This window comes from Antechinus flavipes, chromosome 4, assembly GCF_016432865.1.
Source record: "Antechinus flavipes isolate AdamAnt ecotype Samford, QLD, Australia chromosome 4, AdamAnt_v2, whole genome shotgun sequence".
NCBI classification, from domain to species: domain Eukaryota; kingdom Metazoa; phylum Chordata; class Mammalia; order Dasyuromorphia; family Dasyuridae; genus Antechinus; species Antechinus flavipes.
The window spans coordinates 188,123,644-188,180,909 of record NC_067401.1 but is presented as its reverse complement, the minus strand read 5'-3'; the positions used below and the strand labels follow the sequence as shown (position 1 = coordinate 188,180,909).

The window sequence follows — 57,266 nt, the reverse complement described above, 5'->3', positions numbered from 1 at the left end:
TGAACGGTCACCTGCTAGAATCCTTACAAGGTGTTAAGTCACTAGAATTGATAGAAACAATGCTTGTGTTTACACCTTTGAGAGTTCGCACATTAGCTCACACATTAGTTCACAAGTTTGGGAGATTCACAAATCAGGATTCAGTATGAGATTCACAAGTTTACACTGTTATGCCACAGTTCTCTTTAACTGTCCTGACTCAGTTTCCCTGCACTAGTTTCCCTTGTCTCAGTTTCTTTAACTGTTCTGTGTCAATCCCCTAAGTTGTAAACCCTCCCCCCCTCTCCCCTACCTCTGGTCTGACTGAGGACCAATTACTCTAAGGTTATGAATTGTTAGCAAGATAAACAAGAGAGTAGACCTCCTGACTCTTTTCTGTCCTCAAGAATTTACTATATCCCTCTAAACTATTCCAAAATATCTCTGTGTATTCAGACATCCTGTCTCTGGGATGTTTTTAGGATTTATGGCCTCCCCCATCCTGACAGCTTCTTACCCCTTTCTTTGTTTATAGAAAAGGTATTTAAGAAGTTGGGGTTCCTCCATTCATGGCTGGAGGCTGGCAGCTGGAGCCTGGAGCTGGCGGCTGTATGCTGGACGCTGGATTCTTTGGGATGACAGTCTCCTCCAGTCCTGGGACCAACATGAATTCCTTGGTCCCAGTATATCTTTATCTCTGTCTGACTGGATAATTTGAGTCGAGAGTCCTGTCCAGTCAGTCTTACTCTCCCATTAATAAAATATTAAAACCTCTCTAATCTCTCTCTCCTGCCTCAGTTTCTCCAGCATTTACAACACCTCCACAATCCCACTCTCAGAGGAGGAGTCAACCTTTGAGTTTACACCTCTAAAAGAGCTGAGTCAGTCGAGTCAGTCAGTTGTGGAGATTGAGAAGCTAGAGACCGCAGTTGGGCAGAATTGGGGATTCAGGAGAGGAGAGGCTGAAGCTGGCAGAAGCAGAGGCAAAGACCTAGCAACAAGAGCTGTCAGAACCAAGGAAAGCTTACTGGGCCATTTTGGAAAAGATACTAAAAGACTGTACTTTAATCCCTGGCTGCATTTGAGGTTATTATTAGTCTGAACTGAAACTAAGGCTGCCTCCAGAAGCCCCCCAAGAGAATATTTTAGAGAAAAGAAGAACACCACAGTCACCAAATGGGAAATCAGCCATCACTAGAAAGACTGAAATCCTTGACTTCTAGGAAAAAAAGCTTTGGTGTCCTCCATTCAATAGCTCCTTGCCTGATTGTAGACAGTATCCAGATTCTATAGCCCCTCATCCTACTTTAGAGAAGGAGAGTAACAAATGCTCCTTGAGCTGTAATGCCAGAGAAACTGAGGCAAGATAGAGATCAGTTAAGGGAAACTGAAGCAGTAAAAGAGAATTGTGGCATTGTTGAGGTCTAGATTTGGGGTACCTAAATGAAATTAGGGTTTAGTTAAGGTCTAGTGGCAGGTTTGGGGTACAGATTCGGCGCAAGGGGGTCTAGTAGCGGCCCGAGTTCCCAATAAAAGCATTTATTGGCCCGGAGAGCTAGATTGATAAAAGAGGTTTATTATTGGGTAAGCAAAGTTAAAGTATAGGCGAAGATAGAGATAAGGAGGGCACTGGACAGAGGGTCCAGTGGACAGATGGTCCTCACATGGTAGCCATGTTTGGAATCTCTGCAAAGAGGGGTTCCCAGCGTGGCCTTTTTATAATAGGAGACTTAGCTCGAGGGGCTTTTAGGTGTAGCCCCAAAGTTGGCTCATATCCGGGTGGGGCTGGGAACAGGTCAGATCTTCTATTGGAATTCAAAGGGACCAGGATTTGTGAGTTAAAGGGCAATTTATATTATTAACTAGGAGAGGGTGGGAATCTAGAAAGGAATCTTTCCCGCATCAGCATGACAGAACAAGGAAGAATTTGTCGGGGACCAGCTATAGAATAGACAAATCTAGAGAGAGACACCACAGGAATCCTTACAAAGGAATTCTGCAAGCTAGAGAAAAGGCAACAGAAAAGGCCTCTTTCCTTTAAATGTGTTCACCAAATTGAAAGTAGTTAACGAGTTTTCAAATAGTTTCACTCTAACTCTTCATTTCCTGTTGCAGTCAGGGAATGAGAAGAGAAGAGAAAGAAAGAAGCTATCTTTACTCTCTTACCAATGTAATTAAATTTGTTTTGGAATTTTATTCCCCAACCATCATTCCAAAGGTCTTTCTTGAAGCTGCAACCTGGCCAGGGTTGGAGCTTAGAAAAGAAACTTATAATTGCTCCAGGGACATAGAATGCCAATCCAGAAAAATAGCAGAGAAAGAGCAGCAGTTCTTGGGACTGAGAAAGTTCCGACCTATAAGGTTGGGTAGAAAGTGAGAGAGCTTTCCACAGCTAGGTTATTCATCTCCCTCAAGCAGCTGAGGAAATGGCAGCAAGTGCCCTGAGTCTAGGGAAAAACCCAGAGCAGTTCGGAATCTCCTGTCTTTAAAAGGCTGTGACGGGAGGCAGGGCTCTAAGTCCCGTTTTAAAACGTACGGGACCAGCAGGCTTCCTGAGAGGGCTGGGGCTGCGGCTCCTTTAAGAGCCGGGCAAAGGGGCGTGGCCCGCTTGTCGCTGGTAAACTTCCGCGGGTTTAAAGTTGGCGGGAAACTTTTCGGAGATTGGAGAAGCTAAGATTGAGTCCCCAGTCTCCCCACTGTACAGTGCCCGCATAACGGGACAGGAGAGGAGCATTTAAATGGCGGGTCACCAGGCTACGTGGGAGAGGCCTGAAACAGGCCTTGAGTCCTCTGGGATCCCCACTATGGGGGAGGGGGAGGGAAGGCCCGAGGTGCCCAGCGGGGGGGGGGGGGGGGGGGGGAGGAAGAACGCTGCTTCCTGGATAGCCAGGGCTCCGCTGTCGATTCCGCGCTGGAACTTGAGGGAGGGGGAGCTATCAAACCCCCAAATCTTTGTGGGAGAGCAAGACCTGAAGGAGCCGGCCCAACCCCTGTCCCGGGAGGCGCAGCCAAGGGGAGAGAGATGCTCTCCAAGCTCGCTCCAATTCAGTGACCTTTCTCCTTGTCTACGGGAGACTATACAGCCGCATCATTAAAAGACTCCAATGTATGTAACAGTGGAGAGGGAGAAGGGCTCAAGCATGGCTCCTCTTAAGTTTCTCCCGCTATCTCCCCAAGACAGATCAAGGAGAGTGCGCGCCTACCCCTCCCCCCCCTCCGGCCCCACGTGTCTCCTTGGTGAGGGGGGGTGTTAAAGAGACACTTCCTCTCCGGACTCGGAGTTCCTCCCTGAGGGCAGGGCTTTCTGGGGAGAGCTTCAGATGCAAAGGAAGGCCTTTTGTCTTTGGAGTGGCTGGGCAGAGGGAGTTTCCTCCAGCCAAGTATTTCTGCTCAAGGAAGGATTTTCAGAGGCAGAAGTTTTTCTAGATTGTGGAGAGGTAAAATTTTTAGTTTCCCCAAATTCTTGCAGCATCTCTCTTGTAGGTCTCTAGACATAGAAAGTGAGACAAAAGGAGGCCTTTTGTCAGGCCACAGCAATTCGTAAAGAATTGTGCACCAGCGTAGAGCTCTAACAACGACCCAAGCCTGACCCGGGTGGTTTGGGTGTCCACTACAGAATAGGGAAAGAAAAAAAAAAGTCTTTTACTTTGTCCAGAGTTCTGGATTTCCTGGTCCCACTTCTCTAAAAATAGTGTGGCAAAAAGGAGGCTTTTTGCCTGAAAATGCAGATACTCTTCCCCGACAATACTGCCCACAGCCCAGACCAGGTCTGGGTGCCCACTATCTTTAGAGATAGAGTGAGACAAAAGAAGGCTTTTTGTAGGAGAACACAGGTATTCTTCCTGGAAGAATACTGCACCAACAGCTCAAAACCCAAATTAGTTCTGAGTGTCCAGATATTCAGGATTCCGGTCCATCAGGGAACCATAAATATGATGGGGTTTAGAGTGGTCTAGATTCCTGCTGGTATAGGGATTAGTGGCTATAAAAGAATTATTAAGAATCCCCTTTAAATTGGCTGCAGATTTTAGGAATGAAAGAATTCACTCATTTCTGAATATTAGTTGCAAAATGAAAGTTTATTGTAAAATATAAATCAATGTACCCAGAGACTGACTTCTATAGTGGCAGGTCTATGGAAAACAGAGTTTTGCACTGAGAATGCCTCAGCCAGGAGGGGCTGGGAATCTGAAAGGAATCACAAGATCAATAGGAAATAGTTTCTTAAAGGGACCCCAACCTGCTTCACTATCATATCTCAAATAATGAATTTCACTGAAGTGATTAAACATAATTTCTTTCTCTCCCTCTGGCCCCACGTGTTCCTGCTGCAGTCAGGGAACTCGGAAGGGAAAGACCATCTTTATGCCTACTCCACAAAGGCCCCAATTTAAATGAATTGCTTTGGAAACTTGAAATGACCAATTGCTAAATTCCCTAATCATTATTCTCAAACAAACTTTTCCTGAAGTTCCAACTTTGTCCAGACAGAGCTTGAACCTACAGAAAAGTCAGGCTTTTTTCTTTGTTTTTTCCTAATAAATTCTAAATCACAGAACAGAAGTATTGAAAACATTCTGCAGGGATCTCTAAAGGTCAAATCCTCAAGAGCTCACACTCACAGGAAGTGATGTGACCCCCAGGAAGCAGACAACATTGGTCAAGGATGGTTTATGTCCTTTTAGTCTATCCAATGAGAAGGCTTGGGTCTTTAGCTTCTAAGTCCCGGACAAGCTTGAAGTTCGCCATGTTCCAGGAGCACATGGCAGAGGTTGGGATGGTTCCTAGGTGTGTCTGGGCCTCTTCCTGAAGGAACAAAATAAATGCTTTCTCTTTGTACTTGAAGATGTCTCTGATTGGGGGGGGGGGGAGGGGGGAAGGAAGAGAGAAGGGGGGGGGGGGGGAGCGGATAGAAGTAAGAAGGCCAGTGTAATAGATAGGCCAATAGCTTCTTTTGTGGTTGCATCAACAAGCCAATTTTGTATACCTTGGCCTGTGCATGACAAATAAGTTTTGTTTGTTTTTTAAATAAGAAAATATGTTTGTGCCACAGGACACATAGGACAAACATGTTTTTGCCATATTAGAAAAAAACTTAAATAAGGTTGAATGTACCCTTGATATAACACAAAATATTCCATAAGTTGCATCCATCTAAGAAAACTATTCACACTAAAATTTTCTTCTCCAAACTTACACTGAAGATGATTCAGATTTAATTTCAAGAATCAATAATAAAACAGCTGGTTTCCACAAACAGCTGTATCAAATTCTTACATCCTTTTGAAGCATTAAAGGACCTTATTCTAAATAGACATATACATCTAGTAACAGACAGATAAATAGGCCAAATAGTCATTTACTAATGACTACACATTTTCAGATTGGGGTAGGGGTGGGGAGTGAGAGGTAATATATTGCTTGCCTTGAATAGATCTTACCACATTTGTCAACTCTCCTCTCTCATAGAAACTATCAGTAAATGTTGAAATAATGTGACCCTCATAAAGTCTCTCTCTATATATATATTCCTATAAATTCTAGCCATAAAGAGGAGTAATTAGGTGTGGTGATCTTTTTCTTTAAAATATATATGTGAGTTCTCTCTGGGGGAGAAGATAGGTTTCTCGGGGGAGGTTTTCTTGGAGGCAGCCTTAGTATCAGATCAATAATTACCCCAAATGCAGCCAGTTGGTAAAAATACAAACGTTTATTTTCTCATTCCAAAGTAGCCTGGTTAATTGAGGCCTCTCTCTCTGCTTGGTTCCAAGAGCTCCCTCCCAATGTCTCCAAATCCAAAGGTTTTGTCCTTCAGCCTCTGCCTCTGCTTTCTTCAGCCTCCAGAGCCAGCACTAAGTTGAATCTGTCTTGCCTCTGAGAGAGCCTTCTCAATCTTCACTGAACTCTCGACTCGTAGCTTCTTCCTCTGAAAACTCTTCTTCCACCACCAGCCAGCCAAATGGAAAAATATTCTGGAACAGATCTCTCTTGCCTCGGAGAAAGGGATTCTGGCGTAATTCCACTGAAATCTGTCCAAAAGCCTCTGTCTGTTTCTTTTATACGAGAGAGAGGAATTGTGGGATACGAGAGAGAGGAATTATGGGTTTCTTCCCAGAGTGCTCTCTGGCCCTAGGAGGTGTGAATTCACAAAGTTACAAAGTTTACTTTGTGAATCTGGCATACTTGTGAACTCTGATGAGTAAAGATGTAAACACAAGCATTTTACTAATTAGTTCTACTTAGTACCTTGTTTCAGGTTCTGGCCCAAAACATCTTGTAAGATCAGATCAATAATCTATCAACTCTAATGAGTTAGCAGTTTGTAAAGATTCCAACAATTATGAAATTGTTTTACAGAGAAACAAAGCACAAACTCCATTCCTAATGTTGAGGTGTGGGAATAGGGGGAGCGATCCCCTCTGCTCAGAGAAGCAGGTCCAAAGGCAAAAGAATCCACAAACCCTGAAATCTGTGGCAAAAAAAAAAAAAAAAAAAAAAAAAAAAAAAAAGATTTTTCTTGTTCACTAAAAAGCTCTCTTAGTGGATAAATTCCTAATGAGGAATTTTGCAAAGAGTGTGTTAACAGACCCCTGTCTGGGGGATGAGGGAGGGAGGGTGGGGAGTGGGGGTGCAGTTTGAGCTGATTATCAGACCAAGATCTCCAACTGAATGAAATCATTTTGAAGACTTTTCCCCAGAGGCTGGAATTTCCTGAAGAGGATCCAGGACATCCCCAAAAGATCAATGGAAGGTGATTTGACCAAGATCTCCAATTGAATGACACAGCTTAACTTGAGAAAGGCTTATCTGGGAAAATATGCTTTTTCCCATGGGAGAGTTGGAAGCCCCAAACTTAGTTTCAGGGTTAAGCCCATCACTAGTGTGCATCCACATGCGGGAAGGCCGGGCACACACACACAAATTAGATGACTTCAAGATTTCATATGCCATATGGAAATTAGTTATATGATACATTATGTGATTACTGATTATGACAGAATTTGTGGAAACTTAGCTGGACATTTAGTTTTATTGTCTCATCTGCTAGTTACATAATTTAGATGGTGGTTATGCGGTACTGGCTAGACAATCACTGGACTACTGGTTCAAATCCTGCTTCTACCTATTTGTCTGGCCTAATGCAAGTAACTTAAGGGTGAAGATTGGCTTAGATGACCTCAGAGGTGTCTGAGAGCTCTAGAATGAAAAGAGTATGAATATTCTATTCTGGAGTTGCAACTCTAGGGTAAGCAAGATATGTTGGCTCCTGAAGGTGCATCACCAAACCTCAAGTTTTCTACTGATAATTTAAAGGCCTTAATAAATCTACTTCCAACCAATCATTCTAGATATATCCACTAGGAATACTAGTCTTCCTCATGTACAATGCAAGCAAAATGTCATACTGTTTCCGAGACTCCGCCATCCTAGAATACATGCTCTTTTGCCCTTTCCCTCTCTTTAGGAGCCTTATTCAAGTTTAGCTCAAGTGTCACTGGAAGATTATCCTGATCATAATCCCCTGAAAACAACTGCCCTTCCCCTCCGCCTCCATCCCCAGCTTCCCACTCAAAAATGTTTCTGATATTTGACTCTTTATCAACTCTGTTCCAAATGGCCTGGTGGAATGGTTATAAGGAAGGTGCCAAAGGGCAGAGTGTGCTGGGTTTGTTTTGCCACCTATAAAACTCTTTAAATCTTCCTTTCCATTAGACCAGAACAGAGCATCTTTTCCCACTCCTCAGCCCCTCCACCAACTGGGTGGAGGGTGCAGGAGGAGACAGGGAGCTTGGGGGACCAGCTCCTAGAAGATAAACGATTACGCATACCAAAACATAAAATAAAATAAAATAAGAAAAACGTGCCGACTTTGATTGAACTGAGTAACAGCAGTAGCCGGAGCTGGTCATCAGTTTCGATTTTGTCCAGCCTGTCCTTTCCCCAGCCCTGGCATCTTGCAGCTTCCCCAAAGCTCCGAGAGATGACATTTGGGTTGCGAGTTGCAAGTCCCAAGCAAGGGAGTAGGAGAGAATTCCCCAGGTAAATGCTACCGAAATCGAGACGGAGCGAGGTGCGTCCGAGTCTGTCCCCGGCACAACCCTGGGCACATGTCGACTTCCACTGAAAGCGCAGGAAGGTCGACTTGTCAGAGACTATTAAGGTGGCAGCAATGCGAGCTGGTCCACGTAGGGACGGCTCGCCGCGCTCTCTTATGTGAAGAGCAAAGAGCAAACGGGACTTTGTTGCTGCTGCTCCGTGGCAGCTAGGTCGGGAGAAGTGCGTGCAATTTGAAAAAGCACCCATGGTTTGAGAGCCTGAAGCATTGGTGTTTGACTACTGAGGTGGTGACCAAAAGTTAGAGGTCCGAGGAAGCCGGACCCGCAGCCCTCGCTGGCGTCCGGCAGTTTAGCCGTTTCCCAGCCTTCCCTTCCGCCCCCGCCCGCATTTAGAGAAACAGCAAACAACAGGCCTCCCACCCAAGTCGGGTGCATTTAGCGCGCCAGCTCTCCCGAAGAGAGAAGTGGATGGCTCTTAAAAGAGCCGTTGTGTATGTTGGGAGACCTTCAGGCACCCTCGGAGATCTCCAATTTTACTTGGAGCTGGTGTACTTAGTGACTGCCTTGGTGCCCTCGGACACGGCGTGCTTGGCCAGCTCCCCGGGTAGCAAGAGGCGCACGGCCGTCTGGATCTCCCGGGAAGTGATGGTGGAGCGCTTGTTGTAATGCGCCAAGCGGGACGCCTCGCCGGCGATGCGCTCGAAGATGTCGTTGACGAACGAGTTCATGATGCCCATGGCTTTCGACGAGATGCCCGTGTCGGGATGGACCTGTTTCAGCACCTTGTACACGTAGATGGAATAGCTTTCCTTGCGGCTGCGCTTACGCTTCTTGCCGTCCTTCTTTTGGGCCTTGGTCACGGCCTTTTTGGAACCCTTTTTGGGAGCAGGAGCGGACTTGGCGGGCTCAGGCATTGCTGCAAACGCTTCACGCAAACCCAAAGATCTGCACAGAGAGAAGTGCTGGGACCAGCGCTGATGCTACACTATTTGTAAGGCTTTCATTCAAATGAAGGATTCTGGAGTCCCCTCTCTGATTGGACGGGGCCTACTACGTCCGCCCCGGGTGGGAGGGGCATATGTAAATAATAAGATCCCAAATCTACTTCCCAATTGGCTGGCCTTCTCCAAAGACGTCTGTAACCAATCGGACAGCGCCGTTTAGTCTACCGCCTTGCAGTATAATAGGTTCGATCTTAGGCGGAAGAAAATTCATCTTTCGCCTCTTGCGCCTTCCGAGTAAGTCGCTGTCTATCTGTTTTCCTATCTACCTATCTACCTACCTTCGTCTTCTCCCATCATGTCTGGACGCGGAAAGCAGGGAGGCAAAGCTCGTGCCAAGGCCAAGTCTCGCTCTTCCCGCGCTGGCCTGCAGTTCCCGGTGGGCCGAGTGCACCGCCTGCTCCGCAAAGGCAACTACTCGGAGCGTGTGGGCGCCGGCGCGCCGGTGTATTTGGCCGCGGTCCTGGAGTACCTGACAGCCGAGATCCTGGAGCTGGCGGGCAACGCGGCCCGAGACAACAAGAAAACGCGCATCATCCCTCGCCACTTGCAGCTGGCCATCCGCAACGACGAGGAGCTCAACAAGCTGCTGGGCAAGGTGACCATTGCCCAGGGCGGCGTCCTGCCCAACATCCAGGCCGTGCTGCTGCCCAAGAAGACCGAGAGTCACCACAAACCTAAGGGCAAGTAAGCCAGCCCTGCTGACGAACAGTCTCTGGAAATGGGAGATTCGTCTACCACGCAGAAACCAACGGCTCTTTTCAGAGCCTCCCACGCTTTCAAAAAAAGAGCTAGACTTGGGCTGCTCCTGCTTGGGGAAATGCGGGATGGTTATGGGATTACCACTACTTCCCCCTCTTTCCCTCTCCCCTCCCCGGCTTTTTTAGCTTTGGGGAGAAAAAGTCGTGGCATACAGTGCCCGAAGTCACTCATCAAGCATTGGATTGAGAAACCGGAATCCTGCTCTAGAGCGGGCTAGGTTATCTCCGCCCAGAGGTGCCGCATAGGCTTGAGTCAGGGAAGTCACGGTCACACAAAGGGCCCCTTGTTCAGAAGGGAGAGTAATGTTTGGTGTTTTAAGGGGTCCAATTCAGGCCAATTCTTGATGTACTAGGGAAGTGTTCTACAAGTTCTCTTACGAAGGCATACGCAATTGCCAAATTTCAAGTGAAGCGTTTGAAACAACTTGGGTCTCTCCTGGCTCTCTTCCTCCCGGGCTGACCTTTCCTCAGTTTCCCTTGCGTTGCTGTATCATCGTCCACCTCCGGACCTATAACTGTGCTGGGCTCCCACTCTAGGCTACACTCATCGTCTACCTTAACTCAGGGGGCCCGGTCTTCATCCCTTTCCCTGGGACTCCTAGTTTACTAGCTCGTAGTCCACAAGGAATCGCCAAATTCAACGTTCCTAACTGGGGCCTCTCCCATTCCCCAGCCCACTCTCGCTTTCTCGAAATGCTCTTCATTTTCGGGGAGAGAGACCATTTAGTTCCTTGTCATTTCGCACCCCCCTCAGTCACAATGGTTCCTAATACCTCTGCCCCCATCCCACCACCCTAGCTCCTTTAAGCGCTTCCCATCAATCCACCCCCGAGTTCAAATTTTCCTCTATTTGTCGCCACAAACAACATTTCTGCCCCTGGTCATCCTGTTTCTAGCCTTTCCCGTTCTTCTAGTCTCCTCTTGCTAAAGCAAAAGGTGGCTCAGTTAGATCTCCCGGATAGCTCCTGCAGAGCCATCACAGCGGAATGCTTCAACAATTTCCTTTTGTCTCTTGCCTGCAACACAGACTTCTTGATATTTCCCCCTCTGATCTCTTGGTCTTCACGCAGATCGTTCCACTGAATCTTTATCTTCATCTGAAGCTCAGTTTATGAGTTTTTGATCCGACTGCTGTAGCTCTTTTCCTCCTTCAATGTCTTTGTGCTTGTACAAGCTGTATGCCTCGGGTTCCTTCCCAATGGAAGAAACGCTTCGTGGTTGGTTGTTTATTGTTGTTTTATTTCTTTATCCTTTGGGGGACCCAACGTGTAATGCCCACAGTTCGTTGGAAAAGGCAGGCGTTTATTAAAATTTTCGGTGAAATCGATCTGAGGACCCTGTTATTTTCCCCGTATGTATACACTCGAGCAAAGCTAGCTCCTCTGTAAATAAGCAGAGGGCCTGTTATGCCACAGTTCTCTTTAACTGTCCTGACTCAGTTTCCCTGCACTAGTTTCCCTTGTCTCAGTTTCCTTAACTGTTCTGTCTCAGTCCCCTAAATTGTAACCTCCCTCTGGTCCATTAAGACTGAGGACCATTTGCTCTAAGGTTATAAATTGTTAGCAAGATAAACAAGAGAGTAGACCTCCTGACTCTTTTCTGTCCTCAAGAATTTACAATATCCCTCTCAAATATTCCAATATACCTCACTGATATCTTTATTTCTGTGTATTCAGACATCCTGTCTCTGGGTTTTTAGGATTTATGGCCTCCCCCATCCTGACAGAAGTTTTCCCGCTTCTTACTCCTTCCTTTGTTTAGAGAAAAGGTATTTAAGAAGTTGGGGTTCCTCCATTCATTGCTGGAGGCTGGTGGCTGGACGCTGGATTCTTTGAGATGACAGTCTCCTCCAGCCCTGGGACCAACATGGATTCCTTGGTCCCAATATATCTTTATCTCTATCTGACTGGATAATTTGAGATGAGAGTCCTGTCCAGTCAATTATATTCTCCCATTAATAAAATATTAAAAACTCTCTAATCTCTCTCCTGCCTCAGTTTCTCCAGCATTACAAAAGATTCATTCATTGCTGGAGGCTGGCGGCTGGCGACTGAATACTGTCTGCTGGATTCTTTGGGATGACAGTCTCCTCCTGCCCTGGGACCAACATGGATTTCTTGGTCCCAGAATATCTTTATCTCTGTCTGACTGGATAATTTGATATGAGAGTCCTGTCCAATCAATTATACTCTCCCATTAATAAAATATTAAAACCTCTCTAATCTCTCTCCTGCCTCAGTTTCTCCGGCATTACATTTTGGAGGTCCTACCGAGATGATAGAAACTGAGAACTGGATTAGAGATTAGAGACCTCTCGGTCTCCACCTAGGCTTGAGGAGGCTCAGGATTTTGGTCTATTTCTGGGGAAAAGACCTCCAGAGCCTCCTGGGAAAAGGAAGCAGTTCTTCAGCCTCAGTCCAGCCTACAGTGGATAACGAAATTGATTTGGCATTTGGGAGAGTAAGTCTGTCTGGGTACCTTTTGGGGTACGATCTGGTTCTGGTTCTAGTTCTGGTTATTCTGGTTCTGGTCTGGTCTGTTGCTAGCAACCTGTGGTCTCAGAATAAAGACCAGCGGGTTTAAAAGTTCTCAGATGGGTATTTTCTGGGACTCTGGAAAATATCCTCTGGGTATGTGTTATTTGTTTGTTTAATGTTGGAACTGTATAGTCTGTGTGATGTGTGTTCTATGTTCTATGTGAGTTGTCCATTTTGTCGGTTGAAAAATTTTTAAGAACAACGTTGCAACTGTGCTTAGTAAAATGGAGCTCCAAGTGTCTGTGTGTGTCTGTGTTAAAAATTAGCTAGCTTGTAAGAGATAAGAATTCAGCCTCTGTGTTGCAGTGTTAGAAAATATCAAGAAGTTTGAAAAATCTTTCTCTCTCTCTCTCTCTCTGTCTGTCTCTGGCTGACTGCAGCAGCCTGTGAGAAAAAGGGAAAAAAGGGAGAGAAGGAAAGAAATAAAAAAAGAAAGAAAGGAAAAAAATAGATTGAAAGGGATTTGAAAGTTTGGATTAGAGTGAAGAGCAATAAAATTCAAGCTTAGCCTGGCCTGGGCAATAAAAAGCTTTGGAGAAAGGATGCTAATAGCTGTTAGAAGAAATGTGGCGGGAAAGAAAAGAAAGAAAAAAAAAACTTTTAAAAACAGCTGTATTTAGTTTGATTTAGTTTGTTACTTTCTGAAATATATTGAGTTATTTGTTAACATAAGTTAAACTTCAAATCCAGCTCTGCTGGACATGTGTGGGTTTTATGGAGGTTTGGGCTATTCACTATGGTGTGAATTTTACAGGTTTTTGAAGAAAAAAGGAAAGAGGAATGCAGGTGATTTAGGAAGGATTGATTTGTAGGGGCAATTAGAGGTTTGCATGGTTTTAGGAAAGTGAAAGAAAAACTTTGGGGAGTAGGCGAAGAAGTGGAGGAGGGAGCCACCCACCCCCACTGTCTTCTGCTACTTTACCAAAGGAGCATCTAGTAGGAAAGTTCTTTAAGGAGATTGTTCAAGTATGTAGCCAGGGGGAAACATAAAGTTGGAAATGGGTGGATTTGGGAAGAAACCTGATGTTGGGAAACTGATGGGCTAAATCTTGAAAAAGATCCCCATGTAGGAAATTGTGTGGGGAACCTGAGGGAAATTGTTTTTTTTTTCCCCTAGGGGGCAGGAGTGGGGGAAAGGTGGCCATGTGGAATACTCTCCTCCCCTCACCCCCCTGAGTGTGTTCCTGCCGTTTTTTCCTTATTTGATTATGGCCAGTGCAGCAAACTGTGATTTTTAAGAACATGCTTACTTTTAGGTTAATTAATTGAATATTTGTTTCTTGATACATATATGTTTTCTTGGTTGAGGAATATGGTCATAAATGTGATCCATACTTTGGTAGGAATATTTCTTTAATTGCTATTTTTAACAAAACCTTCTTGAAATCTTTTATGTGGAATTGGGTATTCTGTATAAGTTTAAATTGATTGTATTGGGTCATCCTGAGGTTATTTAAAGGGCCTCTGAACATAATAGGTTTTTTTCTTTGTCCTTTTGAAAATGTTTTTGTTATAGACAATATGCAATTTGGGATATTTTTCTATGTATTGGGTATTTTAAAAGCAAAATGATTTGTATGTAAAATGTTCACTCATGTAACATCTACCTAGATATGATAATTGTTCTAAGTTGTGAACTTACTGAGATGATTACTATAAGGTTAGAATAAATCTTTGTTTAGGAGTTATCAGGAATTTGATTAATGGAATCTGTTATTGGGGGTAAAATTTCTTGGGTTTATAGTTAATTAGTTAATGCTATTTGGGAGTTTTAACACTCCATCCTCTGACAGTTACTGAGACGATTGATTGGACTAAAACTGGGTTAAGGTTATTTTATGCTGTGTGTGCTGAAGATTGAGTTTTAACTGCTTATATTATGTTATAGTTATATTCTTGCATTTTTCCTTCTGTAACTGATCTCTATGATCAGAGCAATGGTCAATAGAACTGTTAATGCAATTCAATTATGTCATGCCTTGCTATTTTCAGTCTGGTCATATGTAATCATTGTATCCTAAGTGCTTGGGCAACTGAGTATTTCACCTGGTCATCTGTCTGTTACTGGATATTTGTGTTTTGTTTCTTTAAAGTTTCTACATAAGTGGACAATTAACAGGGGTCTGTAAGACTGCCTCTGTTTGCTTGGCCTGTAAAGCAAACTCGTCTCATCACATGGAAACTGCTGGCCAATTTATTTTGGCCTCCTCATATTTTGCAGCAGTCTGGTGAATTGAGTCTTTCTATCTGAGACTGATCTAATCTTTCTTTGTTAGATTTGTGTTTTTGTTCTAGATTTTGATCAAATTACAGATATTGGCTTGCTTCTGGAACCTGGATCAGCTTTAGATCAGCTTTGATTGTCAGCATGATACACCCACTCTTCATGGAATGAGAACCTCCTATCACTTCACAGTCTGAAGCAGCAGTTTTTTTAAATGAGATGATTTGGACTGATATGAGGGACTTTGGGAATGGTTGATGACTGACTGTTAAACCTTACCTGGATCATATATTACTGTGTGTTTAAGATTTGGGATGGGATTTGTTAAAACTGTATAATTATTGCTGTTATGTTTGAGGGCTTTTTAGGAAATGCTACTGTATTAGTCTGTTATCTATAGGGAATTTGATTCATTCTTGGGATTTATATGGGGAATGGTCATTTGATAATTCCCTTCCGTGGGGGAAAAAAAGGGGAGGAAGAGATAGAACATTGGGGAAACTGGTATTTTTTTTTTCAAAATACCTGAAAGAATGGGAACCCCTACCTCCTATTCACTTTGCCTTAGGCATTTCTGCCCCACCCCTATCTCACTAGTTCAGATTGAATTTGGATGCTTTAGCGTTAGAATTCCTTATTTTGTTAAAATTGCCATGGCAGACTCAGTTTTGGGGATTATTTTTTTTTCGAAAAATTTTAGAAATCAGACACCTGTCTTGGGACTGGCAATCTCTCTGATCTGTTTTTCTTCAGTCCTGTAACCCCAGTTCATTAATTAGTACTTCAGAAGTTCAAAGGACCTTGAAGTTTGGCATGAGGCACCTAAAAAGTTTGGGGTTTGCCTGCCTTGATGGTCTAACTATGCATAATCTGCTCAGAAATCTGTATTCTAGTAGCAGCAGCTCTGGACGGGGAGACGGTGAAGCTACTCCAACCCTTACCCTTCTCCCCTGGAGTGAGTTGCCCCTTTGAATGAGCCCTTGAGCCCTGCTGCTAGTTAAGTGCACAAATGATCACAGATCTAACTGTCCATCTCAAACTGGATTGTCTGGCTGAGATGATGCTCCTCAACTTTAGAGGACCTAACATGCTTGCAACAAGGGAGCCTTTGTACAGTTAAGTCTGGGGTTATCAGGGAGAGACTTGCTCTTGCCACACGAGTCCTTACATTTTTCTAGTTTTATTTTGGGTTGGCCAAAATTATGGGGCTACGACCTCCTGGGTATCTAGAGGAAGGTGCTAATATTCAAAGGTTTGAATATTTAGGAGAGAGAGTGTGGAATGTTATGCCACAGTTCTCTTTAACTGTCCTGACTCAGTTTCCCTGCACTAATTTCCCTTGTCTCAGTTTCCTTAACTGTTCTGTCTCAATCCCCTAAATTGTAACCCCCCTCTGGTCCATTAAGACTGAGGACCATTTGCTCTAAGGTTATAAATTGTTAGCAAGATAAACAGGAGAGTAGACCTCTTGACTCTTTTCTGTCCTCAAGAATTTACAATATCCCTCTAAAGTATTCCAAGATATCTTACTGATATCTTCATTTCTGTGTATTCAGACATCCTGTCTCTGGGTTTTTAGGATTTATGGCCTCCCCCATCCTGACAGAAGTTTTCCCACGCTTCTCACCCCTTCCTTTGTTTAGAGAAAAGGTATTTAAGAAGTTGGGGTTCCTCAGTTCATGGCTGGAGGTTTGAAGCTGGAGGCTGGAGGCTGGCGGCTGGCGGCTGGCGGCTGGATACTGGACGCTGGATTCTTTGAGATGACAGTCTCCTCCAGCCCTGGGACCAACATGGATTCCTTGATCCCAGTATATCTTTATCTCTGTCTGACTGGATAATTTGAGACGAGAGTCCTGTCCAGTCAATTATACTCTCCCATTAGTAAAATATTTAAAACTCTCTAATCTCTCTCCTGCAATGAATGAAATGAAAATGTCAGTTTCTCTGGCATTACAGGCCGACCTGATGTGAATTTAGTTAGACAACCCTGTCAGACAGCAAACACATCATCAGGCTCGATGGGACCTCTGAGAACCTTCCTCTCTCATCTGACCTCCCCCCAAAACCCATCGAAGATGTAAACTTATTGTTGTTTTTTTTTTTTTTTTAAGTTTTTTGTTTTTGTCTTGGGGTTTTGCTTTTTTTTTTTTTTTAAATATAAAATAAGGGTTTGGATCACAGGACTGCAGAGAGGTGGCATATAGGTGGTCATGACCTCCCTGACTTCTCAAGGAGGTGAGAACTCCAAAAAGAAGGTAATCACACCTTCCTGACTCCTCAAAAAAGAAGTGAAAACACCATAAAAAGAAGGTGGTCACACCTTCCCTGACATCTCAGGAAGGGAGATGAAAACACCAAAGGAAATGGGAAATCAAATCAGATTAGTGGGTTTTGAAGGGGCTCACTTGAAACAGGTACACATAAATCCATCAATATGGGAGGTATTACACATAATTATATAAATTACATAAGCACAGGCTAGGAGTGATGAAACAAATAACACAAATCAACATGAGAATTTATACATGTCCATAAGTCCTAGAAATAGTCCAAAAGGAATCCATTGTCCATTAGTTCATGTGCCAGGAATCCAATAATTCCTGCAAGCTTTGAAGTACTGCAATAGTCTCTGTTGGAATCTTTACAAACTGCTAACTCATTAGAGTTGATAGATTATTGATCTGATCTTACAAGGAGATGTTTGGGGTCAGAACCTGAAACAAGGTACTAAGTAGAACTAATTAATACAAGGCTTGTGTTCACACCTTTACTCATTGGAGTTCACAAGTATGGGAGTTTCACAAAGTAAACTTTGTAACTTTGTGAGTTCACACCTCCCTTGAAGCTCTTAGGGCCAGAGAGCACTATGGGAGAAAACCCATAATCCCTCTCTCTTGTATCCCACAATTCCTCCCTCTTGTATAAAAGAAACAGACAGAGGCTCTTGGTCAGATTTCAGCATAATTATGCCAGAAGCCCTCTCTCCGAGGCAAGAAGGAATATTTTCCACTTGGCTGGCTGGTGGCAGAAGAAAAGTTTTCAGAGGAAGAAGCTACCAGTCGAGAGTTCAGCGGACAACCATCTTCATCTCACACCACTGTGGTTGATGGCTGGGCTCCTGCACTCCCCCTACTGAGACCAAGCTGGTCTGAAAGACTCACCAGAAAACTAGCCAAGCCCCAAGTGAAGGAGACAAGAGAGACATTCCATCTTTGTGCTGGTTGGAGGCTGAAGAAAGCAGAGGCAGAGGCTGAAGGACAGACCTTTGGATTTGGAGACATTCAGAGGGCTCTAAGCTAACGGGGCTATATTAGAGACAATAAAAGATCTGAACTTTTATCATCTGGCTGCGTTTTGGGTGATTATTACTTTCAACTGATACTAAGGCTGCCTCCAAGAAAACTTCCCTGAGAAACCTACCCTCTCCCCCAGAGAGAACTATTCTACTTATTTTAAAAGAAGATCACCACAAGTCTCATCAACAATTTTTCATCTCAAGGAATTCAATGATTCTTGCTGATTTTTCAAGAACTGAAACAGTCTTTATCTTGTGTTAGGGAATCCAATGATTCCTGAAGATTTTAAAGTTCTTTTAACAGTCTCATTTTCAGCCATGTGCTTTCATTGTCAGATGTTTCTAAATCTCCTTTGTTTGCTGGTGGAAAAGGGGATTTTGAGCTACAGCACACAAACATAGTCAACACAATAATTTCTGACAATAAGTCAAAGCTATAACCTTGTGATTCCATTCTATCTACATCACAGATTTTTATTATGCACATATATAAACAACAGTTTTCATTTGGCTTTAGCCATATTTTTTCCTTCAGAAAAACCTCATCCAAATTATTAAAATTTAAAACTTGCAAATAAATGTTTGGGTGTATATACAGTTTTTACATAACAGCAAAAAGTCAGGATCAACATGATACATGAACAAGCCTTCTGTCAGGGGTGATAGAAAAAGGGCCCATCCCCAGATTCTCTCACATGGACTCATTTTGCTCAGCAAAGCTCAGAACATGATCTTTCAGCAATAATGGCTCAGGTCTCTTGGCAGAAGTGACAAGAAGCTCCATTTAACAAGTACCTCCTCTAAGTAGGTGCTGGGAAATGCTTTTTGGCATTGAAGATGTGCAAGTACAGTAGTAAAACTACATACAAGTGACCATCTTCCAGTGCTCTTGGGAGGAGCTAGCTACAAACAAAGTTTGTAAATGTTTCTGTCCCATCATTTTCTTCAGTGCTCACTTCCAAAATGCGAACTTTCTCTATACTCACCATATCACTCATCTCTAAGGGCTGAAAACAACTCAAGATTCACAAAGCCTACAGATCTGTGAAAATAATTTTCAATTGTTCTCAGTGAAAGAGATATTGCAACTTTAGCTAACTATAAACAACCCTGGAAAGCTGGGGTCAAAATGTAAAATTTTCTCTCCTAAGATACTTTGATTAGCAGACTCCTCTTCAATTGCAAACAAACAGCTCTCTTCTCCTAAGAAAGAATCTCTCCATCAAAATAGCTGCTCAGGAAGTTTATGGGCAGCACTATCAGGCCCCGAAGATTTAGGTATTAGGGAAAGGAAGTGTAGATAATAAAGAAGAGAAAGGGAAGGAGAGAATAAAATTATTATGGTGCCAGTCTGGCTCTCCATAAGGATTTCAAGCAAAATAGCAAAGGAGATTCCTTATTTCTTTCATTTAAAGTATGTGCAACTATCCAGTAGTTTTCAGTTGGCATTAAAAAAAAATTCCCTGTATTAATGTCTAGCCAAAAGTATATTTAGCAGCTTACGCAGAATTTTCTTTGAGAACCTGTTTTCTGGCCAAGAGAAAAGGAAGAATTTGGAATATTCTAGTCAAAGCTTCCTCAGAAGTTACCTCCTGTTCAGGAGACAGAGATTACAGAGGAAAGAAACAAGGCTTCACCTTCTGTACAGGAAAAAAAAAGCAAAGGCTGATTGAGTGTGCTAGAGCTCAAAGCAGAAAAGCAATTCAACCAGCAACCCACTGAGCTTCCTCTTCAGCCTGGGCTTCTCAGGTTTTTACAAGCCATAGAATGAGGTTCTTTCCTTGAGACCAGGGCCAGAAGTGCTGGTGATCAATAAAAGTGTTGTCTGGAATACAGTTTCCTAGGAGTTTTAACTGGAATAAAAAAATGAAATCATTACATCTCCTTTTATCCCACAATACAGACTGCATGGGACATCATTATTAAAAACTTGTTTCTCAGAAGCCAAATACTTCACAACAATTGGATTCCAGTTTGGCCACCCAGCCCTCTCCTTCCTGGGGATCTTGAAATGGAATGGGAATGGACATGTGCATCCCTTTGCAACTGAGGTTTTTTTTCTTTCATCCAAAAAGAGGAACCAGAAGAAAAGTCCTAGGTGATCCAAGGGCCATGGGAGACCTCTGGCTAAATGCATTCTAAAGGTTATTTCTATTGGAGGAAGTGTTAATCCCACAGCTAAAATATTGTCATCCAATCTCAAAAAGTTGAGATCGCTTCATTTTAAGATATCTCAAGGTGGGAAAGTGGAAATTCAGAAAGAAAGAGACAAGGAAAATGTCTGCTAAGCTCAGGGAGACTCTTTCTAGGCCTAAGCTTAATGGTGAATAACTCATTTCTTCCCTGCTTTCAAGAAAGCAGAGAAGACAAATTCAGAATGGAATGTCCTCATTCTTAATTCATTTCTTCTTACAGATCTTGGGTTTCTTTCCATGTCATAGATAAGGGTTATCAATAAGATTCTCCTCCCCAGTCCGGTTCCGGTTCCGTGACAAGGAAGTGTTCTGCTGGCGAACAGAGGCCTTCTCTTTTTCTGCTCCTGATTCTTCTGTACTGATGTGGAGAGGAAGTTTCTCTGTTTCTGCCTGCTCATCTTGTTCAGAAGAATCAGTCCCTTCCATCTGCTACATCTCCAATTCAGAGGGCAGAAGGGCGGTCAGGTAGGGAATAGTAAATGGCTGGGCAGCAATCAATGGAAATGTGCTGACATCATCTTTGACAAGACTCTGTCTCTGGCCATAAAACTAGTAAGTGCCCATTCCACATCACACCTCTGTGATGCAGCCTTTTCCAGAAGGACCCGGTAATCTGACATAAATTCTTGATGTGTCGGTGTTTTGATGTACGTGTGGGGAACAGGGAATTCAGGAAAATGGCTAGGGATATGAGGTGTGTGAGACTTGGTCTGTCCAGCAGTCAGGATTTTGGGACTCACAGGCTGATTGGTACCTGGTGGTGCTGTGATGACCATCCTCTGGGACCCTTTAGCATATGCAGGGAGAGTTTCCAATCGAAACCCATCTCAACAAGCTTGACCACAATGTCTGAGAGTGTGGGCTGTGTCCTGGCCATGTGCTCACAATAGGACTTAGCACTCCTCCCGATAAACATCTCAATTAATGTTTCCACAGATGCTGTAATGCTGGAGAAACTGAGGCAGGAGAGAGATTAGAGAGTTTTTCATATTTTATTAATGGGAGAGTAAAATTGACTGGCCAGGACTCTCATATCAAATTATCCAGTCAGAGATAAAGATATATTGGAACCAAGGAATCCATGTTGGTCCTAGGGCTGGAGGAGACTGTCATCTCAAAGAATCCAATGTCCAGTATCCAGCCGCCAGCCTCCAGCCTCCAGCCATGAATGGAGGAACCCCAACTTCTTAAATACCTTTTCTCTAAACAAAGGAAGGGGTAAGAAGCTGTCAGGATAGGGGAAGCCATAAATCCTAAAAAAACAAAAAAACAAAACAACAACAACAACCCAGAGACAGGATGTCTGAATACACAGAGATATCTTGGAATATTTTAGAGGGATATTGTAAATTCTTGAGGACAGAAAAGAGTCAGGAGGTCTACTCTCTTGTTTATCTTGCTAACAATTTATAACCTTAGAGTAATTGGTCCTCAGTAATGGACCAGAGGAGGGGGAGGGGGTTTTACAACTTAGGGGATTGACACAGAACAGTTAAAGAAACTGAGACAAGGGAAACTAGTGCAGGGAAACTGAGTCAGGACAGTTAAAGAGAACTGTGGCATAACAGTGCAAACTTGTGAATCTCATACTGAAGCCTGATTTGTGAATCTCCCAAACTTGTGAACTAATGTGTGAGCTAATGTGCGAACTCTCAAAGGTGTAAACACAAGCATTGTTTCTATCAATTCTAGTGACTTAACACCTTGTAAGGATTCTAACAGGTGACCTTTCATGAGTTTTTTTCCCCTGGTAAACCACCATACCACCCTTCTATAGCAGGGGTGGGAGGGTGGGGAGAGGGGTGTGAAGGGGGCATCAGAGGCACACAGGTGGAGCTGTCTGGAACCTTGCGCTCATCCAGATTTGTGTCCACAGACACTTGGACAGAAAAGTTCTGTGGATTGACAAATAGTCCTCTTAGGAGAGCTTTTGTCACATCCTTCTGTCTCTCTAGGGATGCCCAGAGAAGATGAGAGCTATAGAATTGGGAAAGCTTGGGAACAGTCCCTAAAGACTCACCTTTAGGCTGTCTCTTAATGCAGATGATAGAGTGGTCTAGATTCCTGGTGGTCTACATGTCCGTGGCTATAAGAGAGTTATTAAGAATCCCCTTTAAATCGGCTGCAGGTTTTAGGAGTAAAAAAATTCACTCATTCCCGAATGTTAGTTGCAAAATGAAAGTTTATTGTAAGATAGAAATCAATGTACCCAGAGACTGACTTCCATAGTGGCAGATCTATGGAAATGGAGTTTTGCACTGAGAATGCAGTTCTCAGTGGACAGAAAGTCCTGGCAGCTGAGGGAGCTACCTTCATTTAGGGAAGCTATTTTATTGAGTGTCTTGTTTGGGGGTTGGGACAGCCCCAGCAGATCAGAACCAGTGGGGACTGGGCAGCCCAAGCAAGTCAGAATGGGGGTTGGGACAACCCAGGATCTCCTACTGGAATTCAAAGAGATGCTTTTTGACCAGGATTTGTAATTGAATCGAAGGCTCTGGCATCCAGGAAAGACAACTTGTCTGAGAAGGATAAGCTTCAGTCAGGAGGGGCTGGGAATCTGAAAGGAATCACAGTTTCTTAAAGGGATCACAACTCGCTTCACAGAGACACTCGGATTGAAAAAAATACCTCAACCTCAAAACTTGAATTCTGACTAGATTAGCTGAATTCCAGTCTCTCTCCACACATCAACTCTCTGGAGCCCTTGAAAACTTAAAAGTGCCTCTTAAAGTACTGTCTTCTTCTTTTTTTTTTTTTTCAAATCCTGGGACTGATATTGACACTTCTGCCCTCATGTAAAAGCAATAGCAGAAACATGCCCAGCAGAATTGTCTCTTTCAAAGCTGAAAAAACTTCCATCCTAGTGAGAGACCTGGCACCCACCTTCCCAATTTTTCCAGCGGTCCAAGGCCAGGCCAAAACTAGAGGAGCCCATTCTGAGCCTTAGATGTTTTTCCCACTCAGCTGTTACAAACAACAGTTGATTTCCTTTTAACTCTCTCACCTTAACTAAAACCTGAGGCTCTCAGCTCTTTTCACTCCCTCGGGTCCCTTCCACCCCTCCCCCATAAAGAGTGGGGATAGTAGGGGGGAGAAGGTTCAGGATCTTTGACTAAACCATCTTGGTGATTTTTATGATGAGGTTGAGGAACCAACTCTCTCTAACGTTTTGCTCCTAGCATCTACTTTTCTTTAGCATTCGGGATAGTTAGATGGGTCATTAGCATTCTTAATGCAGCCCACAAACGGGACCTGATGCATTTTCTGCAAAATGACCCCATTCCTAAATGTCTTCATTTCCACCCTGAAGGACACCCCACTTTTTAATCTGCTCCTGAGATCTGTTTTCTCCACGCTTCAAGCTGTGAATTTTCAACTGTCTTCCAGCCTGCACACGGGGACTGATTGGGACACGACACACAACCAGATGCTGCTGTCTTCAGTTCTCACACCCCTCCTGGCATGAACCCCCCCAAAAAAATTTTTTTTCTATGACCCTTGTCAACTTGAAGCAGCTACATGAAGTTGAGATCTGAGGAGAGAGAGGGAGCTTAGCGGACCAGCTCCTAGAAGATAAACGATTACGCATACCAAAACATAAAATAAAATAAAATAAGAAGAAAAACGAGCCGACTTTAATTGAACTGAGTAACAGCAGTAGCCGGAGCTGATCATCAGTTTCGATTTTGTCCAGCCTGTCCTTTCCCCAGCCCTGGCAACTTGCAGCCTCCCCGAAGCTCCGAGAGATGACATTTGGGTTGCGAGTTGCAAGTCCCAAGCAAGGGAGTAGGAGAGCAGAATTCCCCAGGTAAATGCTACCGAAATCGAGACGGAGCGAAGTGCGTCCGAGTCTGTCCCCGGCACAGCCCTGGGCACACGTCGACTTCCACTGAAAGCGCAGGAAGGTCGACTTGTCAGACTATTCAGGTGGTAGCAATGGGAGCTGGTCCACGTAGGGACGGCTCGCCGCGCTCTCTTAAGTGAAGAGCAAAGAGCAAACGGGACTTTGTTGCTGCTGCTCCGTGGCAGCTAGGTCGGGAGAAGTGCGTGCAATTTGAAAAAGCACCCATGGTTTGAGAGCCCGAAGCATTGGTGTTTGACTACTGAGGTGGTGACCAAAAGTTAGAGGTGCGAGGAAGCCGGACCCGCAGCCCTCGCTGGCGTCCGGCAGTTTAGCCGTTTCCCAGCCTTCCCTTCCGCCCCCGGCCGCATTTAGAGAAACAGCAGACAACAGGCCTCCCACCCAAGTCGGGTGCATTTAGCGCGCGCGCCAGCTCTCCCGAAGAGAGAAGTGGATGGCTCTTAAAAGAGCCGTTGTGTATGTTGGGAGACCTTCAGGCACCCTCGGAGATCTCCAATTTTACTTGGAGCTGGTGTACTTAGTGACTGCCTTGGTGCCCTCGGACACGGCGTGCTTGGCCAGCTCCCCGGGTAGCAAGAGGCGCACGGCCGTCTGGATCTCCCGGGAAGTGATGGTGGAGCGCTTGTTGTAATGCGCCAAGCGGGACGCCTCGCCGGCGATGCGCTCGAAGATGTCGTTGACGAACGAGTTCATGATGCCCATGGCTTTCGACGAGATGCCCGTGTCGGGATGGACCTGTTTCAGCACCTTGTACACGTAGATGGAATAGCTTTCCTTGCGGCTGCGCTTACGCTTCTTGCCGTCCTTCTTTTGGGCCTTGGTCACGGCCTTTTTAGAGCCCTTTTTGGGAGCAGGAGCGGACTTGGCGGGCTCAGGCATTGCTGCAAACGCTTCACGCAAACCCGAAGATCTGCACAGAGAGAAGTGCTGGAACCAGCGCTGATGCTACACTATTTGTAAGGCTTTCATTCAAATGAAGGATTCTGGAGTCCCCTCTCTGATTGGACGGGGCCTACTAAGTCCGCCCCGGGTGGGAGGGGCATATGTAAATAATAAGATCCCAAATCTACTTCCCAATTGGCTGGCCTTCTCCAAAGACGTCTGTAACCAATCGGACAGCGCCGTTTAGTCTACCGCCTTGCAGTATAATAGGTTCGATCTTAGGCGGAAGAAAATTCATCTTTCGCCTCTCGCTCCTTCCGAGTGAGTTGCTGTCTATCTGTTTGCCTATCTACCTTTCTACCTACCTTCGTCTTCTCCCATCATGTCTGGACGCGGAAAACAGGGAGGCAAAGCTCGTGCCAAGGCCAAGTCTCGCTCTTCCCGCGCTGGCCTGCAGTTCCCGGTGGGCCGAGTGCACCGCCTGCTCCGCAAAGGCAACTACTCGGAGCGTGTGGGCGCCGGCGCGCCGGTGTATTTGGCCGCGGTCCTGGAGTACCTGACAGCCGAGATCCTGGAGCTGGCGGGCAACGCGGCCCGAGACAACAAGAAGACGCGCATCATCCCTCGCCACTTGCAGCTGGCCATCCGCAACGACGAGGAGCTCAACAAGCTGCTGGGCAAGGTGACCATTGCCCAGGGCGGCGTCCTGCCCAACATCCAGGCCGTGCTGCTGCCCAAGAAGACCGAGAGTCACCACAAACCTAAGGGCAAGTAAGCCAGCCCTGCTGACGAACAGTCCCTGGAAATGGGAGATTCGTCTACCACGCAGAAACCAACGGCTCTTTTCAGAGCCTCCCACGCTTTCAAAAAAAGAGCTAGACTTGGGCTGCTCCTGCTTGGGGAAATGCGGGATGGTTATGGGATTACCACTACTTCCCCCTCTTTCCCTCCCCCCTCCCCGGCTTTTTTAGCTTTGAGGAGAAAAAGTCGTGGCATACAGTGCCCGAAGTCACTCATTAAGCATTGGATTGAGAAACCGGAATCTTGCTCTAGAGCGGGCTAGGTTATCTCCGCCCAGAGGTGCCGCATAGGCTTGAGTCAGGGAAGTCACGGTCACACAAAGGGCCCCTTGCTCAAAAGGGAGAGTAATGTTTGGGTGTTTTGAGAGGTCCAATTCAGGCCAATTCTTGATGTACTAGGGAAGCGTTCTACAAGTTCTCTTACGAAGGCATACGCAATTGCCAAATTTCAAGTGAAGCGTTTGAAATAACTTGGGTCTCTCCTGGCTCTCTTCCTCCCGGGCTGACCTTTCCTCAGTTTCCCTTGCGTTGCTGTGTCATCGTCCACCTCCGGACCTATAACTGTGCTGGGCTCCCACTCTAGGCTACACATCGTCTGCCTTAACTCAGGGAGCCCGGTCTTTCCCTGGGACTCCTAGTTTACTAGCTTCCAGTCCACAAGGAATCGCCAAAGACAACGTTCCTAACTGGAGTCTCTCCCATGCCCAGCCCACTCTCGCTTTCTCGAAATGCTCTTTATTTTAGGGGAGAGAGACCATTTTGTTCCTTGTCATTTCGCACCCCCCTCAGTCACAGTGGTTCCTAATACCTCTGCCCCCATTCCACCACCCTAGCTCCTTTAAGCGCTTCCCATCAATCCACCCCCGAGTTCAAATTTTCCTCTATTTGTCGCCACAAACAACATTTCTTGCCCTGTTCGTCCTGCTTCTAGCCTCTCCGGTTCATCTAGTCTCCTCTTGCTAAAGCAAAAGGTGGCTCAGTTAGATGTCCCGGATAGCTCTTGCTTCACCAATTTCTTTTTGTCTTTTGCCTGCAACACAGGCTTCTTGATATTTCCCTCTCTGATCTCTTGGTCTTCACGCAGATCGTTCCACTGAATCTTTATCTTCATCTGAAGCTCAGTTTTTGAGTTTATGATCCGATTGCTGTAGCTCTTTTCCTCTTTCAATGTCTTTATTTGTACAAGCTGTATGCCTCAGGTTCCTTCCTCTTCTACGGAACCCCCAATGGAATAAACACTTCTTGGTTTATTGTTTGTTGTTTTATTTCTTTATCCTTTGGGGTACCCAACGTGTAATGCCCACAGTTCGTGGGAAAGGCAAGCGTTTATTAAAATTTTCGGTGGAATCGATCTGAGGGCCCTGTTATTTTCCCCGTGTGCATACACTCGTGCAAAGCTAACTTCTCTGTAAATAAGCAGAGGGCCGACCTGATGTGAATTTAGTTAGACGATCCTGGCAGACAGCAAACACATCATCAGGTTCGATGGAACCTCTGAGAACCTTTCTCTCTCATCTGACCTCCACCCAAAATCCATCGAAGATGGATCCAACCACAAGCCAAGAGGAGCCATAAGAGTACAATCTTTTTTTAAAGAAATTCGGGGTTTGGATCGCGGGACTGGGAAGTGGCGAGGGGGGAAAGGCAGAGATCCGACTAGGAAAAGAACTGGAGTTAAAGGTACTCTGGGTCTTCTAGACCGGTGGAATGGACTCCGTACAAGTAGTGGGAGTAGTCGACAGAATGCTCTAAATGTGAAAGGAAAAGCGTAAATGTAAAAGTCGAACGTAAAAGAAAATGGAAGACTTAAGAGACTAGCGTAATGATCAATAAGTGAAGTCTGTGATCGATCCCTCAAAAAAATAAAAATAAATCTCAAGGTGGAAACGGCAAAAATATTTAAAACACGTGAGTGTGAGCGAGCGCACGAGAGGGGCGCAGTTAGGCTGGGGCTAGGTTTGAGGAGGTGGGGGCCCTAGGAAGGGAGGGAAAAATGAAAAGGAGCAAGTAGACTGAGCCTAGAAGAAAGTTAGCGAGGGGCGGGATCGCGTTATCCAATGAAATTGCTCGGAATTTCGAGGGCGGGTAGGGTTGATTTTCCACCAATTCCTTTGGGCGTAGGGCTTTCGAACGCTCCAATCAGAACGTTGTCGTGGATATAAATATAGGACACTGCTGGTCAGTTTCTCTGTACTCCTTTGTGTTTTAGGCGTGTTTCTTTTTCCTTTCCCCTTCCCTTTTCACTTATAATGGCTCGTACGAAGCAGACAGCTCGTAAGTCTACGGGTGGCAAGGCGCCCCGTAAGCAGCTGGCTACTAAGGCCGCTCGCAAGAGTGCCCCTGCTACCGGCGGCGTGAAGAAACCTCACCGCTACCGGCCGGGCACTGTGGCTCTGCGGGAGATTCGGCGCTACCAGAAGTCTACCGAGCTGCTCATCCGCAAGCTGCCGTTCCAGCGGCTGGTGCGCGAAATCGCGCAGGACTTCAAGACGGACTTGCGTTTCCAGAGTTCGGCCGTGATGGCTCTGCAAGAGGCTAGCGAAGCCTATCTAGTAGGGCTTTTCGAGGATACAAATCTGTGCGCCATCCACGCTAAGCGCGTAACCATTATGCCCAAAGACATCCAGTTGGCTCGCCGCATTCGCGGGGAGAGAGCTTGAAATCTTCAAAGGCTAAATAACCAAAGGCTCTTTTTAGAGCCACCCACTGCCTCATATAAGAGTAGCTGTATATTCACGTACACTGGGTCCTCTGAGCAGAAACGGTGGCGTAGCGAGTAGAAAACCGGTCACTTGCTTGGTTTTCAACTCCAGCCACTCACCAATTTAAGACACCTTCCTCCCCTTCCCCCTTTCTAGTGCCCTTCCTTTACATTCCTGCTCCCCTCCCCCCCACTCTGGGGCCGGGGGCAGATGCACCATGGCCGTGCGTAATTGGAGGGTTTTATCCGCTCCCTCGCCCGCCCACCAGAAAAATAACTTTGAGGTCCATAGGGTGGCTGTGAAGAGAGCCTTTTTGCTGAGTTAATGGAGAGACCGGCTGAGGGCACGGTAGGGCAAAAAGTATTTTTCAAAATTTTCAACAAATCGTCCCTTCATTTGGGCGCCACCTTCTTAGGCTTGGCTGCCTTGGGTTTGGCAGCTTTAGGCTTAGCCATCTTGGCTTTAGCCGGCCTTTTAGCCACCTTCTTGTCCTTGGCCGCAAGTGCCCTTGCTCGTTATAGGCTCTTCCACCCTAACTTGCCGCGGCTGTTGCTCTTGTCCACGCCATAGCCGGCAGTCGGGAGCGCCTTTTGAAAGGCGGGAAAGAGGAAGAGCGAGGAGAGAGAAAGGAGCCGCGCTGTGATTGGCGCGCCGTTCCTGCGCAGCCCGCCTTCTCAGCCATTCTCCTTCGCGGTTGTGTTGTTTGCCCCTAAAAGGGGGGGCGGAGGGAATTGGAGGAGAGGAGGAAGCCACTCGTAGCCCCTTCATTATCTATCCAGAACTTAAGAGAAAAAAAGCCTTGGGATTTACGGCGCGTATATTTTCTTCGCTCAACCTCAACTCAAAGTCCCAGCCTTTCCCAAGTCCCCCAACTACACGCAAAACCCAGTTGAAATTAAGGCAACTCCCCGTGTTTCCTTTAAATCTGAAAATTTCCGCTTGGTTCCTGGGACACTTCTTTTGGGAACGCTCCTGCACACCCTGGGTTTTCTCGTCCATACAAAACCGAAATAGTTTCTCGCCACATTTGCACCGAAATCCCATTTCTATCGGAGGGAAGTAACACAGGCTCTCTGGTCAACCTCCTCGCATTCATGGGAATGCGACACTGTTCGGGATCCACACACACTCGGAAATCGCTTGGAATTCGGGAGTGGGGGGGGGGGGGGTCATTTTTCTGGTCCACTAAGGTGAATCTTAGGATTCCCAGTGTAATGCCAGAGAAACTGAGCAAGACAGAGATTAGAGCCAATTTAATAGTTTATTAAATCTCAAAGAATCTAGCCCTAAGTATCAGACAGCAAGATCTTATTATAGGATAACAAGAACAATGACACAATGGGGGAGGTACCTGGATGGGGATAACCTAATGGGGGAGGCACGTAGGAAGGCACAATGGAGGGAGGTAGTGGAGAGGTTACTGATATTCTAATGATGTCTAAAATGGATAGACCTTTTGTTGGAATCTTTACAAACTGCTAACTCATTAGAGTTGATACATTATTGATCTGTTCTTACAAGAAGATGTTTTGGGCCAGAACCTGAAACAAGGTACTAAGTAGAACTAATTGATGCAATGCTTGTGTTTGCACCTTTACTCATTGGAGCTCACACGTTTGGGAAATTTCAGGGTTTCGTATGAGATATTTGAATTCACACCTCCCTTGAAGCTCTTAGGGCCAGAGAGCATTATGGGAGAAAACCCATAATCCCATTCTCTCAGAAGAGTGATATATAAGCCAGTGAAGAGTGATTCATTCCAATATTTTCCACTTGGCTGGCTGGTAGCGGAAGAAGAGTCTTGAGAGGAAGAAGCTATGAGTGGAGAGTTGAGCTGAAGATTGAGAAGGCTCTCTCAGAGGCACAATCAGATTCATCTTCATCTCACACCACTGTGGTGGCTGGGCTCCTGCACTTCCCCCACTGAGACCAAGCTGGTCTGAAAGACTCACCAGAAAGCTAGCCGAGCCCCAAGTGAAGGAGACAAGAGATTCATTCCATCTTTGTGCTGGCTGGAGGCTGAAGAAAGCAGAGGCAGAGGCTGAAGGACAGACCTTTGGATTTGGAGACTTTCAGAGGGAGCTCTTGGTACCAAGCAGAGAGATAGGCCTCTAAGAATCTAGCTATCCGGGCCCAAGGAAAGAGACAAGACTTGGAAGGAGAAATAAACGTTTGTATTTTTACCAGCTGGCTGCATTTGGGGTAATTATTGATCCGAACTGATACTAAAGATGTCTCCAAGAAAACCTCCTCGAGAAACCTGCATATATATTCTCTCCCAGAGAGAACTTGCATATATATTTTAAAGAAGAAAAAGATCACCACAATCTTTATCTTGTCAAACATTAAGAAGGAATGATTATAGCCTAAAGATATAAAACCTTTATCTCATCAACATTAAAAGGGAAAGATCATAATCTGAGTCACAGTAGCTAAGTAGGACAATTAGGGAAACTAGGTCAGGACATTAAAAGAGAACTGTGTCACATTTCCCACTGTCTCTCTTGTAACTATTCCAATCTTTGAATTGCCTTCCTCTAGAAGGTCTTAGCACCATAATTTTGAACAACCCTATATGAAATAAATAGAGCAAATAAAAATCAAAATAAAGCTAGAACAATGCAAGGACTTATGGCAAGGTCAAGTCTCTCCCTGAACCCTAGAGTTAATCAGCAATACTCAAAGTTTCTTATTACAATCATGTCAGGTCCTCTGCAGTTGGGAAGCATATGGACAGTTCACTGTGAGTTAGGTCTGTGGTCATTTATGACTCGGCCTCTGCTTACAGAGCAGCAAGGCTCAAGGCAGTTGTGCTGCCCACTCAGAGGGGCAACCCGCTGCAGGGGAGAAGGGTGAGGCTTGGAGTAGCTCCACCCTTTCCCTGCCCAGAGGAACAGACAGGGCTGCAGAAAGGATCAGATTTCTGAGCAGATTATGCACAGTTAGGCCAAGGCAGGCAAACCCCAAACTTTTAGAGGCCCAATATCAACTACAAAGTCCTTTTAAGTACGCTGAAATACTAAGTAAGGACCTGGGGTAACAGGAGTGGAGAAACAGGTCAGAGAGACTGCCAGTCCCAAGACAGTTATCTGGTTTCTGGTTGTTTCTAAAAAATAATCCCCCAAACTGAGTCTGCCAGGGCAATTCCAACTGAATAAGGGATTTGAAAGTTAAAGTACAATCAGCAAATCATAGTCCAGTAAATTTAAGCAAGGAGTAAAAAATGAAAACTACTATTTAAAGGACTTCCAATTAAATCTAAACTAGTAGATAGAGAGTAGGGTAGGAGTGCGTAAGAAAATACATGTTTCCCCAACTTCCTATTTCTTCCTCCCTTTTTTTTTTTTTTCGGAAAGGAATTATCAAATAAACATCCCACGTATAAATCATATACATATGCATATACATAACAGAATAAAAGTCCCTCAAACATAATAGCAATAGTTACACAAGTTTAACAATGTCCATCCCAAGTCTTAAACACACAGTAATACAGTTAAAATTCTTACAATTCAACCACTTTCCCACTCCCCCATATCAATCCAAATTACATCAGGAGAAAGGGTGATGGTTTTCTCAAAAGTTGCTTCCTGCTGAAAATGGGCGAAGAAGCTCAGTCCAGGGAGGGGGTTGAGTGTGATATGGCTTGCTGACAATCAAAGCTTGATCTAGGTCCCAGAAGCAAGTCAATATATCTGTAATTTGACCAAACCTAGAAACAAAAATGTTGGAATCTTTACAAATTGTTAAGTCATTAGAATTGATAGAGACAATAATTATCTAATTTAGCATGGTTCAGTATCACTGATGTGATCTTACAAGGAGATGTTTGGGGCCAGAAACTGAAACAAGGTACTAAGTAGAACTAATTGATACAATGCTTGTGTTCACACCAGTACTAATTGGAGTTCACAAGTATGAGAGATTCACAAAGTAAACTTTGTAACTTTGTGAATTCACACCTCCCTTAGGTGTGCCTCCAGAAGGAGGAGTCAACCTCTGGGAGATCATATATAAAAAGGCTCTTAGCTTCAGGTTAATTAGCTACTTCGGAACATTGATTGGGGTCTGAGAGGAGCACTCTGGGAGGAAGCCCACAAGCCTCTCTCTGAGGCAAGAGAGATTCATTCCATTTTCCACTTGGCTGGAAGAAAGCAGAGGCAGAAGCAAAGGACAATCTGCAAGACCTCTTGGAACCAAGCAGAGAGATAGGCCTCAACTAACTGGGCTATTTTGAAAGGAGAAAATAAATGTTTGCATTTTTACCAGTTGGCTGCGTTTTGGGTGATTATTACTTTTAACTGAAACTAAGGCTGCCTCCAGAAAACCTCCCTGAGAAACCTGCTTTCTCTCAGAAAGAACCATTATATTATTTTAAAGAAGAAAAACACCACAAAAAACAAATCTAACAAAAAAGGTTAGAACAGTCTGAGATAGGAATACTGGTCCATAAGGACTGCTACAAGATGTGTCCTCTCATTAGTAATAAACCTTAAAAAAAAAAACCATGAATATCCAGACAAATATCTAGTAACCAGTAGATGACCAGACTAAATACTTATTTGCTCAAGTACAGATAATCAGATTGGAAACAACAAGGTATGACATAATTGAATTGCATTAACAATTTCTTATTGACCATTGCTCTGATTATAAAAATCAGTTACAAAAAGAAAAAAAAAAAATGTGATGACACATTAACTACAAACCCAAGAAATTTTATCTCCAATAACAAATCCTAAAGAGATATTTACCATAACCTTATATTTATACAAATCCGTTTGCTGCTTTTAGCCAAGAACCAGGTAGCTACAACATGATAAAAAAATGTCGGGAACAGTTTAGAGGGAGGGGAGAGGAGAGGATGCCATGTGACCACCCTTCCCCTCACTCCACCTCCCAAGAGACATGGAGGGAGGGAAGTCGAACTAAACTTCAGTCCAGGCTAACTAGATGCTCAAATAGCAAAAGTAACAGCAGTGGGGAGGGCAAGTATAAATCTTTATAAAAGATCCCTACCCAACCCAACATTTAAAGTAGCAGAAATCAGTGGGGGAGATGGGTGGGGAAGATTCCATAAAACCCACATGTCCAGCAGAGCTGAATTTAAAGCATAACTTACAATGTTATAATATAGGTAACAAACTCTGAACCAAAATACAGCTTTAAATTCCCAATAATATAAAACTGCTTTTCCTATATTTCAAATAATGAAACAGCATAGTTTTTCTTTCTCTTCCTCTAGCCCCATGTGGCCATTATTCCCAATGGACTGCTCCTAAGCTCCAACTTGGCCAGAATTGAAGCTTTCAGAAAAGCCAGATCCTTTTGCTACATACTTTACCTAATTAGAGGCACATGACCCTTTTCAGGCAAGTTAACAGAACTTCTTTAACAAGCTATTGTTCTTTTAAGATCTTATGCTTAAAGATAACTAATTCTAGCCTGCATAGGCAACAGTAAAATGTATTTCCCAAATTTAGAATCATCTTAAAATTCCTAATCAAATGTTTTCTCCAGCTGGAGTTCAGTATTGAAATAACCAATTCCCAAATTAGATCATTGTTCCTAAATTGAACAGAGCTCTTAAAATTAACAAAACAGACAAACAAATCAAACAGAACACAGAACACACATAGACTGCACAATTATAACATTCAGTAAGACATTCACATCAAAACCAGAGCCAAATGGTGTCTTAAAAAGACACCCAGATTTATAATCTGGAATGCCCAGAATTGTGCCAACTGGCACACAGAACCAGATGTGTCTTAAGAGAGATACTCAGGTTGTGCCAACCGCGTCCAGTACGACACTACTTCTTAGAATTTTAAACTGTCAATGTCCTGTTATTTTGAGAACCCAGGTGTTAGCACAAGCAAGTATCAGACCAGGTGTCTAGGAGACACAAAACCAGAGGGTATTATCCAGCGTCCCAAATAATAACCTTTTCAGAATTCAATGCCCGTCATTCCATTAGCATTCTAATATTCTGAGAATCCAGGTGCTAACATAGACAGACAAAAATAAATCAGATTGCATTTACTCTCCCCTGGCTGAATCGAAAGTATCCACTGTCGTGTGTGGCCCCAGCTGGTGAACTGCTCTCTTCCTGGAGCCTCTGAAGAATCCAGAGGGCTAGTTTCCAAGAAAGAGAAAACCCAGATCCCCAACTGTCTTCCAGGCCCAAAGTGGAGATTTGAAATGTCTCTGCCCCCTAGTCCTGTTCTCAGTTCCCAGCTCAGTTAGAGTTGGGGAAGCTCCAAAATGTAATGCCAGAGAAACTTGAGATTGGAGACCAATTTAATAGTTTATTAAATGGAGAGATATACTGGGACCAAATGGATCTTGGTCCCAGGGCTGGATGAAACTATCATCTCAAAGAGTCCAGCACTAAGTATCAGAGAGCAAGACTCTTTTATAGGATAACAAGAACAATGACATAATGGGGGAAGTACCTGGATGGGGATAACCTAATGGGGGGAGGAACCTAGGATGACACAGTGGAGGGAGGTACTGGAGAGGTTACTCATATTCTAATGACATCTAAAATGGATAAACCTTTATCCTGTCAAACATTAAGAAGGAATGACTATAGCCTAAAGACATAAAACCTTTATCTCATCAACATTAAGAGGGAAAGCTCATAACCTGAGGCAGAGTAACTAAATAGGACAATGGAGAAACTGGATCAGGGCATTGAAAGGGAACCTGCCAGTAGTCAGATGAGGGAGAAAATCTAGGGTTGAGTTGGGGGCAGGGCTCTACAATTCGTTTCTACTTCTTTTCAAGTCCAACTTCTTCCCTGCACTCAACTGACAGATAACTTAGTCCTGGGGCACTCACTCAGGGGGGTAGGTGGAGATATCAAGCATTTGAGACTGCTTTCAGGAAGTTTACAATCTAATCTAAAGAGAGGGCAATGTACTAGAAGGAAAGGGATCCCAAAATGATCACGGTTTTAGCTAGCTTCGGGCTGGAGCTAGTAAAACGACTGGAAAGTGTGCTAGAGACTAGAGACAAATGGTGAAAGACCTTGAATATCAAGTAAATGGGAAGGATGGAGGGAGGGAACTTTGTGAAACAAGAATGGAAAGTGAAAGGACTTCAAATATCAAACAAGTGGGAGGGAAGGAAGGAAGAGGAAGGGCAGGCAATTCTTCACCACAGCCTTCTCAATCCAGTGCAACCCAACCTGAATTCAAATCCTACAAAATTGCTCAGATATACCTGAAAATGAGCCCTAGTTTGGAAAGGGGAATGAGTGGAATCAGCATTCTTACAGCAACCCAATACTTGTGTTGGCAGAGAGTGGAAACATCAGTGCAGACTAAGGATCACAGACAGGGAATCCAAAGGACTAAAGCATCCTGATTAGTGTAGGAAGTAAAGAAAGTCAAAGGGAACTCTCATGTTTTGGGGAATAGCTGTGTCCTCATAAAATCCAACAAACTATAATGCTGGAGAAACTGAGGCAAAATAGAGATTAGAGAGTTTTTAATATTTTATTAAATGGAGAGTATAATTGACTGGACAGGACTCTCATCTCAAAGTATCCAGTGGTGAATGTGAGTTCTCTATGACATATATAGTCACATGGCTCAGCTACAGGGGTAGAGTAAGGCAGGGGCAGAGTCAGAACATTCAGAGTTGGGAAGTTTCAGGACCATAAATTTGGTTCTAACAGGATGGGGGGAAACTGGAAGCCAGAGTCAGGATGTCTGAATAAACAGAAGTAAAGATGTCAATAGGTATCTGGGATAGTCTTATCTTTTGGAATATTTTAGAGGGGGTAGTGCCATAAATTCTTGAGGACAGGAGGAGTTAGGAGCCAAGAAGTCTGAACTCCCCTTCATCATGAGCCTCACATTGACAATTTATTACCTTAGAGCAAATGGTCCTCAGTCTTAATGAGGGGGGGCAGAGGGGAGTGTTAACAACTAAGGGGACTGAGGCAGAACAGCTAAGGAAATGGAGACAGAGCAATTCAAGGAAAGGGAAGCAGAACCAATTAGGGAAACGGAGTCAGGACAATTAAAGAAAACTGTGGCACAACATTACCTCTCAAGCAACTACTGTGCTCCATGCCAGTATTAGGAGACCGGGATACAGAGGCTAAAGCCTCCCAAGGAACTTAGATTATTCTGGGGAAACTGCAGAGACAATAATTAAATTAGAGATTTGAACTAATCAGAATTCTTTAACGATTTCTCCTAAGAAACTGGCAGCTCAAAGGAAAAGTGTTTTTTGTTGCTGTTGCCACCGTTGCCGCTACTACTGCTGTTACTTTAAAATGTGTTTTCTTTGGTATATGCCTGTTTCTCCACTCTACTTGCCCAGCAAATTAACCGAATTCTCTGATTTTGCCTGTCTCCCCTCTTTCTATCCCGTGCTAGTTTGAAGTCATCTAGTCCAGACAACATGTCACAGAGAGGAAAGAAAACAAACAAACAAACAAAAAAATTACTTGCCCGGGATCACTGGGATTGCTATTAGGTAGCAGAGCCAATGTGGTCCCCTTTTGTCAGTCAGGAAAATGAGACAGAGGCAACTATTATATGCCAGACACTCTACATTGGGTCATTAATCCTCATAACAACCTGTCCCAGTTAAGGTCAAGCAGTTGCCCAGGATCACACCTAGTGAGTACACATTTCAACTCAGATCTTGACCCCGGACCCAGAGCTCTATCCAGTGCATCCATAGTTGGTATTCTTGACGTTGGCTGCGCCAGCCCCTACTCTTTTTACTGGGGATATGTCATTTTAAAAAATCTCCCCAAGGTTCAGTGTTACTGGAAGGAGAGTTGGGGGGCAATCACTTCAGCCGAGCAACTCATACCTCCATCAGTACCCTCTGAGCTTTCCTAGGTTTGAAGGGTTCAGTGCTTTTCTTCGAACCTCCATTTTAGTAGGTAGCCCCTGCCCAAACATCTCTTTAATTTCCCACCCGACAGCACTCTTCTGAATTTCTCTGTCCTACTTGGAGCTGGATATCCCATCATCACCCCTCCTCATCCCGCCTCCCTCTTCCCACCCCCACGCCCCATTTTCATTTTTTGGGGTATGATGTTACTTGTTAGAGGGGGGCAGGGAGGGGCGGGCAGGAAGGAAAATACACTTCTTGAGGGCAGAAACTTTTCTTTTTGCTCTTCTTTGTATTCCCAGAGCTGAGCCTGACACGCAGTAAGCACAATCAAGAAAATAAATTTTATTTATTAATAAAATTCAAGCACTTGCCTGAGTGACTGGTGGATTCACTTTAGCTGTGAAATCGGGAGAAGAGGAGCGATTGTCATTACCTGTTTACAAGGTTCTAAAGTATTATGGCTTTCCAGTAGATCGGAGGCGCAATGAATAGGCTGCCAGACCTGAAGTCAGGAAGACCCGAGTTCAAATACGACGCTCAGATGCTTATTGGCTGTGTGTCCCTAGGCAAGTCACACAACCGTACTTCTGTTTTCTCATCTGTAAAAAATGAGCTGAAGGAGGAAATGGCAAACTACTCCAGTGTCTTTGTCCAAAAAATCTCAAAAGGGGTCACGAAGAGTCGGACACGACTGAAAAATGACTATACAACAGTCTAGTAGAGTGGCTCTGTTTTGTTTTGTTTTTGGATGTTTTTGGGTGTTTGGATGTGGGGTGGAGGGCTGCAGCTTACCTGTAAAGCCAATGTTCTTAAATTTTCCAGATACTATCCCCTGGGCAGTCTGGCGAAATCTATGTACGCCTCAGAATAATGTTTTCAAGTACACAAAGTAAAATAGTATTACAAAGGAAACCGATTAAGTAGAAATGCAGTTGTCAAAGGGCTTAAAAAAAAGTCAAGGACCCCCAGATTAATAACCCCTGCTTTCAAGTTTAAATTGCAGGTAAAGGCAACCTGATCCTCCTCCATCCTTCCCCCTCCCCCCAAAAATCTCAACATATTCCAACGACTGGAAACTTAAACTTTTCACACGATGGTGTAAAAGCACATGTTATGGCCTGTAACTTGAAAAGGGGGTGGGGGCGGCAAGACTGGCCAAATGACGACCTGATTTAACTAAAATCAACACCTATCAACGCTTTGCAAGAATGGCTTCCGAGTTTAGAATGAAAAAATGAGAAGCTAAATCTTCTTTTTCTGAAAAGAATCACCCGCCGTTCCTTGTAATGAAATAAAAAACAGTTGAGGAAAAAGGGACGCGCTTGGTATTGGGGATTGTCTCTCTGGTCCTTCCTGTCCTATGAGAAAGAACCTGAGGTGCAAGGGGAGGCGGAGCCTCAGAGTCAGTTTCCCACCACCCTCTTGCTGTTTTCAAAGAGGTCCGCAAGAACCTTATATAAAGAAGTCTCGCAGGCCGCCTTGGACTGTTAGGCTTTCAGTTTCCGAACGTTGCTTTCAGCCATGTCCGGTCGCGGTAAAGGAGGCAAAGGGTTGGGGAAGGGCGGGGCCAAGCGGCACCGGAAAGTGCTGCGGGATAACATCCAGGGAATCACCAAGCCTGCCATTCGACGTTTGGCTCGGCGAGGGGGTGTCAAGCGTATCTCGGGGCTGATCTACGAGGAGACCCGGGGGGTGCTGAAGGTGTTCTTGGAGAACGTGATCCGTGACGCCGTCACTTACACGGAGCACGCCAAGAGAAAGACCGTCACGGCCATGGACGTGGTCTACGCTCTCAAGCGCCAGGGTCGCACTCTGTATGGCTTTGGGGGCTAAACGCTTCTGCCGGGGTCAGACACTGTCCGCTTCTCGTTCCCTAAAGGCCCTTTTCAGGGCCACCCACTTTCTCACTTGAGGAGCTGTGTCCCGTTTTCCTACTGGTCTTTGTCGAGGGGCTGGACTTTGGAAGCGGGAAGGGGTGAGTTCCGCTATCTTAACCGCGGGCGGGGGGAGGAGGGGAGAGAATTGCTGTTTTGAGTGGTTGGAGTCTGCTTTGCCTTGTGAACCTACTCCAGTCAAATGAATGCCCGCTACGCTACGAGCCGAGGTTCTGCAATACTAGGAATAAAAAGGGGCAGGGCGGCCGCCAGCCTGGCTTTGGAAAAAGGTGAAGGCCGCGTCCATGCAGTACAGGCTTAGCCTGCCAGTTACCCGTTTTTCCTTTTCAGAAGAGGAACGCTTTTCCTTGTGCATTCTGTCAGCCTCTGTTTACAGCCCTGTTTGTCTCCTACATCTATTTTAGTTTTGCACAATCCGACGAAGACACGCTCCTGCCTTAGGGTGGCTTATTTTATCTTTACGGGGTGATTTTTCTGGCGTGGGGGCGGCAGGAAATCGAGCGCCTCGATTCTAGGAATAGAAAAGCCGAGGGAAAGCTTCCGATCCCCTAAAGAGCTTTAAAGTTCTATCATTGAAAGAAAGTTTTCGAGGTCACCTCTCTGGGCCAGCCCTGAAAGGGTAGGTGCCATTAACCACACTGCATGCACTCAAGTGACTAGCTCAGGGCTGTCCGGGGTGGGATTCTAAAACGAGGCTTGTTGCGCTAGCCATTTCACAGCTGGCGACTTCCATGGATATCGCTTCCGAGTCGGGGAACGTCGACTTTCCTTCTGCCTGGTCCATTCGACTTTGGGTAACTCATTTCACGTCCTGGGCTCTCATTTTCTGCAGTGACCGGTAGTTAAGTCTAAAAAAAAAAAAAAAAAAAAAAAAGGCTTGTTCCCTTTCGGAATTTACTGTCCTCATGTTGGTTTTCAGAGCCTCACTCTTTCCATCATCCTCACCTGCAAAATAAAAGGGTTGGATATGGCCTCTGAATTCCCTGCCGGCTTTACTCCCAACACCCATAATTAGTCTCCTGTCCTGGTGGACAAGAACGGTGGCCCACCCACCTCCTCAACTTACAGATAAGGGATATTGGCAGAGGAAGGACAGGTTTGGGACAGAAGAGTTAACGTGACTAGGCAAAGCTTCCGCTCTAGATGCCTAGGAGACATACATGTCCAGATGGAGAGGTCCCATCAAGTCACATGACCCTGGATTGTCAGAAGAGAAATTGGGTAGGTAACCTCTTGCAATAGCTCCAATACCCACTTCTGACTAGTCCTCCTTTCTTCCCACTAGCAATAGGATAGGCTCTTAGCATCACCTGCCACTACTGTTGCCATTGCCTCCAAGTAGTTCTATCTCCCAGACTTGCCTTGTGAATTTGTATTCTTGGTCTCTCAGGGCAAATCCATGCCAATCATTAGCCCCCCTAGCAACTGATTCATAAATCAATCTGTCTAATAGATCCAATTCCCAACACAGTGAAAAGTGACTCCTTCTACTGCCTTTAACATGCTTAAAAGCCACAGTGAGTGGTCAAATGAAAAGTAAATCGTATGAATTGTCTTGTTCCCTGACAATGTCAAAAGGTGGAGACAGATTCTGCCACTTTTTATATAGGAACCTATGCTAATTGTAGAGGTCTCAACACAGTGCCACCCTCTGTGACCTGTGCAACTGAGCTCCTTGGTTCCATGTGGAAATAAAGTCCCCAATTTTTCTGTCTCCAATGGAGAAGTAAGTAGGGATGGGAAAAATGTTCAAGTCAAACAAAACCTGTCAAGAATCTTAGTGCCACACCATCAGAGGACTCCTCCAGTTAGACTTTTTATCTAGCGCATCCCAGGTCCTACACCACCCTTACTTGGCTACACTCTTTACCACCAAAGTCTCCTCCTGCCAAATCCTTAAGGGCTGCAAAAGGCTCTGAGAGAGATCATTACTCCTAAGGCTAAGGCAAAGGGTACTGCCCAAAAGGTTGTCAGTGCTTTTGCTCAAAGTGCCCTCGGAGAGGTGTGGATTCCAAGAACAGCTCTACCACTCACTGGCTATTAGGTAAAGCTGGCATCACTCATGTTGCTTAGATTCTCCGGATTCCTCCTAGTTCCCTCAGGCACCTTACAAATATTGCCCTTTTCTGGTAACCAAATCCTATAAAACCGCCCAGGGACAGCTCTGGTGCTACCCACTCCACGAATCCTTTGGATTATTCCAACCTATACTCTTGTGTGTGAGTCCTGCTCACAGAGTCCACTGCTTATTGTAACTCCATGAGAGTAAAAATAACTCTACCTAGCCCTAAACTGTTTTAGTGAAACTTGCTATTTGAGATAACATCTCTTGGGACTGTAACTGATAATTGTTTTGAGTTTTGAATTCAGATATGATTATCTGGTGGATTACTAAATCAGTAATCCACCATTTGAGAGAAATGCCATGAGCTACTCAGGATGTGATTCTGACCTATTACTGGTGGAAGTCTGTATCTAGGCAAAAGCTGGGAGAGACAATCTTTGGCCTAGCCTAAATTGGAATCCTGGCTCAGTTTCCTCATTGTGTTCCTTTTAACGGGGATGTTTTCCACCTGATTATTCCTGAGTCTGCCTATGAGGTTTTGGAATTGTTGTCAACTGTGACTCTCAGCTGAAGTCAAACACAGCTAAGGATGCTTTATCCTGCCACATATGAGCCCTTAGGCTTGGGCCTGAAGGACCAGTTTGATGCTGTTGTAATCATGCCCCTGCTTTTTTTTTTTTTTTCCTCTTACAGCAAATTTCTAGCCAGGGGTCAATATTAGACACAGGCATAATGCAAGTGCGAAAGAAGACTTTATTGTTTTCAGTTTGAATGTGTAGTTATTCCATATCCCAAATATTGGGGGAACTGGTTCTTGGGCTAGTCATCTGCCTGTTAACTAGATGTACATATGTCTGTGTGAAATAAGGTCCTTATCTTGTGTGTGTCAGAATGAAGTTTGTACAACTTGTTTGTTCTATTGGATTGAACTGAAGCTAAATTGGAAATATCTTCAGGGTGGAAGCTTTCAGAAAAGAATTTTAGGGCAATCAGTTGTCTTAGATGATGTAACTTATGGAATATTTTGAGTTCCATCAATGGAAAAGTCAATTTTATCCAGGTTTATTACTAGTGTGCCTGGTATGCTGCGATAAAAAAAAACAAAAAAAAAAACATATTTTCCCCTTACACACAACTTGTTTGATGTGTACTGTTTTGGAATTAAATACTCAAGTACCCTGCCACTCCTTTTATAATTATAATTTATAATTAGACTACAGGCAGCCTCTTATAAGTAAATTCATTTGTGTCCTAGGGGTGGAAAGTCTCTACTTGCAAGAGTGTTGTGACTTATATTTTCGTGCATAGGACTGAATCCTCAATAGCATGTGATCCTCCTAAAGGAATTGGGAACAGAGCAGAAACTTTTGAGAAAGCAACAAGATCACACAATGCCATATGTTAGATGTTAGTGATTTTAATGGGACATAAAAAGACTTAAATTCTTTGATGTTCCAGATAAACTCTGGGTTCCTACTTTGGTGCTCCCCCTCTTAGCTCTGTTATTGAAGAGAACTGTGAGGTTTGAGCTAGTTTTCACAACATAAACCAGTTATGAGTGTAAGAAAATTTGCCAGCTTGTATAGACTTCTTGTATCTGTTTTCTTTGCGATTTTAGCAGGGACATCTGATGAGCCTCTGCAAGTAACCTGAAGACAGAAAAACAATTCTGCAGATGAACTGCCCTTGAGGACCAGACAATTTCCAGAGTGTCCCATGGAAAGATAATCCAGAGGCCAAACAACGATGTGGCATGTCTGAATTCCAGGATGAGATTTGCTGATCAAATGATCAGTGGTAGTGGATCAACGGCCATTGTTGTACTACCAAATGCCAGGTGGAAAGAAGTTGTAATACCTGTGGTAATTTACTTATTGGTCCTGTTATTTAACTACCTGTGCTTAATTGTTTTTGCAGTTTGTGCTTACACACAGTTTGTCCTCACTATACCCCAAAAGGCCCTAAAAAACCCAGTGTAGAGCTGCCCCAGGGACCTTGCAAAAGATACTAAGAAAGAATATATGTTTTTGTACAAACAAAACAAATGCAGACAAGATTAGAAGAGAAACAATAAACTGAGAAAACATTTTTACAATCAAAGATTCTGATAAAGACCTCATTTCCAAAATATATAGAGAATTGACTCTAATTTATAAGAAATCAAGCCATTCTCCAAATGATAAATGGTCAAAGGATATGAACAGACAATTCTCAGATGAAGAAATTAAAACTATTTATAGATATATGAAAATATGCTCCAAATCATTATTAATCAGAGAAATGCAAATTAAGACAACTCTGAGATATTACTATACACCTGTCAGATTGGCTAGAATGACAGGGAAAGATAATGTGGAATGTTGGAGGGGATGTGGGAAAACAGGGACACTGATACATTGTTGATGGAATTGTGAATACATCCAGCCATTCTGGAGAGCAATTTGGAACTGTGCTCAAAAAGTTATCAAACTGTGCATTCCCTTTGATCCAGCAGTGTTTCTACTGGGCTTTATACCCCAAAGAGATATTAAAGAAGGGAAAGGGACCTGTATGTGCAAGAATGTTTGTGGCAGCCCTGTTTGTAGTGGCTACAAGCTGGAAAATGAATAGATGCCCATCAATTGGAGAATGGTTGGGTAAAGTGTGGTATATGAATGTTATGGAATATTATTGTTCTGTAAGGAATGACCAGCAGGATGAATACAGAGAGGACTGGCGAGACTTACATGAACTGATGCTAAGTGAAATGAGCAGAACCAGGAGATCATTATATACCTCAACAATGATACTGTTTGAGGATGTATTCTTGCGGAAGTGGATCTCTTCGATAAAGAGAGCTAATTCAGTTTCAATTGATCAAGAATGGACAGAAGCAACTAAAGAACACTGAGAAATGAATGTAAACTGCATTTTTGTTTTTCTTCCCAGGTTATGGGAATCCAATTCTCCCTATGCAACAAGAAAACTGTTCTGTTCTGCACACATATATTGTATTTAGGATATACTGTAACCTATTTAACATGTAAAGGACTGCTTGCCATCTGGGGGAAGGGGTGGATGGAAGGAGGGGAAAAATTGGAACAGAAGTAAGTGCAAGGAATAATGTTGCAAAAAATTACCCAGGCATGGGTTCTGTCAATAAAAAGTTATTTTAAAAAAAAAAAAAAGAATGTATGGGTGGCTTCCAGAGGTGGAATGTGGGGTCCTTCTTGGTAAAAGCCATGGCAAAGACTTCAGAGATGGAATGTGAAGTCCCTTATTGGGATGAAAGCTATACCAAGAGGAGTGAAAGCTATCACAAGGACACAGTGTCTAGCAAATAACCTTGTGTGTGTGTGGGAACTCACCAGCCCACAGCCTTGAGTGTCTGAACATCTAACCACCTGTGCTGGCCTTGCACCCAGGTTCTGGAACCAGGCCAAGCAGTAATCAAAATGTTAGCCAAATTGCATTGACATAGGCATGATGTCTATAGCTCCTCCTACCTTTGTCTTATTTCTATAATCCCCATGGAACTTTTGGAGGGGGAGTCTTTTTTCGAGATCCACTGAATAATATGGCCGCCACCTCAGACTGCATGGGAGGGATCAGAGACCCTCAGAGTCACTCCAGACAGCCCCTATGTAAGTAACCCAGATGATTATTAAAAGACTTTTATAACAATACTAGAGCTTTCAGCTCCTTCCTTCAATATCAATTTGCCCTTTTAGTGGAAGGATGCCCTTTGGTTGAGGGTGGGAGAGGTTCAGAATTTCTTTGGTTGGGGAACTCTGGACCCCACAGCATTTAGACAGATCCAGACTGCTTGCCTTTTGTGAATGGAAAATGCCCTACCGCTTGTTAGGGTGAGAATAACTGAGTCTAGGAGTAGCTGGCATTCTTGACTCTTTCTCTTAACTGTGAGCCTACTTGTCCTCTTGGATGAGATTGCAATTCCATTTAGCCTTTGCAGTGGCAAGGATGTATAGGGGGAATTTCTGTAGGGGGAATAAGCCTTTTGGAATAAGGACCCTGAAGAAATTTCCTGGATCTCTATGGGAATCCCCTGTTATTGTGGGGACTCCTAGGGCAGAGACATCAAATTCTCTGCCAGAAGTGTCACATGTTGGCCACAAGAGTGCAGCCCAACCAGATTAAAATGTAATTGGCAAATGTTTAACAAATTAAATTAAAATAAAAATACAGTACAACATAGACAATGTTAATTTGTGGTTTTCCAAGTCAATAGATAGCCAGTATTTCTATTTGACTGTGATCCCACAGCCCTAGAGAATATGAGTATCCCCTTTGTGGAAAAGAACACTTTTTTGTCCAGACCCCAATTGTGTGGCTTTATGCACTGGGAGAAATAATTCATTTGAACCCCTATTCTATTCCATTCGGTATTAATCAATTTGATAGGATCATATTAAAGTTCTGTATATAAGACCTCAGACTTGTGAGCTACAGATTCAAAGTTTACTTGCTTAACTATAGGAAGCCAACTAAAGACACCCCCACACACACTTGTTTTTGCCTTGTCATTGTGCCCATGCCAAGCCCAGCATGGCAGAGATCACAACTACATGAGAAGTCTCCCCAAAAGATTTTTGTATCTCCATACCTATCACTTGTCCAATAGGGCCATCTTATAACCATTTAAGTCACTGACTGTGATACCTTCACCCAACTTGTGACCCTGCTGGTATTCATATTTTAGCCTATGTTTACCAATTAAATCACCATTCTATAGTTAATGTAACTATAACCCTATAAAAGTTTAGCCCTAAGGGGAGATGGCATCTCAGTCACGAGGAAGATCTGAGGTCCACTTCCTTGGAGGGAACCGTGGACCCTTTAGTAAAGTGCCATTGTCTCAGACCTCTGCTTCAATATCTCTTATTGTAGATGGGATAATTTTAATCTCCACAGCATTTAGTGAGTCAATGGAAGAGTTTCCACCCAGACAAATTTTCTCATCTGAAGGAAAGGGGTAACACCTTATCAACCCCATATCCTAAATCTCTGTGAAAAGAGCTCCATCTATTTTGGAAAGCTGAGTGTGGATCTGGTTTCCTTCAGAGACAAGAAGCTACCTTCCTTCCCCTTTACTCTCTTTTTTGCTTGTGGGTTGAAAAAGCCCCTAAAGGCTAAAGCTAAGAAAGCAGAAATGTTTTGAAAGTTTTGAATTGTTCCTTATGCTGTTGGATTTGCACAACTTTGTATTTGGGGATTTCCATCTGTCATTTCTATCTGGTCATCTCACATTGGCTATTTTGAGACTTGACTGTTTGGCACTGAGAACAAGGGAAAGAACTTTGCTTATGCTTCCCCAGACCACATGTTCTGGATCTGGAACAAGGACTGTGTTCCAAAAGGTACCTGTGACTGTTTTCCAGGATCCCAAGGTGAATTGATCTGTGTGACCCTTTGGGCAAAAGAAATATAAAAATCAGTTTTTAGAACTTTTGTCAGGGTTTCTGAGACCCCAAGGACTGCTTATAATCATTTTTCCAGTGGCTTCTTCCTAATTGTTTTGAGAACTACTTTTTTCTGAGGGTATTTGCCTATATTAAAAAGATTGTTGGTCTATCCAGCTCTGACTAATCCATTGTATCAGATGAAGAACTGAGGTTGGGGCAGTTTGTTGTGTGGAAGTTATTGCATCCTGCTTCTCCTCTCCACCCCTCTACCTACCTCCTCTCCCCCTACTCACCCAAGATGATTCTCTGATTTATTTCTGCCTCCTTACTTTCTTTCTTAAAATAAAGGCAATGAGCAGCTGGTGTTTTTCCCCTGATCAACCCTTAGGCCTAACAGACCTGAAAATGTCCTGTATCCTGAGATAATTGAATTAATTATGAATTATATAATTGATTAAATTGATTATTGGTTTAAAATTAGCTTAAAACTGTACTTGTGGTGCCTAAGATTACTACACTGAGGTATTAACCCCATGGATTACCCAGTTAGGTGCATGTCAAATATTTCAATATTTCAATATTATTTGATTCAATTCAACAAACATTTATAAAGCACCTTCTATTTGCCAAATGTTGTGCCAGTCATGGAGAAAGATTAAAAAAAAAAAAGTTAAATTAGCTAAACTAAACTTCCAGCAAAGTGAACTTGGAACAGGAATAATCGGGGAGATCTTTCATTTGATGGACTGGAACATCTCTCCTGGAGCTGGGTATGTACTCTGGCTCCTGCTTAGCAATGTGAGCCTTGCCTGGATAACACAGGGAACTCCTTAATCATGTCCAGTCCAAAGATGAATGGCAAGTGAGATTGAGGAGAACAGAGGAGAAGTTAATCCATCTATTCATCTGATTTCTCTGAGAGTTAATCATTACATTTACTGATCTACTCGGTTGCAGTAAGGGTAATAGGGAGGAAATCTATGAAAGTTGTATATATTGTTGGGGTGGGAGTAAGAATGGGAATTTTTGTTGTTGTTGTTTCTTTTTTATTTTTTAAAATAGTGGTTTTTTATTTTGAAAATATATGCAAAGATAGTTCTCAGCATTCCCCCTTGCAAAACCTTGTGTTCCTAATTTTTTCTCTCTCCCTTCCCCTCCCCCTCTCCCCTAGACAGCAAGTAATCCAATATATGTTAAACATGTGCAATTCTCCTATATATATATTTCCACAATTATTTATCATGCTGGACAAGAAAAATCAGATCAAAAGGGGGAAAAATGAGAAAGAAAACAAAAACAAGCAAACAACTACAAGAAAGATGAAAATGCATGTTGTGATCCATATTCAGTCCCCACAGTAAGGGTGTTTTTAGCTGCTGGGGGCATTTCCTGTCAAGGAAGCTCAGAGGAATTATCTTTCATATTTTATAACTTTGCAGAACAGGGAAAAAACTTGGATTTAGATCACCCCTTAGGCAAATGAGTCTTTGGTGGGGGGAAGTTATAAGTGAGCTGTGACTGGCTCGGGTGAGCTTCCTCTTTCATTGTCTTCCCATGACAGGTTTGAAAGAAAACCATTCCTCCCTGGATCAGAGTGAAGAGAGTAACTAGAGAGAAAGTCATGCACAAAGGAAAAGACAGCGGAAGTGGCTGGGAAATATTTTAAGTGGGAGCCAGGAACAAGTCCCCTCTTCTTCAACACAGACTAAGATCTTTAATATCACCATCATAGTTCATTGGTTGATTGTTGTCTTCCACTCTTGAAAAGGACCAAAATGACATCACTATGTTATAGTCATGTTACGGTATGTCGGACTGTGGCTGATCAGACCAATACCAACTCAGGTCAACTCCCACTGGTTGGGTGCAAATCATCCATATGAACATCTGAGGCATATTTTCTACATCTGCATAGCTCCAGTTTCTTTTGAGCTACCTCAATTCTGTTTTGCTCATAGAGCAGAGCACCTTACAGACACAGCACACTGTGCCAGTGTCTCCCAATCAATCCCAAAGTTCTTCAGAGAGACTCTGAGAGTGTCCTTATATTGCTGCTTCTGACCACCATGTGAGTGCTTGCCTTGTGTGCGTTCTCCTGTAAAACAGTCTTTTAGGCAAATGTACATTTGGCATTTGAACAACATAGTTGACCCATTGGAATTGCATTCACTGCAGCAGAGTTTGAAAGTTTGGGTCAGTGTCTTGCCAGGTGATCTTCATAATCTTCCTAAGCCGTCTAATGCAAATGGAAGCTACTCAGTTTCCTGGCAGAGAACAGGTAAATACCTCTTCTCTCCCACACTTTCTTTTGGAGCTTCCCAAACACTGAGTGCAAGGATAATGTTGCAAAAAATTACCCAGGCATGGGTTCTGTCAATAAAAAGTTATTTAAAAAAAAAAAAAAAAAAAAAAAAAGAATGTATGGGTGGCTTCCAGAGGTGGAATGTGGGGTCCTTCTTGGTAAAAGCCATGGCAAAGACTTCAGAGATGGAATGTGAAGTCCCTTATTGGGATGAAAGTTATACCAAGAGGAGTGAAAGCTATCACAAGGACACAGTGTCTAGCAAATAACCTTGTGTGTGTGTGGGAACTCACCAGCCCACAGCCTTGAGTGTCTGAACATCTAACCACCTGTGCTGGCCTTGCACCCAGGTTCTGGAACCAGGCCAAGCAGTAATCAAAATGTTAGCCAAATTGCATTGACATAGGCATGATGTCTATAGCTCCTCCTACCTTTGTCTTATTTCTATAATCCCCATGGAACTTTTGGAGGGGGAGTCTTTTTTCGAGATCCACTGAATAATATGGCCGCCACCTCAGACTGCATGGCAGGGATCAGAGACCCTCAGAGTCACTCCAGACAGCCCCTATGTAAGTAACCCAGATGATTATTAAAAGACTTTTATAATAATACTAGAGCTCTCAGCTCCTTCCTTCAATATCAATTTGCCCTTTTAGTGGAAGGATGCCCTTTGGTTGAGGGTGGGAGAGGTTCAGAATTTCTTTGGTTGGGGAACTCTGGACCCCACAGCATTTAGACAGATCCAGACTGCTTGCCTTTTGTGAATGGAAAATGCCCTACCGCTTGTTAGGGTGAGAATAACTGAGTCTAGGAGTAGCTGGCATTCTTGACTCTTTCTCTTAACTGTGAGCCTACTTGTCCTCTTGTCCTCTTGGATGAGATTGCAATTCCATTTAGCCTTTGCAGTGGCAAGGATGTATAGGGGGAATTTCTGTAGGGGGAATAAGCCTTTTGGAATAAGGACCCTGAAGAAATTTTCTGGATCCTCTATGGGGATTATTGTGGGGACTCCTAGGGCAGAGACATCAAATTCTCTGCCAGAAGTGTCACATGTTGGCCACAAGAGTGCAGCCCAATCAGATTAAAATGTAATTGGCAAATGTTTAACAAATTAAATTAAAATAAAAATACAGTACAACATAGACAATGTTAATTTGTGGTTTTCCAAATCAATAGGTAGCCAGTATTTCTATTTGACTGTGATCCCACAGCCCTAGAGAATATGGGTATCCCCTTTGTGGAAAGGAACACTTTTTTGTCCAGACCCCAATTGTATGGCTTTATGCACTGGGAGAAATAATTCATTTGAACCCCTATTCTATTCCATTCGGTATTAATCAATTTGATAGGATCATATTAAAGTTCTGTATATAAGACCTCAGACCTGTGAGCTACAGATTCAGTTTACTTGCTTAACTATAGGAAGCCAACTAAAGACACCCCCACACACACTTGTTTTTGCCTTGTCATTGTGCCCATGCCAAGCCCGCATGGCAGAGATCACAACTACATGAGAAGTCTCCCCAAAAGATTTTTGTATCTCCATACCTATCACTTGTCCAATAGGGCCATCTTATAACCATTTAAGTCACTGACTGTGATACCTTCACCCAACTTGTGACCCTGCTGGTATTCATATTTTAGCCTATGTTTACCAATGAAATCACCATTCTATAGTTAATGTAACTATAACCCTATAAAAGTTTAGCCCTAAGGGGAGATGGCATCTCAGTCACGAGGAAGATCTGAGGTCCACTTCCTTGGAGGGAACCGTGGACCCTTTAGTAAAGTGCCATTGTCTCAGACCTCTGCTTCAATATCTCTTATTGTAGATGAGATAATTTTAATCTCCACAGCATTTAGTGAGTCAATGGAAGAGTTTCCACCCAGACAAATTTTCTCATCTGAAGGAAAGGGGTAACACCTTATCAACCCCATATCCTAAATCTCTGTGGAAAGAGCTCCATCTATTTTGGAAAGCTGAGTGTGGATCTGGTTTCCTTCAGAGACAGAAAGCTACCTTCCTTCCCCTTTACTCTCTTTTTTGCTTGTGGGTTGAAAAAGCCCCTAAAGGCTAAAGCTAAGAAAGCAGAAATGTTTTGAAAGTTTTGAATTGTTCCTTATGCTGTTGGATTTGCACAACTTTGTATTTGGGGATTTCCATCTGTCATTTCTATCTGGTCATCTCACATTGGCTGTTTTGAGACTTGACTGTTTGGCACTGAGAACAAGGGAAAGAACTTTGCTTATGCTTCCCCAGACCACATGTTCTGGATCTGGAACAAGGACTGTGTTCCAAAAGGTACCTGTGATTGTTTTCCAGGATCCCAAGGTGAATTGATCTGTGTGACCCTTTGGGCAAAAGAAATATAAAAATCAGTTTTTAGAACTTTTGTCAGGGTTTCTGAGACCCCAAGGACTGCTTATAACCATTTTTCCAGTGGCTTCTTCCTAATTGTTTTGAGAACTACTTTTTTTCTGAGGGTATTTGCCTATATTAAAAAGATTGTTGGTCTATCCAGCTCTGACTAATCCATTGTATCAGATGAAGAACCGAGATTGGGGCAGTTTGTTGTGTGGAAGTTATTGCATCCTGCTTCTCCTCTCCACCCCTCTACCCTACTCCTCTCCCCCTACTCACCCAAGATGATTCTCTGATTTATTTCTGCCTCCTTACTTTCTTTCTTAAAATAAAGGCAATGAGCAGCTGGTGTTTTTCCCCTGATCAACCCTTAGGCCTAACAGACCTGAAAATGTCCTGTATCCTGAGATAATTGAATTAATTATGAATTATATAATTGATTAAATTGATTATTGGTTTAAAATTAGCTTAAAACTGTACTTGTGGTGCCTAAGATTACTACACTGAGGTATTAACCCCATGGATTACCCAGTTAGGTGCATGTCAAATATTTCAATATTTCAATATTATTTGATTCAATTCAACAAACATTTATAAAGCACCTTCTATTTGCCAAATGGTGTGCCATCCATGGAGAAAGATTAAAAAAAAAAAGTTAAATTAGCTAAACTAAACTTCCAGCAAAGTGAACTTGGAACAGGAATAATCGGGGAGATCTTTCATTTGATGGACTGGAACATCTCTCCTGGAGCTGGGTATGTACTCTGGCTCCTGCTTAGCAATGTGAGCCTTGCCTGGATAACACAGGGAACTCCTTAATCATGTCCAGTCCAAAGATGAATGGCAAGTGAGATTGAGGAGAACAGAGGAGAAGTTAATCCATCTATTCATCTGATTTCTCTGAGAGTTAATCATTACATTTACTGATCTACTCGGTTGCAGTAAGGGTAATAGGGAGGAAATCTCTGAAAGTTGTATATATTGTTGGGGTGGGAGTAAGAATGGGAATTTTTGTTGTTGTTGTTTCTTTTTTATTTTTTAAAATAGTGGTTTTTTATTTTGAAAATATATGCAAAGATAGTTCTCAGCATTCCCCCTTGCAAAACCTTGTGTTCCTAATTTTTTCTCCCTCCCTTCCCCTCTCCCTCTCCCCTAGACAGCAAGTAATCCAATATATGTTAAACATGTGCAATTCTCCTATGTATATATTTCCACAATTATTTATCATGCTGGACAAGAAAAATCAGATCAAAAGGGGGAAAAATGAGAAAGAAAACAAAAACAAGCAAACAACTACAAGAAAGATGAAAATGCATGTTGTGATCCATATTCAGTCCCCACAGTAAGGGTGTTTTTAGCTGCTGGGGGCATTCCCTGTCAAGGAAGCTCAGAGGAATTATCTTTCATATTTTATAACTTTGCAGAACAGGGAAAAAACTTGGATTTAGATCACCCCTTAGGCAAATGAGTCTTTGGTGGGGGGAAGTTATAAGTGAGCTGTGACTGGCATGGGTGAGCTTCCTCTTTCATTGTCTTCCCATGACAGGTTTGAAAGAAAACCATTCCTCCCTGGATCAGAGTGAAGAGAGTAACTAGAGAGAAAGTCATGCACAAAGGAAAAGACAGCGGAAGTGGCTGGGAAATATTTTAAGTGGGAGCCAGGAACAAGTCCCCTCTTCTTCAACACAAAGATCTTTAATATCACCATCATAGTTCATTGGTTGATTGTTGTCTTCCACTCTTGAAAAGGACCAAAATGACATCATGTTACGGTATGTCGGACTGTGGCTGATCAGACCAATACCAACTCAGGTCAACTCCCACTGGTTGGGTGCAAATCATCCATATGAACATCTGAGGCATATTTTCTACATCTGCATAGCTCCAGTTTCTTTTGAGCTACCTCAATTCTGTTTTGCTCATAGAGCAGAGCACCTTACAGACACAGCACACTGTGCCAGTGTCTCCCAATCAATCCCAAAGTTCTTCAGAGAGACTCTGAGAGTGTCCTTATATTGCTGCTTCTGACCACCATGTGAGTGCTTGCCTTGTGTGCGTTCTCCTGTAAAACAGTCTTTTAGGCAAATGTACATTTGGCATTTGAACAACATAGTTGGCCCATTGGAATTGCATTCACTGCAGCAGAGTTTGAATGCTTGTCAGTTTGGGTCAGTGTTTTGCCAGGTGATCTTCATAATCTTCCTAAGCCGTCTAATGCAAATGGAAGCTACTCAGTTTCCTGGCAGAGAACAGGTAAATACCCTTCTCTCCCACACTTTCTTTTGGAGCTTCCCAAACACTGAGTGCATCAACCTCATTATCGTCAACATATATGTACATCCCTGGAAAGTGTACTGCCAAGAGAAGTGAACTTAACCCCAGCATAAAACTTCTCCATTTGCTGTAACCAATGGTTTCAGGCATGGATGGTGTAGTGCTGGCTCAGGGAGCACCTGTGTTTTCTTGCTGTTAATTGTTAAGCCAAAATTAGCACAAACAGCAAAGAGCTGATCCAAACTTTTTTGCATCTCAACTTCAGAAGTTACATGGAGTGCAAACAAAAAATCAGGGCCCAACACTCTGTTCACTTCAGTATTTTGACTTGTAGCCTTTTCAAGTTGAGGAATATACCATCGGCAAGATAGTTGACCATGATCCTCAGTCCAGCCTGGGATGTTTAATATCACTGTAATGAATGGTTTATTGAAGAGTCTGTCGAGGTCTTTGCTTATAACTAAGTGCTAAACAGATGTTGAATACGTGAAAAAAATGATGTATGGAGAAGAGAGACCTTCCCTTACTGTATTCTCTGCCAACCTATACTTTCCTTTGACAAGTGGCATGTCTCCCCGATAAAGTCAATTTACTCCCTTTCCCCATTGGCTTTCTTCCTCTATCCTTAATAAATCAATGAAAAGACAAAAATAATCCTCTTCTCTCTAGTCCCACAAAGAGAAGGGTCAGATCACAATTTGATCCCACCTACCTCAGGATTTCAAACCTGAAGGAACTTTAGAATTTTTTAGTTCTGCCATCTCACTTTACAAACTGGGAAACAAAATCCCAAGGGAAGTGAACTTAACACAACACTTATTAAGCTTGTTCATTATTTACTAAGTTTTGTTTAGTATGCTAATCAGGATGCTAGACAGGAGAAGAGATACAGATAGGCAGAGATAGCTTATATAGTCTCTTTCTGCAAGGAAATCAGACTCCTTCAGGGACGAAAACCTCTTCTGTTTCTGCCTCACTTGCACTATTAAAAAATGTGAAACTGGAAGAAGGAAAGAAGTTTTTGAAAAGTAGAATATAGTACCACTCTTAAACCCTTAGGTCTTAACCCATCACTTGACAGAAAAGGGCAGCTGCCCGAGAGAGAGAGAGAGAGAAGAGAGAGAGAGAGAGAGAGAGAGAGAGAGAGAGAGAGAGAAAGGGAAGGAGAGGGGGAAAGACAGAGGGGTGGGGAGAGAGGGAGAGAGGGAGAGTTTGAGACTTTTGAGAAATACTTAATGTTACACAAAACCTGGATGGAGATCCAGCAAAGTAGACTACAAAGAAGTGGTCAGGTAGGAAAAGAACCAGCAGAGAACAGTGCCATGAGAGTACAGAGGAAAGAGAATATTCAAGAGCAGGTGGTGAACAAAAAGGTCAAGGCCTACAGAGAAATTAAGAAGGATGAGGGTTGAGAAAGGCTCTTTGGTCTGGCAGTTGAGTGATCACTAGTAACTTTGTAGAGAGCAATTTCAGTTGAATGATGAGGTTTGAAGCTAGCCTGAAGAGAGTGAGAGGAAAGGAAGTAGAGACCAGTCTGAAAATGGTCTTCTCGAGGAATTTAACAATTAACAAAAAGAAAGGACAGATCAAGTATGGATTTTTGTGGCTGGAGGAGATGTGTCCCGTAAGTAAAGGAGTAGGGAAGAGAGATTAAAGACCAGTAAGACAATGGAGATCATAAAGGGGACAATCTGATGGAGGGGATAGGACAGAATGTGTAATGCCTGAGAAACTAAGGCAAGACAGAGATAGGTTTTTAATCTTTTAATGGGGAGAGTTTAATAAGCTAACTGACTGATGGGACTAGCTTCCAAAGCATTTGGTATAGAGTGACTGAGGCACAGCGTTCACATAGGATTTAATAGCAAAACAAGTAGGTGATACAGAAGCAAAAAGGATGCAGTTAAGTCATCAGGCAGCTGTTAAATACAAAAATTTGTATTTCTCACAGCCTAAAACAATAATTTGATTGCATACAATGATGGGAATGGGCTTGGGATCTATACAATGGTGGGAATAACAGGTTGTATATATACAATGATGGGAATGAGCTTAAGGGGGCCTTCCAGGGTCAGTATTTTCAGAGAACAATGACTGATATTACCTGTAGAAGCACCTCACAGGTGTGATGCCCAAGTAAGCAGAAGAATAGAAATAGACAAGGTCACTCCATGGTCATGCTTGTCACTTTTATCTAGTGTGTGAGGCGAGGTTCTCATGAGAAACTTACAGGGTGCTTTTTGGTTCAGCAAATGGAAAGACTGATGGATGTAAAAAAGTTTGCCTTATCAGGAGAAGGGCAACTTCTTCATGTTAGGACAAGGATAAAAGAGGACATGGTGGGAAAAATATCTGCGTAATGTGAGATGAGGAGGTGAAAAAAAAAAGGAGCTCTTGGTAAATGGCCATTATTTATTTTTTTTTGTTTTGTTTTAGTATAATATGAGTTGAGGGGAAAGAGTAGGAGTAGGAGTCATGGGAAATTTGAGGAGGGATAAAAAAGTTTGGAAAATAACTGTAATGACTGAGATAATGACTCAATTATTGCAGTGTGGACCCAATTGAGATTATGAAACATAAATTTGTGGTTGACCCAGCTAGCAGGATTATGTGATTTTTCCCCAACTTTGTCCTATAGCACTTGAGCAAGAGCAATCCAAAGCTGGAGATTGGCAGGGCAAAATCTTTGATACGATAAAAGGATAAAAGACTCTAGAGATGAGGACAGTATAGAATTGAACTGGTTCACAAAGAGGTTCAAAATTGGGAAGGGAAAAGCAAGTAGCCAGTGCTGGTGTTATAACCTGTTAAAGAACTGAGGATAGGAGGGTCATGGTAAGGGTGAAGAATGGGGTTTGGAGTTGTCTGGTAGAGTGAAAAAAGATCATGATAAAATAATTTCACCATTTTTTAACTCTGTAGCTGAGGTGTGTGAAAGAGTAGGGAAGGGTAATGAATAAGTTGAAGCCCTGGGAGGAAAGGCTGTTTGAGGAAATATCAATGTGGAAGTAGAAGTCTTCCATATGAAGGCAAAAGTTAAAGGGAAAGACAGAGCCAGGCACTGAACATACTGAGGAAGAAAGGAAGGAAGGAAGAAAGGGAAGGAGGGAGGGAGGGGGAGAAGGAAGGAAGAAAGAGAGGGAGGAAGGAAAGGAGGAAGGGAGGAGAGCGTCCAAGAAGTCTGTAGATTATAGCTACCAGAATATCTCTCTCTGAATCAATGCCAGCCAGACATCTCTACCTTAGCATCCCTTTAGTATCTCAAATTTAATCTGTCCAGATTGAAACTCATCATCTCCCTTCCTTAAACATCCCACCCCTCCAAACTTCTCCATTTGTGTTGAGGGCATGGTCATCCTTCCAAGTCATCAAGGTTGTAATCTCAGCATCCTCTTTGATACTGCCCTCGCTCCCACCTCTCTCCTCACATTGAAATAGTTGCCATCTTTTTAATTCTACATTTCTCCATTACCCTAGATCAAACCCTCATCAGCTCTGGCTGGATTATTGCAATATCTTCCGAACTGGACTCCTTGCTCCCAATCTGTCCTCCAACCTATTCTCTATTGTCAACAAATTTTTTTTTTTAGAAATTTAAGCATTTTACTCATATACATGATTCCATGAATTACTTTGTCAGAAACTGCCCTTCATAACAACATTTCATCATGTGGGAGAGGTGAATTTTGGCAACAGTGGAAGGAACAGAATGTTTTTTGTTTTTTTTTTTTTTGGTTTTTTTTCTTTGAATTCTTCACATTTGTTTCATTTTTTTATTTTTTTTCAATTTTTTAATAACTTTT

The 57,266-nt window shown here is 43.4% G+C and overlaps 5 protein-coding genes and 1 pseudogene across 5 annotated transcripts; 3 read left to right on the top strand and 3 right to left on the bottom strand.

Annotated features, from left to right (window-relative positions):
* Positions 1-8,501: 8,501 nt before the first annotated feature.
* On the bottom strand, positions 8,502-9,028 carry LOC127559125 (histone H2B type 2-E). The gene has a single exon (XM_051992780.1). It carries the CDS (start codon positions 8,948-8,950, stop codon positions 8,570-8,572), a length of 381 nt encoding a protein of 126 aa, XP_051848740.1. The 5' UTR covers positions 8,951-9,028; the 3' UTR covers positions 8,502-8,569.
* Positions 9,029-9,232: 204 nt separating this feature from the next.
* LOC127561007 (histone H2A type 1-F) lies at positions 9,233-11,424 on the top strand. The gene has a single exon (XM_051996067.1). It carries the CDS (start codon positions 9,336-9,338, stop codon positions 9,726-9,728), a length of 393 nt encoding a protein of 130 aa, XP_051852027.1. The 5' UTR covers positions 9,233-9,335; the 3' UTR covers positions 9,729-11,424.
* Positions 11,425-20,253: 8,829 nt separating this feature from the next.
* On the bottom strand, positions 20,254-22,984 carry LOC127561425 (transcription initiation factor TFIID subunit 8-like; annotated as a pseudogene).
* A 1,357-nt stretch (positions 22,985-24,341) lies between these two features.
* On the bottom strand, positions 24,342-24,854 carry LOC127561008 (histone H2B type 2-E). Its single transcript, XM_051996068.1, has one exon. It carries the CDS (start codon positions 24,788-24,790, stop codon positions 24,410-24,412), a length of 381 nt encoding a protein of 126 aa, XP_051852028.1. The 5' UTR covers positions 24,791-24,854; the 3' UTR covers positions 24,342-24,409.
* A 305-nt stretch (positions 24,855-25,159) lies between these two features.
* On the top strand, positions 25,160-27,919 carry LOC127561006 (histone H2A type 1-F). Its single transcript, XM_051996066.1, has one exon. The coding sequence runs from the start codon at positions 25,176-25,178 to the stop codon at positions 25,566-25,568; it is 393 nt and encodes a 130-aa protein (XP_051852026.1). The 5' UTR covers positions 25,160-25,175; the 3' UTR covers positions 25,569-27,919.
* On the top strand, positions 27,779-39,062 carry LOC127561009 (histone H3-like). The gene is made up of 3 exons (XM_051996070.1): positions 27,779-28,171; positions 36,991-37,004; positions 38,683-39,062. The coding sequence occupies exons 1-3, from the start codon at positions 27,843-27,845 to the stop codon at positions 38,994-38,996; spliced, it is 657 nt and encodes a 218-aa protein (XP_051852030.1). The 5' UTR covers positions 27,779-27,842; the 3' UTR covers positions 38,997-39,062.
* The last annotated feature ends 18,204 nt before the right edge of the window (positions 39,063-57,266 follow it).

Bases quoted from the DNA above. Each gene is read 5' to 3' on its own strand.
- LOC127561008 (XM_051996068.1), bottom strand. From the start codon at position 24,790: ATGCCTGAGCCCGCCAAGTCCGCTCCTGCTCCCAAAAAGGGCTCTAAA.
- LOC127561007 (XM_051996067.1), top strand. From the start codon at position 9,336: ATGTCTGGACGCGGAAAGCAGGGAGGCAAAGCTCGTGCCAAGGCCAAG.
- LOC127561009 (XM_051996070.1), top strand. From the start codon at position 27,843: ATGGCTCGTACGAAGCAGACAGCTCGTAAGTCTACGGGTGGCAAGGCG.
- LOC127561006 (XM_051996066.1), top strand. From the start codon at position 25,176: ATGTCTGGACGCGGAAAACAGGGAGGCAAAGCTCGTGCCAAGGCCAAG.
- LOC127559125 (XM_051992780.1), bottom strand. From the start codon at position 8,950: ATGCCTGAGCCCGCCAAGTCCGCTCCTGCTCCCAAAAAGGGTTCCAAA.